General features: G+C 34.9%; 2 protein-coding genes across 2 annotated transcripts; one reads left to right on the forward strand and one right to left on the reverse strand.

Annotated features, from left to right (window-relative positions):
• Positions 1–38966: 38966 nt before the first annotated feature.
• On the reverse strand, positions 38967–39444 carry LOC139890699 (mitochondrial import receptor subunit TOM7-1-like). The gene has a single exon (XM_071873608.1). It carries the CDS (start codon positions 39352–39354, stop codon positions 39139–39141), a length of 216 nt encoding a protein of 71 aa, XP_071729709.1. The 5' UTR covers positions 39355–39444; the 3' UTR covers positions 38967–39138.
• Positions 39445–40709: 1265 nt separating this feature from the next.
• LOC139890700 (uncharacterized) lies at positions 40710–44616 on the forward strand. The gene is made up of 2 exons (XM_071873609.1): positions 40710–40959; positions 44400–44616. Exons 1-2 carry the CDS (start codon positions 40792–40794, stop codon positions 44448–44450), a joined length of 219 nt encoding a protein of 72 aa, XP_071729710.1. The 5' UTR covers positions 40710–40791; the 3' UTR covers positions 44451–44616.
• The last annotated feature ends 27473 nt before the right edge of the window (positions 44617–72089 follow it).

A 72089-nucleotide genomic window follows, 5' to 3' on the forward strand; every position in this document is an offset into this window, starting at 1 on the left:
CATATTTTACAATACAACATCTCGGATATGCAGTTTTATTTTTGACACAAACATGCGTACGCAAGATCCTGGTTAGATCCAACATGATGCAGCGGAAGCTTTAGAAATCACCTGAGAATAGACATGTTTTAAAAAGGTCAACATAAAGTTGGTGAGATATAGGTTTAATGCCGGCAGCAATATATATATAGACCACAAGATTTCGTATATAAACAGTTTAATAAAAGTATTCTAAGCGGTTGAGCACTTGATAACCATACTTAACATTTTCACGTCGCATATTCCCTTTAATATGAAATCTTACTACACCGTACCAAGTGTAGTCACAAAACGAAGTACTGTGCAACCGTTGAATACTGGTCGTCCAGTCCGGTTGGGGTTGTCAGGCCCGATAGATCTATCAACAGGATTCGCGTTTACAATACCGCTGTAAATATTAGTTACCAAGCTACAGGGAAGTATGCCAGTGGTACAACTCAACGTAGAATATATTTTTCAGTTACTTGTGTCCATATCGTAAAACATAAAATACATGTATTCTCATCCCGAAATATTTAGAGTTTAAAAGTGGGACTATATACTCACTTTCGTCTTGAAGATATATATATAATTTGACTTGGTCTCCGGTTGATATCACGAACCTATCCATATATAATATATCAATACCTTTTCTTTTTTTAAACAAACGTCACATATATATACTTGTTATACTTTTAATACTTTGAATAATTCCTTAGTCCGTAGTTAGCAGTTCGTTGTTAGTAATTCAATTTTAATGGTTCATTTTTAGATGTTTAATATACCCGCAATGAAATAAATAAAACCCCCAACGAAATAAATAAAACCCCATCGTATATGTATTGGTCGAGATTAATCTTGACCCATGGTACCGGTGTTGTCAAATGACGTGTTGCGTACATAAAGTACCGGTGTTGTCAAATGACGTGTTGCGTACAATCATGGGATCTTATGATTAATCTTCTCGTGTTGCTTACGGGTGATCCTGAACCATATGAAATTGAATTATGAGTACATATATATAAAATATCATGTTATCTTGGAAGTATGTGATTTTATGTAAATTTTTCCAATGAATCCCGAAGTTGAAAATGTCTAGGATAGCCAATTTTGTTTCGGTCATAGTTTCTTCGTTACAAGTCCGTTTTCGTTGATTCAAATTGCCATCTTCTTGGATCGAGTTCTTCTTTAAGACTATGAACTGTAAATACCTTGGTTTGTATTCAAAATCATACGGCATAGGTGAAAGTTTAGTGAAACATATGAAGTTAAACATTTTTGTTACAACAAAATCATTTAATGACCATTTTTCCAAAAATACTTATACTTTGAAAAACCAAGTTTTACCTTGTTAAATTAACATATAAATAAGTTATATTACATGTCTTGAAGTATTTTAAAAGTTAAGTTAGAAGGATCTATTTAGTTTGCAAACAAGTTTGAAAACATTCAAACTATGTTCTTGTTGTTAAACTTTTGTACCACAAAATAAGATAGCTATATATATATGAATCGAATAAGGTTATGAACATAGATTCTACCTCAAGTTCCTTGGATAAGTTTGCTGTAAAAGAGGAGTAAGAAGCTAGAATCAAAAGGGTGATAGAAGTGGATGAAAGATTGGAAGTAAGTTGGTGTTCTTGGAGGGTTTTCTTGAAGTGTTTTTGTATGGTTTTCTTATGGTGTTTTAGTATGGTTTTTGAAGCTAGATCTTCTTGATAAGTTGCTGTAGTGTTATGGAGTTTAGAGTTCTTGAAAGAGTGTGTGTTTTTGCTAAGATAATTGAAGTAAAAGTGAAACAAAGTGATGATACATATAGAGCTAAAAAAACGTGGCCATGTAAGGGTTAAGGACAAAATTTCAAGTTATGATTTCATGTATCTAGCCTTATTTGCATCCAAGTTCAATTACCTAGCTCTAAGGGCAGTAACAAGAGTAGGTTTGGTGGTGATTTGATGTGTATTTACTATTAGTAAATACGTATAGAAGCTAGGTATGATACAAGTATAAATACTCTAGGTATACGTATAGAAATTTTGTGAAAAATGGAATGAGGATTCAAATATAGCTATCTTTTGTGAATACACTTATATGGTTTTATGTATTTAAGTCTTTAAAAGTGATTAAATACATTACTTATACAATATATGTATAAACATTATATGTCTTAAGTATTTATGTCAAATAACGTTACGTATAGTTATCGTTTTGAAAACTTAAGTTAGTAGTTTCAAAATATACTTGTAACTTATTGTTATTAATATAAAATGAGGTATTAAAAACATTCATTAATCATGTTAAATATGTATATATACATATATATATACACAAACGTATAATTATCATATATTGTATAGTTCGTGATATCATCGGTCAAACTAGACGGTCAAACGTTGTGTAAACCTCTTTTCGGAAATATAAATCTCAACAATTTGGATTGCTTATCATGTTGGTAAGGTTTAATTTATGTAAATATCAATCTTATAAGTATAGAACGATCGAAAAAGTGCGGGTCGTTACATTACCTCCCCGTTAAATAAATTTCGTCCCGAAATTTTAAAATTGTACCTATTTTGCGTCATCGAGAAACAAGTGCGGATACTTTCGTTTCATCTGATCCTCTCGTTCCCAAGTAAACTCGGGACCTCTTCTAGCATTCCAACGAACCTTAACAATCGGTATATTGCTCTGTTTGAGCTGTTTAACTTCACGGTCCATGATTTCGATTGGTTCTTCGACGAATTGTAGTTTCTCGTCGACATGGATTTCTTCGAGAGGAATGGTGAGGTCTTCCTTTGCAAGACACTTCTTCAGGTTTGAGACGTGAAAGGTATTATGTACTCCAGCGAGTTGTTGCGGTAACTCGAGCCGATAAGCTACCGGTCCAATGCGTTCGATGATCTTAAACGGGCCTACGTACCTTGGGTTCAGTTTACCCCTTTTTCCAAAACGTATCACACCTTTCCAAGGTGACACCTTTAGCATAACCATGTCCCCGACCTGAAACTCTAATGGTTTCCTTCGGACATCGGCGTAGCTCTTTTGGCGACTGCGGGCTGTTTTTAATCTCTCCTTGATTTGCACTATCTTCTCAGTCGTTTCATGTATGATCTCGGGACCAGTTAATTGTCGATCTCCTACTTCATTCCAACAGATAGGAGATCTACACTTCCTTCCGTACAATGCTTCGAATGGCGCAGCTCCAATGCTCGCATGATAACTATTATTATACGAGAATTCTGCTAACGGTAGATATTTATCCCATCCGTTTCCAAAATCGATCACACATGCCCTGAGCATGTCTTCGAGAGTCTGAATCGTTCTCTCACTCTGTCCATCGGTTTGTGGATGATATGCGGTACTCATATCCAAACGAGTTCCTAGTGCCTCCTGTAGTGATTGCCAAAACTTTGAGGTAAATCTACTATCACGATCGGATATAATGGAAATAGGTATTCCATGCCTTGAAACAACTTCCTTTATATACAATCGTAATAGTTTCTCCATTCTATCCGTTTCCTTTATAGGCAAGAAATGTGCAGACTTGGTGAGACGATCAACAATCACCCAAATGGTGTCGTATCCCCAGGCAGTCTTTGGTAACTTTGTGATGAAATCCATGGTAATACCATCCCATTTCCATTCTGGGATTTCTAGTTGTTGAAGTAACCCTGACGGCTTTTGATGTTCTGCTTTGACTTTAGAACAAGTTAAACACTCCCCAACATATGTTGCAACGTCGGTCTTTAAATTAGGCCACCAATAACGTGTCTTAAGATCTTGATACATCTTTCCAACTCCAGGATGTATCGAGTATCTTGTCTTATGTGCCTCGTTCAATATCAACTTCCTTAATCCACCCAACTTCGGTACCCAAATACGATTTGCAAAATACCGAATTCCATCTTCCCGTACAACAAGTTGTTTCTCGTACTTTTTCATTATTTCATTCTTTATGTTTTCTTCATTGAGTGCTTCTCGTTGAACTTCTTTGATTTGTGAGTTGAGATTCATACGAATTTTTATGTTCATTGCTCGAACTCGAATTGGTTCTCGTTCTTTTCTGCTTAAAGCATCAGCCACCACATTCGCCTTCCCGGGATGATAACGAATTTCACAATCATAGTCGTTTATTAACTCGACCCACCTACGTTGCCTCATGTTCAATTGTTTCTGATCAAAAATATGTTGAAGGCTTTTATGATCAGTAAACACAGTGAATTTAACCCCATACAAGTAGTGTCTCCACATCTTCAATGCAAACACGACTGCTCCCAATTCTAGATCATGCGTCGTATAATTTCGCTCGTGAATCTTTAATTGTCGGGATGCGTATGCAATAACTTTCTTCCGTTGCATAAGAACGCAACCAAAACCTTGTCGCGAAGCGTCACAATATATTTCAAAATCATCGTTCCCTTCTGGTAACGATAAAATAGGCGCCGTAGTCAACTTCTTTTTCAGTAATTGAAATGCACTCTCCTGCTCAGAAGTCCATTCATATTTCTTCCCTTTTTGCATTAACGCTGTCAACGGCTTAGCTATTCGGGAAAAATCTTGAATAAACCTTCTATAATAACCGGCTAAACCCAAAAATTGGCGTATCTGTGTTGGTGTCTTAGGAGTCTCCCATTTTTCAATAGCTTCAGTTTTTGCTGGATCAACCTGAATTCCTTCGCTATTAACAACGTGACCAAGAAATTGCACTTCTTTCAACCAGAAAGCACACTTAGAAAATTTAGCATAAAGTTGTTCTTTTCTCAACAACTCCAGTATCAACCTTAAATGCTCTTCATGCTCTTGCTCACTCTTGGAATAGATAAGAATATCATCAATGAAAACGATAACAAACTTATCTAAATACGGACTACAAACTCGATTCATGAGGTCCATGAATACAGCTGGCGCATTCGTCAATCCAAACGGCATAACCAAAAATTCGTAATGACCATAACGTGTCCGAAAAGCAGTTTTCGGAATGTCCTCTTCTTTGACACGTAGTTGATGATAGCCCGATCTTAAGTCGATTTTTGAATAAACACATGATCCTTGCAATTGATCAAATAAGTCATCAATTCTCGGTAGTGGATACCGATTCTTGATAGTTAACTTATTTAATTCACGATAGTCTATACACATCCTAAAAGATCCATCTTTCTTCTTAACAAACAAAATTGGAGCTCCCCACGGTGAAGTACTCGGTCGTATGAATCCACGGTCCAGTAATTCTTTTAACTGACTTTGAAGTTCTTTTAACTCGGACGGTGCAAGTCTATATGGAGCACGAGCCACTGGTGCAGCTCCTGGTACTAAATCTATTTGAAATTCTACCGATCTAAATGGAGGTAATCCCGGCAATTCTTCCGGAAAAACTTCAGGAAAATCTCTTGCCACAGGCACGTCGTTGATGCACTTTTCTTTCTTTTCGACTTTATTAACATGTGCTAAAATAGCGTAACATCCCTTTTCTAAACACTTCTTGGCTTCCAAACAGCTAATGAGTTTTAGCTTTGAATTACCCTTCTCTCCATAAATCATCACCGGTATTTTATCCTTACCAGAAATACGAATTGCCTTCTTGGCACAAACAACTTCCGCTCCTATTTTGGACATCCAGTCCATGCCGACTATTACATCAAAACCTCCCAATTCTACGGGTATTAAGTCGATTTTAAACGTTTCTCCGGCTAGATTTATTTCACAATCACGACAAATTTTATCGGCTTTAATTAGTTTACCATTAGCTAACTCAATCAAGTACTTAGCATCTAGAGGTAATGATGAACAATTCAATTTAGTGTAAAAGTTTATACACACGTAACTTCTATCGGCGCCAGTATCAAATAAAATAGATGCTGATAAGTTATTAATGGTAAACGTACCCGTAACAAGCTCCGGGTCTTCTCGTGCCTCTCTAGCATTAATAACAAACGCTCTTCCACGTGCAGGTCCGCCATTCTGATTCGGGCACTGGCTCTTATAATGACCTTGTTTTCCACACCCAAAACAAGTAATGTTAGCCAAAGCAGTTCTATTTGCGTTGGTGGCAGGAGTCTTGTTACCATTTGCATTTGTAACGAGAGCCTTACAATCTTCAGCAAGATGTCCCTGTCGATTGCATTTGGTGCACAACACACTACAGTAACCAAAGTGATGTTTGTGACAACGGTTGCATAAAGGACTTTGTCCTTTGTAACCAAAGCCTGAACCGCTACCCGCACCTTTCGGGGTTTCTGGTTTCTTAAAAGATTGCTGTTGGTAACCTCGATCATAATTTCCGTTCCACTTCCTTTTGTTACTTGATACCTTCACCTCAGTAGTGAATGCTTTCTTATCCAGAATGACCTGATCCATTAACTCGTTCGCCATGGTTATAGCTTCATGAATTGTCTTAGGTTTCGACGCCGTAACGTTTGCCTTGACCTTCTTGGGCAAACCACCTTTGTACATTTCAATCTTCCGTGCTTCGGTTGGAACCAATTCAGGACATAGTAAAACCAATTCCATGAATCGCTGATTGTAGTTGGTGATTTCAGTACCAACCACCTTCAAACTTCGTAACTCATCTTCTAACTTAATAACCTCATTCCTTGGACAATACTCGGTGATTATCATCGCTTTGAATTCTTCCCATGGAGTATCATAAGCTACATCTCCTCCTACCGCCTTCACATAATTCTTCCACCATGTGAGTGCACTATCTTGTAAAGTACACGATGCAAACTTGGTCATGTCTTTTTCATCACAACCACTGATTTTGAACACCGTCTCCATCTTTTCTATCCATCGGGTTAAACCGATCGGTCCTTCCGTTCCACTGAATGATGAGGGCTTGCAAGCTTGAAACGTCTTGTAGGAGCATCCTACACGAGGATTTGGGTTAACTGCAGCAGCTCTTGCAGCCTCAACCCATAACATTCTGTCGTTCACTCGCTGGTTGATGAGTTCCTCGAGTTCTTGTTCCGTCATTCGATTCAATCGCGCCATTTCCTAATGAAAGAAAATAATTATTCACATGGAATATTATAGATGTAGTGTGTATTTATAGTACATTTATAGCTTGTTAATAATATGAACCAGGTATTATTATAAAAGCCTTTTCTTCTTATTAGCGTTTTATAATTATATCTAGGGTAGTACCTACCCGTTAATGTTCATACTTAATAGCTTAGTACAGAACCAATTACTACAATCTAAATAATACTTAACCATGGAAAATTATTGCATTTCATACTTCGCTATTTTACATATGCTTACATCAAACTTTAAACAAACCACACTAATAATATTATACAAAACATTATGTGATTCCATGGTTTAATACGGCAGCGCATCATTTGGTCTATTTCCCAAAACATTTATGTCCAGGGAATCCCCCAACGCGAATCCTAGCTGTCTCCCTACGTTTTGGCTGAGGTGCCGAAGAACTAGATGCGGGGATAGCACTAATAGGAATAGCGGGGATAGGGGTGGTAGTGTTGAGTGGAATTGGTGCCACTTCATTCTCATTAAACTCGGGATTTGGATTTTCTAATTCATTAGCCTTTCGTTTCTTTCCTAGTTCGAACTCGTCTTTTGTAATTTCCTGTATTTCTTCCTCGGGTTCACTTTCCTCCTCGGGTTCACTTTCCTCCTCGGGTTCACTTTCCTCCTCGGGTTCACTTTCCTCCTCGGGTTCACTTTCCGATATTTCTATAGTTGGTTCATCCGGAAATTGTGAGTCTTCCCCAAAAATACCACTTTCGTCATCGGATATGTTAATGACTGAAACACAATCTGAAGGTTCTGATTCGGAGTCGCTGAATGTGATAATAAGTTTCGAGCCCGACATCTATCACACAACAACTAACCCATTAGTACTTACATAATATTTACACATAAATTTTAACCAACAGTGATAAGCAATGGTTTTTTTTTTTTTTAAAATCAGACCCGGTCAAAGTCCAGACTTACTAATGTATCCTAACGACTTATCGGTTAGACACACTAATGCAAACCTGGTTCGCTAAGACCACCGCTCTGATACCACATGTCATAACCCGTCCTTAACCATAAGAACGCGTTAGATAACGTATGATTTCATTGCGAGGTATTGACCTCTATATGAGACATTTTTGAAAGAAAACTGCATATATTATACATTACAAACCATAACCATTATTTTTGTTACAAGCTTAAGACAATAAAAAGAAGATTAACGTTTAGCGATAATCTTCGACTTACAAACTTTACAAATGATGACAACAACACGGTTTCTAGCATATTTTACAATACAACATCTCGGATATGCAGTTTTATTTTTGACACAAACATGCGTACGCAAGATCCTGGTTAGATCCAACATGATGCAGCGGAAGCTTTAGAAATCACCTGAGAATAGACATGTTTTAAAAAGGTCAACATAAAGTTGGTGAGATATAGGTTTAATGCCGGCAGCAATATATATATAGACCACAAGATTTCGTATATAAACAGTTTAATAAAAGTATTCTAAGTGGTTGAGCACTTGATAACCATACTTAACATTTTCACGTCGCATATTCCCTTTAATATGAAATCTTACTACACCGTACCAAGTGTAGTCACAAAACGAAGTACTGTGCAACCGTTGAATACTGGTCGTCCAGTCCGGTTGGGGTTGTCAGGCCCGATAGATCTATCAACAGGATTCGCGTTTACAATACCGCTGTAAATATTAGTTACCAAGCTACAGGGAAGTATGCCAGTGGTACAACTCAACGTATAATATATTTTTCAGTTACTTGTGTCCATATCGTAAAACATAAAATACATGTATTCTCATCCCGAAATATTTAGAGTTTAAAAGTGGGACTATATACTCACTTTCGTCTTGAAGATATATATATAATTTGACTTGGTCTCCGGTTGATATCACGAACCTATCCATATATAATATATCAATACCTTTTCTTTTTTTAAACAAACGTCACATATATATACTTGTTATACTTTTAATACTTTGAATAATTCCTTAGTCCGTAGTTAGCAGTTCGTTGTTAGTAATTCAATTTTAATGGTTCATTTTTAGATGTTTAATATACCCGCAATGAAATAAATAAAACCCCCAACGAAATAAATAAAACCCCATCGTATATGTATTGGTCGAGATTAATCTTGACCCATGGTACCGGTGTTGTCAAATGACGTGTTGCGTACATAAAGTACCGGTGTTGTCAAATGACGTGTTGCGTACAATCATGGGATCTTATGATTAATCTTCTCGTGTTGCTTACGGGTGATCCTGAACCATATGAAATTGAATTATGAGTACATATATATAAAATATCATGTTATCTTGGAAGTATGTGATTTTATGTAAATTTTTCCAATGAATCCCGAAGTTGAAAATGTCTAGGATAGCCAATTTTGTTTCGGTCATAGTTTCTTCGTTACAAGTCCGTTTTCGTTGATTCAAATTGCCATCTTCTTGGATCGAGTTCTTCTTTAAGACTATGAACTGTAAATACCTTGGTTTGTATTCAAAATCATACGGCATAGGTGAAAGTTTAGTGAAACATATGAAGTTAAACATTTTTGTTACAACAAAATCATTTAATGACCATTTTTCCAAAAATACTTATACTTTGAAAAACCAAGTTTTACCTTGTTAAATTAACATATAAATAAGTTATATTACATGTCTTGAAGTATTTTAAAAGTTAAGTTAGAAGGATCTATTTAGTTTGCAAACAAGTTTGAAAACATTCAAACTATGTTCTTGTTGTTAAACTTTTGTACCACAAAATAAGATAGCTATATATATATGAATCGAATAAGGTTATGAACATAGATTCTACCTCAAGTTCCTTGGATAAGTTTGCTGTAAAAGAGGAGTAAGAAGCTAGAATCAAAAGGGTGATAGAAGTGGATGAAAGATTGGAAGTAAGTTGGTGTTCTTGGAGGGTTTTCTTGAAGTGTTTTTGTATGGTTTTCTTATGGTGTTTTAGTATGGTTTTTGAAGCTAGATCTTCTTGATAAGTTGCTGTAGTGTTATGGAGTTTAGAGTTCTTGAAAGAGTGTGTGTTTTTGCTAAGATAATTGAAGTAAAAGTGAAACAAAGTGATGATACATATAGAGCTAAAAAAACGTGGCCATGTAAGGGTTAAGGACAAAATTTCAAGTTATGATTTCATGTATCTAGCCTTATTTGCATCCAAGTTCAATTACCTAGCTCTAAGGGCAGTAACAAGAGTAGGTTTGGTGGTGATTTGATGTGTATTTACTATTAGTAAATACGTATAGAAGCTAGGTATGATACAAGTATAAATACTCTAGGTATACGTATAGAAATTTTGTGAAAAATGGAATGAGGATTCAAATATAGCTATCTTTTGTGAATACACTTATATGGTTTTATGTATTTAAGTCTTTAAAAGTGATTAAATACATTACTTATACAATATATGTATAAACATTATATGTCTTAAGTATTTATGTCAAATAACGTTACGTATAGTTATCGTTTTGAAAACTTAAGTTAGTAGTTTCAAAATATACTTGTAACTTATTGTTATTAATATAAAATGAGGTATTAAAAACATTCATTAATCATGTTAAATATGTATATATACATATATATATACACAAACGTATAATTATCATATATTGTATAGTTCGTGATATCATCGGTCAAACTAGACGGTCAAACGTTGTGTAAACCTCTTTTCGGAAATATAAATCTCAACAATTTGGATTGCTTATCATGTTGGTAAGGTTTAATTTATGTAAATATCAATCTTATAAGTATAGAACGATCGAAAAAGTGCGGGTCGTTACAAATGACGTTTCCGGTCACATGTGGTTTCAAAAGGAGTGACGTTAAAACTTGAATGAAAATCATTGTAGTACGAGGATTCGGTTAAAGGAAAATACTTTTCTCAAGTAAATTTGAAGTTGGTAATACAAACTTGTATTATGGTTTCCAAGGTTTAAATCACATGTTTGTTCGGTCCGTCGGGTTGTGGATGGTACGCGGTACTCATGTCTAAACGCGGTCCCGAGGCTTCTTGTAAAACTAGAAGTGAAACGAGTATTTCGATACGGGATAATTAACAAAGATACACCGTGTTGGAATAGAATCTCTTAAGATATGTTTGAACGAGTCAGTTAGGGTTCGAAAAAAAAAATGTTCGTTAGGACTATTCACCCTCGTGGCGAATACTTATGTAATATGAGGAGTTTCTCTATCCAGGGAGAAATGTTACAAGGAGTTTCTTTGAACGGAAATGCGAACGGTAAAGATAGTAGTGAAATGAGGACTTAGAATAGGATGAGTTTACATCTCGAGGTTGCCATAACGTGCCTCTAGTTGTCAAAAGTTGAAGTCTGAAAGAGAAACGAGGTAGTACACGTAGTTGTATAGTTCGGGGTTGAATAATAGTTGACCGATTATCAGAAACACAAGGGCGTTACGTCAAAGAAGAGTGAAGTATCGTTGGATTGTGTGTTATCTTAAATCCCAGTAATATCAGACGGTGACGGTGAAATAACAGAGGTAGGTAGTGTGGTACGGGATGACGAGAAAATTGATCGGATCCACAATTTAGTATTCGAATTCTTCGTGCAAAATAACGAATTTTAGTTATGTTGATTTTTGAGACGAGAGAGTATGCCTTTCGGCGTTCAAGTAGAAATATTTCCATGTTTGAGTTCCATCTAGTGCTATACGCATTTAGCTAGGAAGGTTGGTGTGAAGAATCACATTCAAGGCTCAGACATGAAGAGGTTTAAAGTTTTCCTTAGTGAGTTAACGAGTTTAAAAGTCGTGTAACACGAGAAAAGTCAGGAATGAATCTTCGGTAAAAATAGACGAGATCTAGGATTTTACGAATACAAGTCTGAGTTGAGAGAGTTTCATGATTACGTGTGGCTTGATTTCGAGATTGATTGTAATGCCTTGACCATTAACATCATGGTCTAGAAAATTTGACTTCGTTTAACAGAAATTCTCACTCGGAGAATTTGGTATAGAGTTGCTCTTTTCTCAAAAGTTCGAGACTAAGATGGTGATGTTGTTCGTTTTCCTTCTTTACTTAAATAAGTTAAGATGTCATCTATAAATACGATAACAGATTAGTCTATATGAATTTGCATACGCGGTTCAAGAGGTTTATGGATACGGGCGAGCCCTAAATAAATCAAGCGGTACTAAGAGAGATTTACAACTAACGTTGCGAGTTCGGAAAGTGGCTTAGGAGACATCGTCTCACTTAACCCCCAATTGATGATAACCGGAACGGAGGTCGATTTGGAACATACGGGATTCGTGCAAATAATCATGAGGTCATGGATGCGAGGGAGAGGGTATCGGTTTCCAACCGAAAATTACTCAGTTCACAATAATCTATACAAGATGATGGGGAAACATTTTTTTTTTTTTTTTTTTTTTTTTTTTTTTTTTTACGAATAGGTTCCGAGCTCCCTAGTTCTATAGGTGTCAAGTCAAAAGTCTTAACGTATTTCCTCCAATAAAATTTATAGGCACACAATATTTTTCCGTCGGTCACTTAAATCGTCTAAGTAGTATCTGGGGGAAAGAGGTGGAATATAAAGAGCATGAGTCAAATCCTTGGTTATAAAACGTCTAGCGGTAATCGAATCGAACAAGTATGAAATATACGGTTTGTTGTGAAGAAACGTACTCGTTACTAGTCCATCGTCGTTCCGGGCATCCTTGGTGTCGATGTCGAAGGTTCAACGGCGTGCGTTGGGGTTGATTTTCTTATTTGGGCACACATTCCTAAAATGACCCAGTTGGCCACATTCGAAGCAAGCACCCGTTCTGTGTGCGTTGGGCATCTTTCGAGCGACGGGTCCTTGGCGCCGGTGGCGAAACCTGCCACATCCTTCAAAGTGATGCTTGTGGCATTCGTCACAAAAAGGTAGTTTTCCGGCATACCCTTTCTTGTCGCCGGGGAAAAAGGGCTCTTTGATGAAGTTGTTATTGTTGCGGTTGCTTGATTGGGAGGCTTCCCATTTTCTTTTGTTGTTACTCGGGTGGTTCTCGACCATTGGTGTCGGTGCTTCCATTTCATTCGCCGTTTCTAAAGTTTGGCGGGCCTTGGTTAAAGCCTCTTGTAGGTTAGTGGGTTGGGATGCCATTACTCCGTGTTGAATGCTCTTAGGGAGGCCATCCATGTAAAGTTCGACTCTTAGGGATTCGGGAGTCATGAGATTTGGACACATTGGGACTAGTTCGGTGAACCGTTGATTATAATTTCCGAGGTCATTCCCGACCGTTTTTAAATTCCTTAGACCTTGTTCGAGCCTTCGAGTCTCGTCGCGCAGAAAATATTCGGTGATCATTCTTTCTCTTAATTCGATCCATGAGAGTGTGTGGGCTTCATCGATACCCACCGATTGTACGTACTTGTTCCACCACGAAAGAGCAATGCCGGTGAAAGTGAGGGTGGAAAACTTGACCTTATCTTGGTCTCGACAACCGCTTGTGTTAAAAACGGTCTCCATTTGTTCAAACCATCGGGTGAGAACAACCGGTCCTCCGGTTCCATCGAAAGTGGGAGGGTTGTACTTCATGAAGTTCTTGTAGGAGCAACCTTCGCTTGAATTACCGGCTCCACGATTGGTGTTGTTGGAAAAGTGATCGGCCACGGCCGTACCCACGGCGGTGGTTATCATTCGTTGAAGAGCTTGTTCTAGAGTTTCGAGAGGAGTATTGTGTTGACCTTGGTGAGCCATTGTTCCTTCATGACACAAGAATATCGTTGATTAGTATTCTTAACAATACTAACCGTGATATGGAATAAGGATATAGAGAAAATTTTTCCTTGACTCGCCTTAAATTCTTTATGTCATAATGTCGGAACGTCCATGTGAATCACCGTAATATAATCCCGGAAATTATATTACCCTGATTCTCATGTGCATTTAACATTACTTCATAAAGTCAAGGTGGCGCATCAACAAAATTTATCAACGTAAGATCAAGATCGAATACGAGTTAGATATGATAGAAGAGTTCGAGTATAAATGCACAATTAGTCAAATAATTCCTACTTCAGTCTATATGCCGGTTGTAGTCTAGATTCACCTATGTACCCTATGACTCGGGGTGGACACAAATGAACTCTAAATCCCTACAACCAAGGCTCTGATACCAACTGTAGCGACCCCGACAAATCGTCAAGTGACGGCGTCGGCTACGTGGGTCCCATTACCTGATTATAAGTCTTTAAAATAACGTTTGACCAAAATATGTCGCCTTCATTTCAAAATAAAGATTGTTTCAAAGTTTACAAGAATTGTTCAACCAAAAGTTAAGTTACAACGTTATAAGTACGATTGAAATCTAGGCGACACGGTTTAAAGTAAAGTCAAAAGATGCTCCATGAAATGCATGTATACTCGACATCGGATGCAAGTATCAAATAGTAAGCGGAAGCATGTTTCACATATCGTGCATGACCTGAGAAAAACATAGAAATCTGTCAACGAAAACGTTGGTGAAATCATAGGTTTAAGTAAGTAAGTACAAGTGAACCACAAGATTTGCATCAATGAAATAATAGTAATACATTCCAAAAGTTTGTTTCACGAGCACCCAATTATCAAAGCTTAACATTCCTTCCATTGTATACCCCATCACTTAGTGCTAGAACAAACACTGATTCTCGAAAATATATTTCATCCGTAGACGGTAGCGAACCGTCAAAGATGAGGGTTGTCAACCCATATGGCCATATAACATAAGTTCTCGCTTACACCCGGCAAGTGTAACTAATGATAATCGAATTGAGGATTTTTGTTCTAAACTCGTATGTAGAATGTTTGTTTTCCCGTTCTTGTGTTCACTTAGTTCAAAAGAATCGTTTATGTTTTCTCATCCCAAATATAAGTTCAAAAGAGTAAAAGTGGGACTATGATCTCACCTCGAGTGCACGAGTATAAAAGTACTTCAACAAGTAAACGTGTGCATGAAAGTTGCTTAGCCTTGACCTAAACAAGTAAGTTATATCAATTAACCGGTTACGACACAAGGTCGGGTGAAATGTGTTCAATTAGTCCTATGGCTCGTTACGACTCGATTAAGTATAGCATGTGAATCACGTTGTCAAGTTTCATACAAGAAACAAGTATAAAAGCATGTTAGAATGATTGTATAAAAGTTTGGTTAAGTTTGACTAAAAGTCAAACTTGGTCAAAGTCAACGAAAAAGTCAACACGTTCGGGTTCGGTCCCGAACTATTTTTCTGAGGTTTTTATTCATATATAAGCATATTAGAACAAGTTTCATGTGAATCGGAGGTCGATAGCTAGTCAAACATTTCGCGTGAAATGCGCCAAAGTGAGCAGAATCTGGCCAGGCGATTCTGCGCGCCGCGCGGGGATGTGGCGCGCCGCGCCACTACCTGGCCAGAGAATTCTGGTCAGTTTTCAAAGTATGCACGAACCAAAACACAAACATTCCCATTTTATGATCCGCAAACAATTAGAACATGTATTTTATATCCTCGGAAAGCTATTTCGACAAGGAATACAACTAACCACATATCATTAATCAAAAACATCATTTACAATAACCGAAAACTCGTCAATTGATCAAGAAAGGTTTATTTTCAAAGTTTCAAGTTCGTAAAACGTATTTTATGATTCGGGAATCCAATTTACACATACGATATGCCGTTTTGAAGGTAATGAAGCATACATTACAACTAAACACTTACTAATAACATTTCATGGCATTCGAAACATCAAAAGCTCGTTTTAAGTCTATCAAACCCTAACCAAAATCCGCAAAAATCAATATTCATGTTTTTGAAGTTTCCTTAATCAACCTACGCATCAAAACGAAGCTAGTGATACTAGTAACACAATTAAAACATGCACTTTAACAATCTAAAAACATTAACTCATCCAAAATCAAGGATTAAGCTAACCCATTTCAAATGTTCAAACTAGTTACTCAAAACAACGAATCGAGCAAACAAAACATATATTCATGTTATACACGAGCCATAGACACTAACTAACACAATTTCAAGTCAAAAACACGAATTTAAAGAAATCTAGAGTTTTAGAAATGTTACCCAAACGAGATGAAGTTTGTATCAAAATGTAGAGGATGAAGAGAGGATCACGAAAATGTAATCGGATTTGTTGTGAGCTTCCAAGATTGAATTTAGATGATGAATGATTGAATTGGGTGTTTGTGTGTGTGTTCTTGATAGAGAGAAAGAGAGAGAGGTGGAGGTGATTGAATGGAGGAGGGTGAAGGTTGACTAGTTGACCTAGTCATCTCTTTGCCCTCTTGGCAAGTTTAGTCCCTCAAGTTTCAAAGCGGGTGCGGGAATTAACCAAACGAATATTTTTAAAACGCTCGAGTAAACGGGTGATGTCAAAATTAAATAGCGGAAATATAATGAACGTTACTCACGGAAACTATTAATTTAAATACGAAGGATTTTGTTTAAAAAAAAAAGACGGTGTTAAAATTAAATTTAACGGAAAAACACGGGATGTTACAAATATGGTCAACCTTTTCAAGTTTTCCATTGGCGACCTCGACAAGCATACTCTCTTTTAACGGGACTAATGACCAATTAATCTTATCGCAAAAATGTCTACATACATAACTTCTATCCGCACCAGTATAAAACAAGACAGAATCTAAAAGATTGTTGAATTTGAATATACCTGTCACCAAGTCGGGGTTTTCTCGGGCGTCCCTTGCATTAATATTGAAAGCCCTAGCGCGCGGTGGTCCGCCATCTTTTCGCTTATTTGGGCACGCATTTCTGAAATGGCATGTCTGCCCGCATTCGTAACACTTCCTTGGCCCTGTGGGGTTCGGCTTCCCATTCAAATTGGTGACCTTGCAGTCTTTTCCAACATGCCCAGACCGTTGGCACTTCTCGCAGACAACATTGCAATACCCAGTATGGTGTTTGTAACACCTCTTGCATTGAGGTAGGGTTCCCTTGTAGTTCGGGTTGGAGTTGGTGTTGTTGTTGGGGTTGAGGTTTCCACCGTTGTTGTTTCCTCTGAAACCCTCATGTCGTTTCGCCGGGTTCTGTTCATAGTTTCTTCCCCCTGTTGTTGTTGTTGTTGTTGTTGTTGTTGTGGTTATCCCATTTGCGCTTCTCACTTGTGTAGTGACCCGAACTTTTCCATGTTTATATATATATGAAATGAAATTGTTATTTACATGATTAAGTGTTTCCAACATGTTAAGCAATCAAACTTTTTAAGACTTGATTAATTGAAATAGGTTTCATATAGACAATTGACCACCCAAGTTGACCGGTGATTCACGAACGTTAAAACTTGTAAAAACTATACGATGACATATATATGGTTATATATATAGTTAACATTATTTTATTATAAGTATGTATCTCATTAGGTATTTTAACAATGAGTTATATACATAAAAATAAGACTATTAATTTAAGAAACTCGAACACGATATATATAACGATTATCGTTATAACAACGTCTTACTAGGTACATATGAATCATATTAAGATATTGATACACTTGGTTAATTATGTTAAATGATAAGTAAATATATTATTAAGTGTATTAACAATGAAATACATATGTAAAAATAAGACTACTAACTTAATGATTTCGAAACGAGACATATATGTAACGATTATCGTTGTAACGACATTTAACTGTATATATATCATACTAAGATATATTATATATCATAATATCATGATAATATAACAATTTAACATCTCATTTATTATAATAAACAATGGGTTAACAACATTCAACAAGATCGTTAACCTAAAGGTTTCAAAACAACATTTACATGTAACGACTAACGATGACTTAACGACTCAGTTAAAATGTATATACATGTAGTGTTTTAATATGTATTCATACACTTTTGAAAGACTTCAAGACACTTATCAAAATACTTCTACTTAACAAAAATGCTTACAATTACATCCTCGTTCAGTTTCATCAACAATTCTACTCGTATGCACCCGTATTCGTACTCGTACAATACACAGCTTTTAGATGTATGTACTATTGGTATATACACTCCAATGATAAGCTCTTAGCAGCCCATGTTAGTCACCTAACACATGTGGGAACCATCATTTGGCAACTAGCATAAAATATCTCATAAAATTACAAAAATATGAGTAATCATTCATGACTTATTTACATGAAAACAAAATTACATATCCTTTATATCTAATCCATACACCAACGACCAAAAACACCTATAAACACTTTCATTCTTCAATTTTCTTCATCTAATTGATCTCTCTCAAGCTCTATCTTCAAGTTCCAAGTGTTCTTCATAAATTCCAAAAGTTCTAGTTTCATAAAATCAAGAATACTTCCAAGATTGCAAGTTTACTTCCAAGTTTTCTAAATCCATTCCAAGTAATCATCCAAGATCAAGAAACCTTTGTTACTTACAGTAGGTTATATTTCTAATACAAGGTAATAATCATATTCAAACTTTAATTCAATTTCTATAACTATAACAATCTTATTTCGAGTGGAAATCTTACTTGAAATTGTTTTCGTGTCATGATTCTGCTTCAAGAACTTTCAAGCCATCCAAGGATCCTTTGAAGCTAGATCTATTTTTCTCATTTCCAGTAGGTTTATCCAAGGAACTTGAGGTAGTAATGATGTTCATAACATCATTCAATTCGTACATATAAAGCTATCTTATTCGAAGGATTAAACTTGTAATCACTAGAACATAGTTTAGTTAATTCTAAACTTGTTCGCAAATAAAAGTTAATCCTTCTAACTTGACTTTTAAAATCAACTAAACACATGTTCTATATCTATATGATATGCTAACTTAATGATTTAAAACCTGGAAACACGAAAAACACCGTAAAACCGGATTTACGCCGTCGTAGTAACACCGCGGGCTGTTTTGGGTTAGTTAATTAAAAACTATGATAAACTTTAATTTAAAAGTTGTTATTCTGGGAAAATTATTTTTATTATGAACATGAAACTATATCCAAAAATTATGGTTAAACTCAAAGTGGAAGTATGTTTTCTAAAATGGTCATCTAGACGTCGTTCTTTCGACTGAAATGACTACCTTTACAAAAACGACTTGTAACTTATTTTTTCCGATTATAAACCTATACTTTTCTGTTTAGATTCATAAAATAGAGTTTAATATGAAACCATAGCAATTTGATTCACTCAAAACGGATTTAAAATGAAGAAGTTATGGGTAAAACAAGATTGGATAATTTTTCTCATTTTAGCTACGTGAAAATTGGTAACAAATCTATTCCAACCATAACTTAATCAACTTGTATTGTATATTATGTAATCTTGAGATACCATAGACACGTATACAATGTTTCGACCTATCATGTCGACACATCTATATATATTTCGGAACAACCATAGACACTCTATATGTGAATGTTGGAGTTAGCTATACAGGGTTGAGGTTGATTCCAAAATATATATAGTTTGAGTTGTGATCAATACTGAGATACGTATACACTGGGTCGTGGATTGATTCAAGATAATATTTATCGATTTATTTCTGTACATCTAACTGTGGACAACTAGTTGTAGGTTACTAACGAGGACAGCTGACTTAATAAACTTAAAAATCAAAATATATTAAAAGTGTTGTAAATATATTTTGAACATACTTTGATATATATGTATATATTGTTATAGGTTCGTGAATCAACCAGTGGCCAAGTATTACTTCCCGACGAAGTAAAAATCTGTGAAAGTGAGTTATAGTCCCACTTTTAAAATCTAATATTTTTGGGATGAGAATACATGCAGGTTTTATAAATGATTTACAAAATAGACGCAAGTACGTGAAACTACATTCTATGGTTGAATTATCGAAATCGAATATGCCCCTTTTTATTAAGTCTGGTAATCTAAGAATTAGGGATCAGACACCCTAATTGACGCGAATCCTAAAGATAGATCTATTGGGCCTAACAAACCTCATCCAAAGTACCGGATGCTTTAGTACTTCGAAATTTATATCATGTCCGAAGGAGGATCCCGGAATGATGGGGATATTCTTATATATGCATCTTGTTAATGTCGGTTACCAGGTGTTCACCATATGAATAATTTTTATCTCTATGTATGGGATGTGTATTGAAATATGAAATCTTGTGGTCTATTGTTACGATTTGATATATATAGGTTAAACCTATAACTCACCAACATTTTTGTTGACGTTTAAAGCATGTTTATTCTCAGGTGAATACTAAGAGCTTCCGCTGTTGCATACTAAAATAAGGACAAGATTTGGAGTCCATGTTTGTATGATATTGTGTAAAAACTGCATTCAAGAAACTGATTTCGATGTAACATATTTGTATTGTAAACCATTATGTAATGGTCGTGTGTAAACAGGATATTTTAGATTATCATTATTTGATAATCTACGTAAAGCTTTTTAAACCTTTATTTATGAAATAAAGGTTATGGTTTGTTTTAAAAATTAATGCAGTCTTTGAAAAACGTCTCATATAGAGGTCAAAACCTCGCAACGAAACCAATTAATATCAAACGTTTTTAATCAATAAGAACGGGACATTTCAGTTGGTATCAGAGCGTTGGTCTTAGAGAACCAGAAATTTGCATTAGTGTTTCTTATCGAGTTTGTTAGGATGCATTAGTGAGTCTGGACTTCGACCGTGTTTTCTTTAAAAATGATTGCTTAACATTTTTGTTGGAAACTATATATTATTAACATGTATATATTATGTGATATATTAATCTCTTAACATGTTTGATATTGTGTGATAGATGTCTACCTCTAGCATAAATCCCATTGACTCACCTAATAATAACGAAGAGTCGAATATATATTGGACTGATTCACAAGTTCCCGAAGAAGAACCGGAAGAAGAATCAGAACCGGAAGAGGAGGAACCGGAGGAGGAAATAGAACCGGTGGGGGAAATAATAAAACGGTTAAGTAAAAGAAAATCCTCAACCAACCGACCAAGGTTAATTATGGTCAATGGTGTTTCCGCCAAGGAAGCAAAATATTGGGAGGATTACCAATTCTCCGATGAATCGGATTCCGACGAGAATTCCGATGATGTTATAGAAATTACCCCAACTGAATTTAAAAAGGCAAAAGAAAATAATAAGGGAAAGGGCATAAAAATAGAGAAATCTAATTCCAACCCCGATGAACTTTATATGTATCGTCAACCCCCGAAGCGACGGAGTCGGTAATTGGGGTAAGAAATGAGGTTTTTAGGTTATTACGAGACTGTTTGTCATTACGTAACTCTCGTCCCTTTGACGATGTTACAACACGTTGTCTTATCAACGGCCATAACGGTTATGTTCCACAAGACCAAGGATGAGAAGTAGTCCTAGTAAAACCAGAATGCATGACTTGTTTCTGGACGTATGAATTACGCGTCTTTATTGCCTTTGCTGAACGAATTGTGTACTAGCTAGAATTATCTTCACAACTATCTTGTATCAAAGTTATTGTGTGCTATATTTCATGCTTTATGTAAAATAAGCGGTATTGTAAGTTTGTAAAATATTGTATAAAAGTTTGAACGCGAAATATTATTATAATCAGTTTTTCATATAGAATTGTAGTAGTTGAATTGTATATTAGCTACTAAGTATGAACTTAACGGGTAGGTACTACCCGAATTTAAACTTATAAAACGCTAATATGAAGAAAAAGCTTTTATAAATGAGTTCATATTATGCTACGAAATACTATTAACTACTCTTAATATTCTGTATGATTAACTTGTTCCATTTGACTATTTTGAAGGAAATGGCACCGACTACTCGACACACCGTGAATATGAATGAAGAGGAATTACGTACTTTTCTAGCTTCAAACATAGCCGCAGTACAGGCTGCGCTACATACCAACAATAACCTTGGATCTAGCAGTACAGGAAATCGTGTAGGATGCACCTACAAAGAATTCACTGCCTGTAAACTTTTGGAATTTGGTGGAACCGAAGGACCGATCGGATTGAAACGGTGGACCGAGAAGGTCGAATCAGTGTTCGCCATAAGTAAGTGTACTGAAGAGGACAAAGTGAAGTACGCTACGCATACCTTCACAGGTTCTGCGTTAACATGGTGGAATACCTATCTAGAGCAAGTGGGACAAGATGATGCGTACGCACTACCGTGGTCAGCATTCAAGCACTTGATGAATGAGAAGTACCGTCCCAGAACCGAGGTCAATAAGCTCAAGACAGAACTTAGAGGGTTACGAACCCAAGGATTTGATATTACCACGTACGAAAGACGATTCACAGAATTGTACCTATTGTGTCCGGGAGCGTTCGAAGATGAGGAAGAGAAGATCGACGCGTTTGTGAAAGGATTACCGGAAAGAATCCAAGAAGATATAAGTTCACAGGCATGTAGAATGGCTCACAAACTAGTGAACCAGATTGAGGAAATAATTAAAGAACAGACAGCTGAAGAGGCCAATGTGAAGCAAGTCAAAAGAAAGTGGGAGGAAAACGGTGATAAGAATCACCAATACAACAATAACAGCAATTACAATAATAATCGCAACAATTATTCCAACAATCACAACATCAATCGCAACTACAACAAACGGCCCAACAACAACAACAACAACAACAACAACAACAACAACAACAACAACAACAGCAACTACAACAATCATCCCAACAACAATAACAACCGCAACAACAACAACAACAATCAGAAACAGCTATGCCAAAGGTGTGAAAAGTATCACTCGGGGTTCTGCACCAAATTTTGCAACAAGTGTAAAAGAAATGGTCATAGCGAAGCGAAGTGTGAGGTCTACGGACCAGGGGTTAACAGAACGAAAGGAACAAATGGTGTCGGAACGAGTAATGGCGGAGCAAGTAGTGTCGGAGCATGTTATGCCAATGTAGTTTGTTATAAATGTGGAAAACCGGGCCACATTATTAGAAATTGCCCGAACCAGGAGAACACGAATGGACAAGGCCGCGGAAGAGTTTTCAATATTAATGCGGCAGAGGCACAGGAAGACCCGGAGCTTGTTACGGGTACGTTTCTTATTGACAATAAATTTGCTTACGTTTTATTTGATTCGGGTGCGGATAGAAGCTATATGAGTAGAGATTTTTGTGCTAAATTAAGTTGTCCATTGACGCCGTTGGATAGTAATTTTTTACTCGAATTAGCAAACGGTAAATTAATTTCAGCAGATAATATATGCCGGAATCGAGAAATTAAACTGGGTAGCGAAATATTTAAGATTGATTTGATACCAGTAGAGTTAGGGAGTTTTGATGTAATAGTTGGCATGGACTAGCTGAAGAAGGTGAAAGCAGAGATCGTATGTTATAAAAATGCAATTCGCATTGTACGAGAAGAAGGAGAACCCTTAATGGTGTACGGGAGAAAAGGGCAACATGAAGCTACATCTTATTAGTAATTTGAAGGCACAAAAACTAATAAGAAAAGGTTGCTATGCTGTTCTAGCACACGTCGAGAAAGTACAAACTGAAGAAAAGAGCATCAATGATGTTCCCGTCGCAAAAGAATTTCCCGATGTATTTCCGAAAGAATTACCGGGACTACCTCCACATCGATCTATTGAATTTCAAATAGATCTTGTACCAGGAGCTGCACCAATAGCTCGTGCTCCTTATAGACTCGCACTCAGCGAGATGAAAGAACTGCAAAGCCAACTGCAAGAACTATTAGAACGTGGTTTCATTCGACCAAGCACATCACCATGGGGAGCTCCTGTTTTGTTTGTCAAGAAGAAGGATGGTACATTTAGGTTGTGTATTGACTACAGAGAGTTGAACAAACTTACCATCAAAAACCGTTATCCACTGCCGAGAATTGACGACTTATTTGATCAACTACAAGGCTCGTCGGTTTATTCGAAGATCGATTTACGTTCTGGATATCATCAAATGCGAGTAAAGGAAGATGATATTCCAAAAACTGCTTTTAGGATGCGTTATGGTCATTACGAGTTTATGGTTATGCCGTTTGGATTGACTAACGCACCAGCTGTGTTCATGGACCTTATGAACCGAGTGTGTGGGCCATATCTTGACAAGTTTGTCATTGTTTTCATCGATGACATACTTATTTACTCAAAGAATGATCAAGAGCACGAAGAACATTTGAGAAAAGTGCTAGAAGTATTGAGGAAAGAAAAACTGTACGCTAAGTTTTCAAAGTGTGCATTTTGGTTGGAAGAAGTTCAATTTCTCGGTCACATAGTGAACAAAGAAGGTATCCAGGTGGACCCGGCAAAGATCGAAACCGTTGAAAAGTGGGAAACCCCAAAAACTCCGAAGCATATACGTCAATTTTTAGGATTGGCTGGTTACTACAGAAGATTCATCCAAGATTTCTCCAAAATAGCAAAACCCTTGACCGCATTAACGCATAAAGGGAAGAAATTTGAATGGAAGGATGAACAAGAGAAGGCATTTCAATTATTGAAGAAAAAGCTAACTACGGCACCTATATTGTCATTGCCTGAAGGGAATGATGATTTTGTGATTTATTGTGACGCATCAAAGCAAGGTCTCGGTTGTGTATTAATGCAAAGGACGAAGGTGATTGCCTATGCGTCTAGACAATTGAAGATTCACGAGCAAAATTATACGACGCATGATTTGGAATTAGGCGCGGTTGTTTTTGCATTAAAGACTTGGAGGCACTACTTATATGGGGTCAAAAGTATTATATATACCGACCACAAAAGTCTTCAACACGTATTTAATCAGAAACAACTGAATATGAGGCAGCGTAGGTGGATTGAATTGTTGAATGATTACGACTTTGAGATTCGTTACCACCCGGGGAAGGCAAATGTGGTAGCCGATGCCTTGAGCAGAAAGGACAGAGAACCCATTCGAGTAAAATCTATGAATATAATGATTCACACTAACCTTACTACTCAAATAAAGGAGGCGCAACAAGTAGTTTTAAAAGAGAAAAATTTAAAGGATGAAATACCCAAAGGATCGGAGAAGCATCTTAATATTCGGGAAGACGGAACCCGGTATAGGGCTGAAAGAATTTGGGTACCAAAATTTGGAGATATAAGAGAAATGGTACTTAGAGAAGCTCATAAAACCAGATACTCAATACATCCTGGAACGGGGAAGATGTACAAGGATCTTAAGAAACATTTTTGGTGGCCAGGTATGAAAGCCGATATTGCTAAATATGTAGGAGAATGTTTGATGTGTTCTAAGGTCAAAGCTGAACATCAGAAACCATCAGGTCTACTACAACAACCTGAAATCCCGGAATGGAAATGGGAAAACATTACCATGGATTTCATTACTAAATTGCCAAGGACTGCAAGTGGTTATGATACTATTTGGGTAATAGTTGATCGTCTCACCAAGTCAGCACACTTCCTGCCAATAAGAGAAGATGACAAGATGGAGAAGTTAGCACGACTGTATTTGAAGGAAGTCGTCTCCAGACATGGAATACCAATCTCTATTATCTCTGATAGGGATGGCAGATTTATTTCAAGATTCTGGCAGACATTACAGCATGCATTGGGAACTCGTCTAGACATGAGTACTGCCTATCATCCACAAACTGATGGGCAGAGTGAAAGGATGATACAAACGCTTGAAGACATGCTACGAGCTTGTGTTATTGATTTCGGAAACAGTTGGGATCGACATCTACCGTTAGCAGAATTTTCCTACAACAACAGCTACCATTCAAGCATTGAGATGGCGCCGTTTGAAGCACTTTATGGTAGAAAGTGCAGGTCTCCGATTTGTTGGAGTGAAGTGGGGGATAGACAGATTACGGGTCCGGAGATAATACAAGAAACTACCAAGAAAATCATCCAAATTCAACAAAGATTGAAAACGCCCAGAGTCGACAAAAGAGCTACGCGAACAGTAAAAGAAAAGATATAGAGTTCGAAATTGGAGAAATGGTCATGCTTAAGGTTTCACCTTGGAAAGGCGTTGTTCGATTTGGTAAACGGGGAAAACTAAATCCAAGGTACATTGGACCATTCAAGATTATAGATCGTGTCGGACCAGTAGCTTACCAACTGGAGCTACCTCAACAACTCGCGGCTGTACATAACACTTTCCACGTCTCAAATTTGAAGAAATGTTTTGCTAAAGAAGATCTCACTATTCCGTTGGACGAAATCCAAATCAATGAAAAACTTCAATTCGTTGAAGAACCCGTCGAAATAATGGATCGTGAGGTTAAGAGACTTAAACAAAACAAGATACCGATTGTTAAGGTTCGATGGAATGCTCGTAGAGGACCCGAGTTCACCTGGGAGCGTGAAGATCAGATGAAGAAGAAATACCCGCATTTATTTCCAGAAGATACGTCAACACCTCCAACTGCTTAAAATTTCGGGACGAAATTTATTTAACGGGTAGGTACTGTAGTGACCCGAACTTTTCCATGTTTATATATATATTAAATGAAATTGTTATTTACATGATTAAGTGTTTCCAACATGTTAAGCAATCAAACTTGTTAAGACTTGATTAATTGAAATAGGTTTCATATAGACAATTGACCACCCAAGTTGACTTGCTCAACCAATCCATACCGACGATCCATACCGACGATCACGTCAAAACTTCCCAGTTTGATAGGTATCAAATCAATTTCGAAATCTGCACCAGCTATGTTGATAATAGCTCCACGGCTAATATGGTCAACCTTTTCAAGTTTTCCATTGGCGACCTCGACAAGCATACTCTCTTTTAACGGGACTAATGACCAATTAATCTTATCGCAAAAATGTCTACATACATAACTTCTATCCGCACCAGTATCAAAAAAGACAGAAGCTAAAAGATTGTTGATTTTGAATATACCTGTCACCAAGTCGGGGTTTTCTCGGGTGTCCCTTGCATTAACGTTGAAAGCCCTAGCGCGCGGTGGTCCGCCATCTTTTCGATTGTTTGGTCACGCATTTCTGAAATGGCCTGTCTGCCCGCATTCGTAACACTTCCTTGGCCCTGTGGGGTTCGGCTTCCCATTCAAAGTGGTGACCTTGCAGTCTTTTCCAACATGCCCAGACCGTTGGCACTTCTCGCAGACAACATTGCAATACCCAGTGTGGTGTTTGTAACACCTCTTGCATTGAGGTAGGGTTCCCTTGTAGTTTGGGTTGGAGTTGGTGTTGTTGTTGGGGTTGAGGTTTCCACCGTTGTTGTTTCCTCTGAAACCCTCATGTCGTTTCGCCGGGTTCTGTTCATAGTTTCTTCCCCCTGTTGTTGTTGTTGTTGTTGTTGTTGTTGTTGTTGTTGTTGTTGTTGTTGTTGTGGTTATCCCATTTGCGCTTCTCACTAGTGTAGTGACCCGAACTTTTCCATGTTTATATATATATTAAATGAAATTGTTATTTACATGATTAAGTGTTTCCAACATGTTAAGCAATCAAACTTGTTAAGACTTGATTAATTGAAATAGGTTTCATATAGACAATTGACCACCCAAGTTGACCGGTGATTCACGAACGTTAAAACTTGTAAAAATTATACGATGACAAATATATGGTTATATATATAGTTAACATGATTTTATTATAAGTATGTATCTCATTAGGTATTTTAACAATGAGTTATATACATAAAAATGAGACTATTAATTTAAGAAACTCGAAAACGATATATATAACGATTATCGTTATAACAACGTCTTACTAGGTACATATGAATCATATTAAGATATTGATACACTTGATTAATTATGTTAAATGATAAGTAAATATATTATTAAGCGTATTAACAATGAAATACATATGTAAAAATAAGACTACTAACTTAATGATTTTGAAACGAGACATATATGTAACGATTATCGTTGTAACGACATTTAACTGTATATATATCATACTAAGATATATTATATATCATAATATCATGATAATATAATAATTTAACATCTCATTTGTTATAATAAACAATGGGTTAACAACATTCAACAAGATCGTTAACCTAAAGGTTTCAAAACAACATTTACATGTAACGACTAACGATGACTTAACGACTCAGTTAAAATGTATATACATGTAGTGTTTTAATATGTATTCATACACTTTTGAAAGACTTCAAGACACTTATCAAAATACTTCTACTTAACAAAAATGCTTACAATTACATCCTCGTTCAGTTTCATCAACAATTCTACTCGTATGCACCCGTATTCGTACTCGTACAATACACAGCTTTTAGATGTATGTACTATTGGTATATACACTCTAATGATCAGCTCTTAGCAGCCCATGTGAGTCACCAAACACATGTGGGAACCATCATTTGGCAACTAGCATGAAATATCTCATAAAATTACAAAAATATGAGTAATCATTCATGACTTATTTACACGAAAATAAAATTACATATCCTTTATATCTAATCCATACACCAACGACCAAAAACACCTACAAACACTTTCATTCTTCAATTTTCTTCATCTAATTGATCTATCTCAAGCTCTATCTTCAAGTTCCAAGTGTTCTTCATAAATTTCAAAAGTTCTAGTTTCATAAAATCAAGAATACTTCCAAGTTTTCTAAATCCATTCCAAGTAATCATCCAAGATCAAGAAACCTTTGTTACTTACAGTAGGTTATCTTTCTAATACAAGGTAATAATCATATTCAAACTTTAATTCAATTTCTATAACTATAACAATCTTATTTCGAGTGGAAATCTTACTTGAAATTGTTTTCGTGTCATGATTCTGCTTCAAGAACTTTCAAGCCATCCAAGGATCCTTTGAAGGTAGATCTATTTTTCTCATTTCCAGTAGGTTTATCCAAGGAACTTGAGGTAGTAATGATGTTCATAACATCATTCAATTCGTACATATAAAGCTATCTTATTCGAAGGTTTAAACTTGTAATCACTAGAACATAGTTTAGTTAATTCTAAACTTGTTCGCAAATAAAAGTTAATCCTTCTAACTTGACTTTTAAAATCAACTAAACACATGTTCTATATCTATATGATATGCTAACTTAATGATTTAAAACCTAGAAACACGAGAAACACCGTAAAACCGGATTTACGCCGTCGTAGTAACACCGCGGGCTGTTTTGGGTTAGTTAATTAAAAACTATGATAAACTTTAATTTAAAAGTTTTTATTCTGGGAAAATTATTTTTATTATGAACATGAAACTATATCCAAAAATTATGGTTAAACTCAAAGTGGAAGTATGTTTTCTAAAATGGTCATCTAGACGTCGTTCTTTCGACTGAAATGACTACCTTTACAAAAACGAGTTGTAACTTATTTTTTCCGACTATAAACCTATACTTTTTCTATTTATATTCATAAAATAGAGTTCAATATGAAACCATAGCAATTTGATTCACTCAAAACGGATTTAAAATGAAGAAGTTATGGGTAAAACAAGATTTGATAATTTTTCTCATTTTAGCTACGTGAAAATTGGTAAAAAATCTATTCCAACCATAACTTAATCAACTTGTATTGTATATTATGTAATCTTGAGATACCATAGACACGTATACAATGTTTCGACCTATCATGTCGACACATCTATATATATTTCGGAACAACCATAGACACTCTATATGTGAATGTTGGAGTTAGCTATACAGGGTTGAGGTTGATTCCAAAATATATATAGTTTGAGTTGTGATCAATACTGAGATACGTATACACTGGGTCGTGGATTGATTCAAGATAATATTTATCGATTTATTTCTGTACATCTAACTGTGGACAACTAGTTGTAGGTTACTAACGAGGACAGCTGACTTAATAAACTTAAAACATCAAAATATATTAAAAGTGTTGTAAATATATTTTGAACATACTTTGATATATATGTATATATTGTTATAGGTTCGTGAATCAACCAGTGGCCAAGTCTTACTTCCCGACGAAGTAAAAAATCTGTGAAAGTGAGTTATAGTCCCACTTTTAAAATCTAATATTTTTGGGATGAGAATACATGCAGGTTTTATAAATGATTTACAAAATAGACACAAGTACGTGAAACTACATTCTATGGTTGAATTATCGAAATCGAATATGCCCCTTTTTATTAAGTCTGGTAATCTAAGAATTAGGGAACAGACACCCTAATTGACGCGAATCCTAAAGATAGATCTATTGGGCCTAACAAACCCCATCCAAAGTACCGGATGCTTTAGTACTTCGAAATTTATATCATGTCCGAAGGAGGATCCCGGAATGATGGGGATATTCTTATATATGCATTTTGTTAATGTTGGTTACCAGGTGTTCACCATATGAATGATTTTTATCTCTATGTATGGGATGTGTATTGAAATATGAAATCTTGTGGTCTATTGTTACGATTTGATATCTATAGGTTAAACCTATAGCTAACCAACATTTTTGTTGACGTTTAAAGCATTTTTATTCTCAGGTGAATACTAAGAGCTTCCGCTGTTGCATACTAAAATAAGGACAAGATTTGGAGTCCATGTTTGTATGATATTGTGTAAAAACTGCATTCAAGAAACTGATTTCAATGTAACATATTTGTATTGTAAACCATTATGTAATGGTCGTGTGTAAACAGGATATTTTAGATTATCATTATTTGATAATCTACGTAAAGCTTTTTAAACCTTTATTTATGAAATAAAGGTTATGGTTTGTTTTAAAAATGAATGCAGTCTTTGAAAAACGTCTCATATAGAGGTCAAAACCTCACAACGAAACCAATTAATATGGAACGTTTTTAATCAATAAGAACGGGACATTTCAACTAGTACCCACTTCAGACTTAGTTTTCTTTGGTTCGTCGATGGTTATCTGATTCATTAAAGTATGCGCCATGCGCATTGCTTCGGGAACATTCGGTGGCTTGGACGAGGTGACGTTTCCCTTAATGCTCTTAGGGAGTCCCCAGAAGTATCTCTCCATTCGCTTGAATTCTGGGGTGACCATTGTCGGACACATCAGGGCTAGTTCCAAAAATCTCCTGTTGTAACTATCAAGGTCGTTCCCAACGGCCTTTAACTACATGAATTCCATTTCCATCTTTTGTATTTCGGTTCTCGGACAATACTCCTCAATCATGGCACATTTAAATTCTTCCCATGGCGTAGCATACGCCTCATCAATGCCTTGTGCCTGTGCCATTGTGTTCCACCACGTGAGCGCGCCGTCAGATAGCTTGCAAGAAGCAAATTTGATTTTGCTGTCCTCCGAACAGTTGCTAACTTGGAATACTGATTCAAGTTTCTCGAACCATCTGGTGAGACCAACCGGTCCCTCGGTTCCACTGAAGTTATGTGGTTTGCAGCTCTGGAATTCCTTGTAAGTACACCCATTTTGAACGGGTGGGATAACCGGTGGTGGTGGCGGTGGAGCTTGGAGGTTTCTTTCTGCTAGGGCTGCGGCTACACGTTCTTGGATCATCTCTTCAATTTGAGCAGCAGTAGGTGTGGATCGACCGTTAGCCATGATGTTCTATACAAACATTTTGACTCAAGTCAAATCCAGCATTCAATATATAATAATATAGTATATAACAACCAACATGTAAACAGCACAACACATGTTAATTAAGTAACACAAGTTGATACAAGTACCGCAAAACACCATACAGTAACGTAAATAGAACACTTGTGCAAAAAGTAACATCACAAAGTTTCCATTCATTAATAATAAGTTTCATACATCATGATAGATTTGTACAATACATAAGTGAAATAAGAAACTACAACTAGATTACATCATGAAATCTAATACAAAAGGTCCTACGGTGAAGGTGGGTGTAGGATGTCTAAAACCTGAGCCAACTGCTCCTCGAGCTCAGTAACCCGAGCTCGGAGGATCTCCACCTCCCTTGTCAATTCCTCGACAGTGGAAGTTGGTGGGGCAGGTGGTGCTGGTGGTGCTGGTGGGGCCGGTGGTGCGGGTGGTGCATACCGCACGAAATGGGGTGCAGATGTCCAGGCTCCAGAAATAGTCAGTACGTAACGGGGAACCTTACGTATCTGTGGGTCGGCAGGGTACGGCACAAGCCGTTTACGGGCAGTAACCCTCCGATGCCGACCAAAAGCGTCAGTGAAAGCACGACCTCCATTCACCCCTGGAATGACGGTGCCATCAGGACGGTACCGCTTCTTCGGCGGGGTGGAGGGTGCCTGTATAGGTACGTCATCAAGGTTCTCTTCGTTGGAGTCACTGCAGTCATCTGTAGAGGAGTCATCTGATGAAGAATCGGCGGATGAGGAGTCATCCGAATCATGTGGTGGTGGCACGGGTGGCTGAACTGGCAGTCCGAAGGCGGCCAACATCTCTCTGTGTCTGAATGGCGGAATCGGCACTAAACGTCCATTAGCAGTGCGTCGGCACGGCATGCGCATATGGTTACGGAATGGCCCTTCCCCGAACTCCGCAGGAATCACACCACCGATGCGGGGCTGTGGCTCCGAGGATCCGGGAGCAGACGGAGCTGGAATCTCTGTAGGGTCCACGTGTCCGTCAATAGTAGCCACTGGTGCAGGCGGCTGGCTGCTAGTCCCGGAAGATGAAGCGCCGGGGTCACTCGTGCGTATCGGGATCGGTGGATCGGCAACGGTGGTAGGTGGGGTAGCTGAAGAGTCTAAACTGCCCAAAACGATAGCAGGTGGAACATCCGACATCTGAACAAGGAAAAATAAATTTTCCATGTCAGTAAGTCATAAAGCAAGCACGTATTAGGCCAACAGTTTAAATCATGTATAACGGTAAATAGCATGGCAATAACAACAAGTATCATGCAATTGAAAGCAGATAATAGCATGCAGTAGTGAAATCATGTAATAGCATACGGCATATTGCAGTAACAGTAAGCAGCAGCATGCAGTAAGTTCAGCGGAAACAAGTAAACTAGCAAGTTGTAGATTAGTCCTATTAGTGAATCCTACTCGGGTAGGTCTTAGACTCACTAATGCAACCTAATTCCCTACAACCAATGCTCTGATACCAAATGTGATGCCCCGTACAAAATCATCGTGTACGAATCATCAACAACAGGATCATTACAAGGTTAAGTACTATATGCTGTAATAAAAGAAGTTGCATTCACGATAAAAAGGTGACGTCATAACCGACATCAAATGTTTTACACCAACAATATGCTTCTACGAATAGCAAGCATGAATAAATGTATGTGACCCTTAGGTCGTTACAAAACATAGTTCAAATGTATTAAAGTTTGAGTGCAGTTAAACAGTTCATGCGGTGATAACACTAGAGCAGCGGGTGTCTACGGCAAGACTAGCACGACAGTGGAAGCGAATAACCTTAAGCACCTGAGAAAAACATGCTTAAAAACGTCAACACAAAGGTTGGTGAGCTATAGTTTAAGTATAACAGTATGTAAGGTAGGCCACGAGATTTCAGTGCTACAAAGAGCGTTTCAAAACAGTATGATAAAGTATATGTTAACCGTGGGCACTTGGTAACTAACTTAACGTTTATACCCCCTGAAAGTACACTTGGCAAGTGCGTATGTATACGAAGTATTAAACACTCGTTAAATACTAGCGCTACTAGCCCGAGTGAGGATGTCAAACCCTATGGATCCATATCTAAGATTCGCGTTCACGGTTCAAAAACCAATGATTAAACGTTACCGAGCTAAAGGGAATGTTTATGCCGTTGTATAACCCACACATATATAAGTTTAAGTACTCGTGCCTAGTATGTAAAACATAAAATCCGGATGTATTCTCACTTCCCAAAATAAGTTAAAGTAAAAAGGGAATGCTATAACTCACAATGATAAGGTAGCGGTAAAGTCGAGTCGGGAAAAGTGTGCAAGTAATCGGTCCGAAAGTCCTCAACCTAAGTCAAATAGTACTAAGTCAGTAAATCGTCTGAATAGGTTTAAAAGTACGTAAATAAGGTCTTAAAGGTCATCATCAATCATCATCAAACAAAAGGCGTAAAGTAAGTTTCGTTTATGAAAGTAGTTTAAAACAAAGGCTGACTTCGATCAGTCACCACAGCCTCTACCCTTACTGAATTAAGGTGAGACCAGTGGTCATGGCTCCGTATATGAGTCCTTTAAGTGTGGTAAAATTTATAGAAGCAAACTCGTCTTCGTTTGACCGTGGCGACGGTCTAAGTGCGAGTAGGTCAGAAATTTCTGCACAACGTAAAAACAACATAGTGACGATCGGAGGGCCATAAATCCTAAACCGCAACTCGGATTAAGACGAGTCCTATATGAAAAATTATCTACTCGAATAGAGCTATTTGAAAATCATTATCACAACAGCCCAGGTCTACTGGTCTGTTACAGAAACCAGAAAACAGTAGGTAGAAGACAGAAAGCAGAAAAATAATGGGTTCCGGTGAGTTTGGTGCTTGATGTTCATCATGGTTCTCATCCTTGATGCCTATAGCTTCAAGTGTACAACTCATTGATGTGTTTACATCATCTTTACCATGATTTGACCATCATAACCCAAGTGTAAGTCTAAGACATGAAGCACAACTCACTTAAGAGTTGTATGAAGTTTGATGAACCAAAGTTACATCAAAGTCTTAGATCTAACACATACATGAACTTTAAAACTAATAATAAGTTACAAACTTGAAAGTGATCTTATGAAATCAAGATCTTAAGTTGTAGAACATAGTTCTTAATTTGATCTTGAAGATCCAAGACTCAAAAGTCTAGATCTAACATAAGTGTACAAAGTTATAATTAAAAAGTTTCATTTACATGTTCTTGAACTTTTAAAGTTACTTTTAGTTCAAGATTAATGAGATCAAAGTTAACTAGTAACATTTGACCAATCACAACCAACAAACAAGAAATTAAAGTGCATAAAATGAAGACATAAACTAAATAAACAAGTAATTTGTTCATGGTTGTTCATACTTTAAAGATTCAACCAAAGTTTGATCTTTAAGTAAAGTAAACATTAAGTTCACTTCATGTACTTCAAGTATGAGTTACAACACAAGAACTCTCTTTCTTAAAACAAGTATTGGAGATCATAAACTAGGAAGTTTATGTCTTGTATGTTCTTATTATGAACAAGATAATATGAAGAATGAAACTAAGTAGTTTGATTCTTGAAACTAAATAAGTAAGTAACAAACAATTACTAGTAATCAACACAAGTAACAAAAGATTGAATAAACAAAGAATGATGATGATTAATGGGTGATATGCTACGGTTTTACCAACAAAAGAAAAGAAGAAAAGTTGTTCAAACACTTACAAGAAAGAGAGAAAAGTGAGAGAGAATGGTTGAGAGAAAATGAGAGATAAGTGGGTGTTTTGAAAATGAGAGAAAATCAAGTGATGAAGTAATGAAAAAATGAAAGGCAAAAACCCTCCTTGGGCACCAATAGGCCACGGTTCAGCAGCCACAAGGGGGAGGGAGAAGGTTCAAAGGTTACTAGCATGTAAAGATGTTAAAAGGTGGTTAAAAGAGGTGGTTACATGGGGATTAAGAGCAAACTAGATTCCAATTGTACAAACTAACTAGTTCCTTTCACTAAATGATACTTACAAGTTCTTAGTGGGCTAACTAAGTCCATTAATAATGTAGGGTGGGCTTCTAAAGTCCAATAACACTAGTAAATGCCCAAGTTCAAATAAAAGCCCAAGTATGAATGTAATTAACAAGTTAATCCAATTAAAAGTCCAAGTAACTAACTAACAACTTTAGTTAATTAAAATGATTAATAAACTTAATCATGAATGCAAATAATATCTAAAAATATTATTCGCGAAAGTTTCGGGTGTCACAAAGACGTTTCGGGCAATTAAAGTCAAGTACGGGCAATCATGGTAACAAGTAAATGTAATTACATACATTCGTTTAATCACACGTATTAATAATAAATAATTATTAATAAATAAACGTTAAAAAAATCCAGGGTCGTTACAATATTATATTATATTATATTATATTATATTATAATGTTGGTAATAATTGTTATTGACTAATTGTCCACTTCGTACCGAAATGCCATTTCACTTTTATTTTTTTTATGTAACTTAAACTCTTATAAGCTCTCAGAAGCTCTTATAAGCTCTCATAAACTCTCATAAGTTTTCATAATAATCAAACGCACGTGCATATTTTGTGTTTTGTTTTATGAATAAATTTTGATGTGGTTTTTAATTTTCTCAGATTTTCTTTTAAATAATATTGTTAAGTGTTTATGTTTTGGGAGATGATCCTCACACAACACTTTTTAGCCCGTATAAACTTTTGTCTCATAAATTCACAATTATACACCAAAATTAATTTAAAGAGTTGAACTTATATTATTATTTTAAGTATAAGTAATGGTATAATAGTAAATTAAATATAGATGAATCAAAAAGTGATGTATGAGGATTATTTCCCTTAAGTTTTACAACCTATTTATAGTTTTGTTTATTAAAATATTGATTTTACATTTTTTTTTCTCTTTTTTATATCGTTATATTTTACTTTAGAACTTTTTTAATAGTATTGTTTTGACATTTTTTTTACATTCTTTGTTTGTTATGCCACATTTCTCTTTTATTTAAGAGATTATTTTTCTTATGGTAAATAATTGATCATATGTTAATTATATCATCATATCTAAAGCATATGATTTATAATTATTTTTTTAACCTTCATTTTTTTTGGAAAAGCAGATTTTATATCACGATATCGGGGCACAAAAAGGGGGCCCAAAACCCGTTTACACTAGATCGAAAACATACGGGAGCTAACTACTTTAAGTGTACCATGGAAACAAAACTATAAACATACAAACAAGAAATCGACCAAAAGCATGAAGCGATGAAAGTTATTTTAAGTATAAACCTTCATTTTTGGCTTTAAGTTATTTTAAGTATTTATTATTTTATTATTATGTTTAACAATTAATTTTAATTTAATTTATGAAAATTAATTTAATAAATGTAAAAAATATTATCCCAGTCGCAATGTGCCTCTTCTACTTGCTTTTCTCCCGTAGTAGCTTTACGTCCTCTGTTTCCTTTTGTATGGTGCTAAAGTGGATTCTCCCCTAAATCGGGCACAACTCAAAGATCGACGTGACATGAGTCAAAAGACAAGTCAAAAGACAAGGCTTCTAGTTCCAAGCGCTTGCCCTCATTCCTGGTAAGGTCCTCCAAAGAAAGGAACGGAAAGCCAGATTCATAATTTCTTTACCAGTTATTTCCAAATTGATTAATCGACATACATAACATAGTAACATGTGTGGTTTACTATAAAATTTAAAATGCGATTTTGCAAAATCGTGTAAGTAAATGCTAACAAATTTTGTTGTTTTAATGAATATCATTTCTAGCAGGAGAAATAAAATATTGATGTAGAGTAAGATTGAATAAAAAATAGTTTTAAAAAATCTATAATTTAACTATATAATTAAATATATAATTTGTCGTTCATATGTGCAGATGTATTTGTAAATATGTAAACATTTCATATAATTCATAATTGAACATGTAATTTGTGATTGTAACACTTGTTTGCCAATTGTAGAAACATTAAATAATATTTATATGTAATTTGTTAAATTTAACATTGTAATTAAAAAGTTATCGCAATTCTGTATCTTTTGTGGTCCTCGTTTGAACCTGCTTGCACTCGTATTATTTATATATAAGAAATTCTTAAAACATTTTAATGAAATATCAGTAATATATTAACTGTATTATAATTATGATAATAAAATAAATAGTATAGCTCATCTTTTGTCCATAAAAAACATGACTTTTACTCATCTATGGCTTTAAAACCGTTCCAAATTATAGAACCACCAAATATAATATAATCAATAATACCTGTTGATTTATAAATTTTGGGAGACATAAAAATAAATTAAAGTATATTCTTTATCTTGGTGCATCCTCTAGTTTAGTAAGATTTGTACAATAATTTCCCTCGTTTTTTTTTTAACGACGATATTAAGAACACTGGGGGCTAAGCCATCAATACAACCTTCAAAGAATTCAAATCCCAAGGTAAATATTTATCAAGATGTAACTCATTTGGAAAACTACTATAATAACCACTACTAGTCAATTAAAAAATTGCTCTGATATCCATCCATCCATCCATCCATCCATCCATATCAATGTTCATCCCAAACCCAAATCATTCATAAAAACAGGAATCCTAACTTACAAGTAGAGCAGAATTTATGAATCCTATATATATACCACATTCTTATGATATAATAAACGCATATTGAAGACAATCATAAATCTTCATAAGTTTACAGAAAAAGGATTCACATGCAGCATTTATCTGCATATGATCTTATCAAAAATGTTAATGATCCTTTATAACGTCACACCAAGCCACATTTCCACACAAGTGACCATCCATACAATCTATTTCCAACATTCATATGAATAGAGAGTAACATCCAATATGTTCACATAATCACATCACTCGTAGATCGTAACATGTTCACATAAGTTTATCATGTACCGCATCCAAAACTTGCGTGCAATACAATCATGCCGAATGTGGGTTCAAACCATGAAAAGCATCACTAAAGGATATTAGCACTTCGTCTAAGGTCTAAACACTTATATTCCGTTATGATGCTATTAAGAACATCTACCTCTTTTACTCTGAAATTACAATGAACGATATATGATCTAAACCCAAAGAACCGAATGTAAATGATATCCTTTTAAAATACATGTTTCAACCAGGGACACATGTCTTGACTTGTATTTAACTGCAAATGGTATCCTAAATACAAGTTTAAACTTGCATATTTAGATACATTTAACATAATAATTTGACACCTAACAAAAACAAACATTTTCATATTTTAACACACCAGGAGCACAAACACATCAAACATAACAATTTCCTACACTTTTATAAAACAAAAAGATAATAACTTTTTGGCATATAACATAACAACAATAACTAACTCTGCTTGTATTCAAAAGTAGCTCATAAAAATTATAATCAACTTAAAGCTTGTATGTATTACAAAAGCTCGTGAATTTTATTAATTCATAACACAAACAGTTTACAAAACGATTGAAACACATAGAAAGATGCAAAAACACACATCCCCAAATTCACAAAACACAAACCCTAGATTCAAATTAACCAGTTAAACGATTAAAGTCGACAAATACAAAAGTTATTACCAATCACATAGGGCTAAGAAGCTGAGAAATAGATGGTTTGGGTTCTGAATTCATGCCGATGATGATGATTAATGGAATGAATCCATAATGAGTGATGACTTTAGCTTTCTTCATACCCCATGTGCTCCATTCTTTCAATATCTTTGATGCTGAATTCTCATCGTCTTTTGATCTTTTTGTTGATTTCCCTTTTGTTTTCAAACTCAAATTCGATGACATGATGATTTCGCTTCTTGTTTTGATCGACCAATTGATAGATTTCTCGTATTTTCGCTTGATGTGTGCGTGTGTTTGAGCCCTAATATTGTCGCGCACTCGCGTCTACAAAGAAGGCCCAATGAATTTTAGGTTACCAAGCAGAGGCCTACTAAAATTTGGTTCATGAAATGTCGGCCCACTTGAACGTGTTTTTTACATTTCATTTCTCAACTAGATTTATGAGTCCGTGCGTTGTACGACAGCTCAAATAATAATATTTCAAAAATGTTAGTATTAATACTGATTATCTCCATGATATAATTACAATAAAGATAAAGAAACCTTCATTATTGATATTATTTGTATTAAAAGTTGTGTATTGAAAATATTAGTAGTAGGGGAGGTCCGGAGGGGGAGCAAGGTAATCAACCGCTCAGGCCCATGATTTTTAGGGGCCCAACTTTTTTTTATATGTACAGACACAATTAGAGATTTGAGAAACATGAGAAGTATAAAAACATAATTGAAGCAGCGAATACGAAACACAATAGACCCAAAAACAATAATCAAAAGCCCTATAAAAAAAGAAATCAAAGTTCACTAGCACTCTAACAAGGCTTAGAGTGCTTTTAAAAAAAAAAATTATATTAATACTTAGGGCCTAAGGGCCTTTTTTCCCATCTTGTTTTATGCCTCTAAATTATCCGGACCGGCCCTGATTAGTAGCGTAAACGCTAATAATAAATACAATTACAATGCAAATATCAATTATTTATTGTCATTGACCTCAAGTTTCCTGAATTTGTTCCGTTATACTGAAAAAAATGAATAGATTTTGAATAGAACAACTAATGTTAATGAGATAGAGAAAAAGTTAAAAAGTTAATCACAAACATGCAAACATTAAAAGTGTAAAAGGAAGATAGCCAAAATCAAGATTTAGTTCTTGATATATATGTTATACTTTCAAAAGAAGCATTTGTTTCATTTTCGTGCAACATGTTGATAATGGTCATATAATAAGTGTAAAAATAATCGTACAAAATTAATTGAGTTTATCAAATAATTAGTCTAGTTAGCTATAAATGAAATAAGCTATACTTTCTCTCAAGCTAATTGGTCTCTTCTCTCCCTCACGATCCCTAACTCTTCTGTCAAGTAATCAATTGCTTTCAAACCTTGACACTGCGATAATGGCGTCACATTCCGTCAACCGCTGCCTCCTCACTTGACCGATCAAATGTGACTTGGGTTGTAACCAGTCTTAGAGAAAAGTTGATGGGTGAAAGAGACTACTCATATATTCTGTAAGGACTAAAACCGTCCCTAACTCAGAAACCCTGCATCCAAACAACCTCCATTTCCACAAGGCCGATATCAGCAAACAGCAAGACAGTTACTGGGTGTGATTGCGCAACAAAAACACTTCAAAATTGTGTAGAAATCAATCAACTCAGAATGGGGGGAGGAATGGAAGCAAACAAGAACAAATTCATAGAAGATTGGGGAACAGCAAGAGAGAATTTGGAACATAATTTCAGATGGACTCGTCGTAACCTAGCTATTGTCGGAATTTTCGGAATCGCCATTCCTTACTTGGTTTACAAAGGAACAGTTCGTGAATTTGTACGTATATCTACATATACACTTATACTTTTACTTGTTTGACCTATCTAATGTTTTTTTAGTTGTAGATCTTAATTACGGAGTCCGTAAATTTTAGGGGTTACATACTTGCATACATATTGACATTTGGAGAGTTCGATAAGTTCATTTATAACAGATTATAAGATTATTAACTTCAAATTATTTACCTAATAAACCATAAGTTCGTATGTATAATAAGCTCATAAGCCTGCAAAAGGACTAACTTTTACGATTATTAATGAGGCCTTAAGCCTTGAAACTGACATTTTACAATTTTAATTCATAGAGTAAGTATATTGGAAATTACTTATACCATTTAGTAGTGGTAATAATCATGCGAATAAAAGGAAATTTTATTGAGTTATGTTTATGACTTGCTGTTGAGTTATATGCTGCCTGATACTGTAATGATCAAAGAAAGCTGTTTATACCTTTTCCAAATACACTTTGTTGCCCGATGGCTTGCCACGTAGGCTTGCCTGAGTGGCCACTGAGTTACCCGATGAAGCACACGATCCAGTTTCCCATCTTGGCAAAGCCATTTCGTTCAAAAAGGGAGTGTGACCAGAGGGTGCGCCTTGTTTGCAATTCATCCTGTACCAGGTCTCACGATCAGGGGGCTTGATTACCCGAGGTTTATCCTCTATGGGGGAGTCAATGTACTCGTTCATAGCGAGGTTTCCTCCCTATTCCAAAATAAAACACTTCCACTGAAGTTTTGAAAAAAAATGCATTATCTTTTTCTATATTGTCTCTATTTTTTTTTATTTTTTTGGCAAAAGAGAATATATATTAGAATGGAAAAATTACAAACATACCCAGGGTTAAACCCTGCCCAAAAGGAGATACATCAACAACAAAAAACAGCAACACAAACCCAACCATACAACTGCAACTAGCAGCAACACAAAAACAAAAGCATACAACTGCAGCAATACAAAAACAAAAGCATACAACTGCAGCTTACATCAACACATGTGACCCATACAGATCAACAATCTAAACAAAGAAACCGGGTAACATTCTTTGATCTTTAAACTCGAATTGGTCCATTCCAAGCCGCCTCTTCTTGACTTTTAAGGTAGTCAACTTTAATTGAACACAATGCACCACTGCTTTTTGCAGATCACTTTCATCCCTTTTCCTGGCCTTGAAGATTCTAAAATTTCTTTCTTGCCATATAATGTAGACCATGGCAGCTACCACAATTCTGTTAACAACATTCCATATCCTTTTTGTATAAGGATACATAGCTAATCTGTCAATTGTATTCTTTAGATCAAAAGATAATCCTTTAAACTGTAGCTTCTCCTTAACCTCTGCCCAAACTTTAGTTGCATATGAACACTTGAAAAATAGGTGTTCATGAGAGTCCAAACACTGATCACATAGAACACATTTGAAGCTATGGTTGGAATGCCATTTCTGCAATTTGTCTTTAGTAACAAGCCTATTCTGATAAGCCAAACCAGCAGATAAAAGCATGCTTAGGGATAGCATAAAGAAACCAAATTATATGATGCCAGTTTACCATATTTCCATCTCCCATCGAATCTTTCCATACCTGGCCTGTGTTATACAACATCTTCTTACCATCATTAGTAACCCATACAACACTATCTTTTTTCTGATTATTCAACTCAAGCACTGTAACATCCCAGGTAAACGTTCCCCGTAGCATGATATTGTCCGCTTTGCCCGTAGGCGCACGGATTTTTCTTGGCAACCACATACGACGAGCACTTTCCCAGGAGGTCACCCATCCTGGTAGTGCTCTCGCCTGAGCACGCTTAACTGCAGAGTTCTCATGAGATCTGCTGCGCTTGTGGTCCCAAAACGCGTCATGCTAGGAAAGGTCTCCACACCCTTATAAGGCATGCTTCGTTCCCCTCTCCAACCGATGTGGGGCGGATGTAACACGGGTGTTACAATCCTCCCCCCTAATGGGACACAGCGTCCTCGCTGTGCACGTTTGGTCCGGGGTCTGGCTCTGATACCATCTGTAACATCCCAGGTAAACGTTCCCCGTAGCATGATATTGTCCGCTTTGCCCGTAGGCGCACGGATTTTTCTTGGCAACCACATACGACGGGCACTTTCCCAGGAGGTCACCCATCCTGGTAGTGCTCTCGCCTGAGCACGCTTAACTGCAGAGTTCTCATGAGATCTGCTGGGCTTGTGGTCCCAAAACGCGTCATGCTAGGAAAGGTCTCCACACCCTTATAAGGCATGCTTCGTTCCCCTCTCCAACCGATGTGGGGCGGATGTAACACGGGTGTTACAAGCACCATAAGATTGTTCAATTTAGGGAACTTTACTCTCCATTCCTCAGGCCACGTCCATTGCATATTTATGATCATTTGAGCAACTTTCAATGAATCATCAACTCTAGCATCATATTGTCTCTATTTTTCATATAAGGTTCTAATAGAATTTTAACATTAGTCTACTGTTCTGTTTCTTGGAACCAAAAATTTTCATTTCCTAGTTCAACAGACATTGTTTTGCTTTCCACATAAAGTTCATTTTTGTTTTATATAATACTCCGTAATAATCTCTATGAAAGTTGGGTTTATGCGCTTAAGAAAAAGGCATACTATTCTTGACAAACATGTGAAAATTGTGTTCGGCAATGATTATAATGTTGTCATCAAATATGTAACTGAACTGTTCTGTAGAGCTCCTAGAACAATGTACACCAATTTTTTGTTAGTTTATAACTTTCATGTGGTTTAGTTGATTTTAAACATCTTCAGACGTGTTTTCAATAAACTTCCTTTTTTCATATTCCCGTTATATGTATCTGAATGAAATGTAAGTCACTACATAGGATAGAACTCAAATTAACGGGTAAACAATGTTCAGACTACCCAAATAGGCTGCGTTGTGGGTGGGTAACTCGGGTCTAAATGGTTTGGGTTTTATCTGCACCTTTTATTTTATTTTTTTAATACTCCGTAAGATAATTTATGTTATATATATATATATATATATATATATATATATATATATATATATATATATATATATATATATATATATATATATATATATATGATTATAAAAATAATATTATTTCACTGAAAATATACTCTTTTAGATAAGTCGATTTAGGAGCTTATATGCATTGAAAATACACTATGGGAAACTTTTGACTTGCTCAACCTTTTGACCTGTTATGTTATAAGCCAAATTTTAAGATTTACCCATTTGACCTGTTAGAGAGAAAACATAAATTGAGTTGACCCATTTATAATCAAATGGGTTGAAAGTACCACCTCTTGTTAGAGAGATTTTTATGTCAATAACTCTATTCTTTTGTTTGGTCATTGATTTACATTACTGTAATGTTTCCTCAACTTACAAAGACATGGGGTATGCAGTGTTTTAACATTCATAATTATGCATCGTTATTACAGCATATGCAAGATGAAGACAACAACAGACCATACAGGAAGTTCCTTCCCTAAGATGCAATTCAAATCAATAACATGCACCTCTTTGTGAGCTCGGACTACTCTTATTTTGTTTGTACTGGTATTTATGATTAATGATTCTTGTTATGTTGAACATGCAAGTTGATACTTTATCTCGTTTAATTTACAGTTAAAATAATAATAATAAAAATCTGATATATACCGTGTGGGTGACCCCCTAATCGCGTCTGTGAATGCGGTTACTATTTTTTAGTATGTAAGATTAAATTATGTGGTGGATTCTATGGAATGAACTTCTTGTTGAGAAAGCGATACCGAATTATAGCAAACCGCTAGTAATATATGAAATAACGACAATAAAGAGACACCGAGATTTAACGTAGAAAACCCCAATAGGGTAAAAACCACGGGCAAGGAAAGAAAAGTTTCACTAATAAGAATAATAGGAATTACACTTCTCTCTAATTACAAGGATAAACACTAATCTTTATATCTCTTGTAATTAGGAGACTAAACACTCAAACTATCTATTAACTCTTTTAGTACATAAGATTGAAGAAGTATTTTGGGATGAGAAAATGAGCATAAGTTAGAGTTCTATTTATACTACTAAAAATGGGGGTTGGTGAGTATGAAGATGAAAGCCTTCATTTGAATAGTGTGGCCTCAAAATAAATGTGTTAATTGACCACATCAACTCTACCATCCAAGTTTAATATTCAACAATCTCCCACTTGAAGATTCGATTGAAGCTCAATCAATCTTCACACAATAATCCTTCCTTGCCAATGATGTTGCTTACGTCTCTGCTAAGCCGCATGAGGAACGGCACCAAATAAACTTGTCACGATTGATTGATTTTGTTAGAAAATCAGCCACATTTTTATCAGTATGAATTTTCTGCATATTCACGGTTCCTTCTTCCACTTTCTCACGAACGAAGTGATACTGAACTCGTATATGCTTTGTCTTTGAATGAAATGCCGGATTCCTTGCAAGATGCAAGGCACTCTGGTTGTCACAAAATAAAGTGATATTCTTTTGTTTGTGTCCGAGTTCCTCCAACAACATCTTCAACCATACTGCCTCTTTAGTAGCTTGAGTAGCTGCTACATATTCTGCCTCTGTTGTTGACGTCGCCACAACTGACTGCAGTTTTGAAACCCAGCTTACTATTCCACCACAAAGTTTGAAAACATATGCAGTGGTAGATTTACTTTTATCGATATCACCTGCATAATCTGAATCTGTAACATCGGCAAAAAAAAAAAATTAAAACACAGCGGAAGACTTTATTAACAAACACACTATAAGTCGCGTCATTACATTAATCTGAGTAATTAAGTTTAAGTTTACACAACGGTGTTACGTTATTACAAAACATGATTTAAACAACAGTTCACATCAGAGTAGGGTTGTCAAACATGTCTTCTGCATCAGCACTCATCCCGACTAGCAGTACCTAAACCTGCAAGGGGTAATTATGTGGGGGATTAGCGCACCGCTAAGTGAATGGAATCTATCTAACAGATATAGCTTAAGTCACACACAAGCTATATACTAACAACAACACATGCTAACTACCAACTAGCATACAATAAGACAATACGAGGATCGGCGGCTTGTACGAGCATACGACTCCTAGCTGATCGGACTTGAGTCTACCGATAGTCCCTGCTACTCAATTCACAGTATAGTTATCCAGATGCAGGGGATGCATCGTTCACAATATACTCTACAATCAGTAGCCTATGGACCCAACCTCCCCTAGGCACGGTTGACCTCATACGGACTCTAACCTCTCCTAGGCACGGTCTCGAGTCCCCAGTCTCCCTAGGCCCGACTGGTGCCATTCACACAGTGTACACATAAATCACATACAACATCAGGCATACTATATTATTCTAACATGGCAATTTCTACACTATGCATGGTAAAAGAGTCAACCACAGTAGCATGATATGCTACTTAAACTCTATCCGGAGATACACCCACTCACCAATTACCAGCAACTGCTCAGTTATTATTTCTGAGCTTCCTCCTTGTCCTTATAACCTGAGAACAATACAAACAAAGTTAATATACATATCCAATAAATAATATAATCATTTCATACGATTAACTAGGTCATAACATCATATATTCATAATTTTATGAGTCTACATCATGACTCCACTCAATAATGGCATACAGGTGCGTGCTGAAATGTCCCGTTCTTATTGATTAAAAACGTTCCATATTAATTGATTTCGTTGCGAGGTTTTGACCTCTATATGAGACGTTTTTCAAAGACTGCATTCATTTTTAAAACAAACCATAACCTTTATTTCATAAATAAAGGTTTAAAAAGCTTTACGTAGATTATCAAATAATGATAATCTAAAATATCATGTTTACACACGACCATTACATAATGGTTTACAATACAAATATGTTACATCGAAATCAGTTTCTTGAATGCAGTTTTTACACAATATCATACAAACATGGACTCCAAATCTTGTCCTTATTTTAGTATGCAACAGCGGAAGCTCTTAGTATTCACCTGAGAATAAACATGCTTTAAACGTCAACAAAAATGTTGGTGAGTTATAGGTTTAACCTATATATATCAAATCGTAACAATAGACCACAAGATTTCATATTTCAATACACATCCCATACATAGAGATAAAAATCATTCATATGGTGAACACCTGGTAACCGACATTAACAAGATGCATATATAAGAATATCCCCATCATTCCGGGACACCCTTCGGATATGATATAAATTTCGAAGTACTAAAGCATCCGGTAATTTGGATGGGGTTTGTTAGGCCCAATAGATCTATCTTTAGGATTCGCGTCAATTAGGGTGTCTGTTCCCTAATTCTTAGATTACCAGACTTAATAAAAAGGGGCATATTCGATTTCGATAATTCAACCATAGAATGTAGTTTCACGTACTTGTGTCTATTTTGTAAATCATTTATAAAACCTGCATGTATTCTCATCCCAAAAATATTAGATTTTAAAAGTGGGACTATAACTCACTTTCACAGATTTTTACTTCGTCGGAAAGTAAGACTTAGCCACTGGTTGATTCACGAACCTATAACAATATATACATATATATCAAAGTATGTTCAAAATATATTTACAACACTTTTAATATATTTTGATGTTTTAAGTTTATTAAGTCAGCTGTCCTCGTTAGTAACCTACAACTAGTTGTCCACAGTTAGATGTACAGAAATAAATCGATAAATATTATCTTGAATCAATCCACGACCCAGTGTATACGTATCTCAGTATTGATCACAACTCAAACTATATATATTTTGGAATCAACCTCAACCCTGTATAGCTAACTCCAACATTCACATATAGAGTGTCTATGGTTGTTCCGAAATATATATAGATGTGTCGACATGATAGGTCGAAACATTGTATACGTGTCTATGGTATCTCAAGATTACATAATATACAATACAAGTTGATTAAGTTATGGTTGGAATAGATTTGTTACCAATTTTCACGTAGCTAAAATGAGAAAAATTATCCAATCTTGTTTTACCCATAACTTCTTCATTTTAAATCCGTTTTAAGTGAATCAAATTGCTATGGTTTCATATTGAACTCTATTTTATGAATCTAAACATAAAAAGTATAGGTTTATAGTCGGACAAATAAGTTACAAGTCGTTTTTGTAAAGGTAGTCATTTCAGTCGAAAGAACGACGTCTAGATGACCATTTTAGAAAACATACTTCCACTTTGAGTTTAACCATAATTTTTGGATATAGTTTCATGTTCATAATAAAAATTATTTTCCCAGAATAACAACTTTTAAATCAAAGTTTATCATAGTTTTTAATTAACTAACCCAAAACAGCCCGCGGTGTTACTACGACGGCGTAAATTCGGTTTTACGGTGTTTTTCGTGTTTCCGGGTTTTAAATCATTAAGTTAGCATATCATATAGATATAGAACATGTGTTTAGTTGATTTTAAAAGTCAAGTTAGAAGGATTAACTTTTATTTGCGAACAAGTTTAGAATTAACTAAACTTTGTTCTAGTGATTACAAGTTTAAACCTTCGAATAAGATAGCTTTATATGTATGAATCGAATGACGTTATGAACATTATTACTACCTCAAGTTCCTTGGATAAACCTACTGGAAATGAGAAAAATAGATCTAGCTTCAAAGGATCCTTGGATGGCTTGAAAGTTCTTGAAGCAGAATCATGACACGAAAACAATTTCAAGTAAGATTTTCACTCGAAATAAGATTGTTATAGTTATAGAAATTGAATTAAAGTTTGAATATGATTATTACCTTGTATTAGAAAGATAACCTACTGTAAGTAACAAAGGTTTCTTGATCTTGGATGATTACTTGGAATGGATTTAGAAAACTTGGAAGTAAACTTGCAATCTTGGAAGTATTCTTGATTTTATGAAACTAGAACTTTTGGAATTTATGAAGAACACTTAGAAATTGAAGATAGAACTTGAGAGAGATCAATTAGATGAAGAAAATTGAAGAATGAAAGTGTTTGTAGGTGTTTTTGGTCGTTGGTGTATGGATTAGATATAAAGGATATGCAATTTTGTTTTCATGTAAATAAGTCATGAATGATTACTCATATTTTTGTAATTTTATTAGATATTTCATGCTAGTTGCCAAATGATGGTTCCCACATGTGTTAGGTGACTCACATGAGCTGCTAAGAGCTGATCATTGGAGTGTATATACCAATAGTACATACATCTAAAAGATGTGTATTGTACGAGTACGAATACGGGTGCATACGAGTAGAATTGTTGATGAAACTGAACGAGGATGTAATTGTAAGCATTTTTGTTAAGTAGAAGTATTTTGATAAGTGCCTTGAAGTCTTTCAAAAGTGTATAAATACATATTAAAACACTACATGTATATACATTTTAACTGAGTCGTTAAGTCATCGTTAGTCGTTACATGTAAATGTTGTTTTGAAACCTTTAGGTTAACGATCTTGTTGAATGTTGTTAACCCATTGTTTATTATAAAAAATGAGATGTTAAATTGTTATATTATCATGATATTATGATATATAATATATCTTAGTATGATATATATACAGTTAAATGTCGTTACAACGATAATCGTTACATATATGTCTCGTTTCGAAATCACTAAGTTAGTAGTCTTATTTTTACATATGTATTTCATTGTTAATACACTTAATAATATATTTACTTATCATTTAACATAATTAACCAAGTGTATCAATATCTTAATATGATTCATATATACCTAGTACGACGTTGTTATAACGATAATCGTTATATATATCGTTTTCGAGTTTCTTAAATTAATAGTCTCATTTATATGTATATAACTCATTGTTAAAATACCTAATGAGATACATACTTATAATAAAATCATGTTAACTATATATATAACCATATATATGTCATCGTATAGTTTTTACAAGTTTTAACGTTCGTGAATCACCGGTCAACATGGGTGGTCAATTGTCTATATGAAACCTATTTCAATTAATCAAGTCTTAACAAGTTTGATTGCTTAACATGTTGAAAACACTTAATCATGTAAATAACAATTTCATTTAATATATATATATAAACATGGAAAAGTTCGGGTCACTACAGTACCTACCCGTTAAATAAATTTCGTCCCGAAATTTTAAGCAGTTGGAGGTGTTGACGTATCTTCTGGAAATAAATGCGGGTATTTCTTCTTCATCTGATCTTCACGCTCCCAGGTGAACTCGGGTCCTCTACGAGCATTCCATCGAACCTTAACAATCGGTATCTTGTTTTGTTTAAGTCTCTTAACCTCACGATCCATTATTTCGACGGGTTCTTCAATGAATTGAAGTTTTTCATTGATTTGGATTTCGTCCAACGGAATAGTGAGATCTTCTTTAGCAAAACATTTCTTCAAATTTGAGACGTGGAAAGTGTTATGTACAGCCGCGAGTTGTTGAGGTAGCTTCAGTTGGTAAGCTACTGGTCCGACACGATCTATAATCTTGAATGGTCCAATGTACCTTGGATTTAGTTTCCCCCGTTTACCAAATCGAACAACGCCTTTCCAAGGTGAAACCTTAAGCATGACCATTTCTCCAATTTCAAACTCTATATCTTTTCTTTTATTGTCCGCGTAACTCTTTTGTCGACTCTGGGCGGTTTTCAATCTTTGTTGAATTTGGATGATTTTCTCGGTAGTTTCTTGTATTATCTCCGGACCCGTAATCTGTCTATCCCCCACTTCACTCCAACAAATCGGAGACCTGCACTTTCTACCATAAAGTGCTTCAAACGGCGCCATCTCAATGCTTGAATGGTAGCTGTTGTTGTAGAAAAATTCTGCTAACGGTAGATGTCGATCCCAACTGTTTCCGAAATCAATAACACAAGCTCGTAGCATGTCTTCAAGCGTTTGTATCGTCCTTTCGCTCTGCCCATCAGTTTGTGGATGATAGGCAGTACTCATGTCTAGACGAGTTGCCAATGATTGCTGTAATGTCTGCCAGAATCTTGAAATAAATCTGCGATCCCTATCAGAGATAATAGAGATTGGTATTCCATGTCTGGAGACGACTTCCTTCAAATACAGTCGTGCTAACTTCTCCATCTTGTCATCTCCTCTTATTGGCAGGAAGTGTGCTGACTTGGTGAGACGATCAACTATTACCCAAATAGTATCATAACCACTTGCAGTCCTTGGCAATTTAGTAATGAAATCCATGGTAATGTTTTCCCATTTCCATTCCGGGATTTCAGGTTGTTGTAGTAGACCTGATGGTTTCTGATGTTCAGCTTTGACCTTAGAACACGTCAAACATTCTCCTACATATTTAGCAATATCGGCTTTCATACCTGGCCACCAAAAATGTTTCTTAAGATCCTTGTACATCTTCCCCGTTCCAGGATGTATTGAGTATCTGATTTTATGAGCTTCTCTAAGTACCATTTCTCTCATATCTCCAAATTTTGGTACCCAAATTCTTTCAGCCCTATACCGGGTTCCGTCTTCCCGAATATTAAGATGATTCTCCGATCCTTTGGGTATTTCATCCTTTAAATTTCCCTCTTTTAAAACTCCTTGTTGCGCCTCCTTTATTTGAGTAGTAAGGTTAGTACGAATAATTATATTCATAGCTTTTACTCGAATGGGTTCTCTGTCCTTTCTGCTCAAGGCGTCGGCTACCACATTTGCCTTCCCCGGGTGGTAACGAATCTCAAAGTCGTAATCATTCAACAATTCAATCCACCTACGCTGCCTCATATTCAGTTGTTTCTGATTAAATATGTGTTGAAGACTTTTGTGGTCGGTATATATAATACTTTTGACCCCATATAAGTAGTGCCTCCAAGTCTTTAATGCAAAAACAACCGCGCCTAATTCCAAATCATGCGTCGTATAATTTTGCTCGTGAATCTTCAATTGTCTAGACGCATAAGCAATCACCTTCGTCCATTAATACACAACCGAGACCTTGCTTTGATGCGTCACAATAAATTACAAAATCATCATTCCCTTCAGGCAATGACAATATAGGTACCGTAGTTAGCTTTTTCTTCAATAATTGAAACGCCTTCTCTTGTTCATTCTTCCATTCAAATTTCTTCCCTTTATGCGTTAATGCAGTCAAGGGTTTTGCTATTTTGGAGAAATCTTGGATGAATCTTCTGTAGTAACCAGCCAATCCTAAAAATTGACGTATATGCTTCGGAGTTTTTGGGGTTTCCCACTTTTCAACGATTTCGATCTTTGCCGGGTCCACCTGGATACCTTCTTTGTTCACTATGTGACCGAGGAATTGAACTTCTTCCAACCAAAATGCACACTTTGAAAACTTAGCGTACAGTTTTTCTTTCCTCAATACTTCTAGCACTTTTCTCAAATGTTCTTCGTGCTCTTGATCATTCTTTGAGTAAATAAGTATGTCATCGATGAAAACAATGACAAACTTGTCAAGATATGGCCCACACACTCGGTTCATAAGGTCCATGAACACAGCTGGTGCGTTAGTCAATCCAAACGGCATAACCATAAACTCGTAATGACCATAACGCGTCCTAAAAGCAGTTTTTGGAATATCATCCTCCTTTACTCGCATTTGATGATATCCAGAACGTAAATCGATCTTCGAATAAACCGACGAGCCTTGTAGTTGATCAAATAAGTCGTCAATTCTCGGCAGTGGATAACGGTTTTTGATGGTAAGTTTGTTCAACTCTCTGTAGTCAATACACAACCTAAATGTACCATCCTTCTTCTTGACAAACAAAACAGGTGCTCCCCATGGTGATGTGCTTGGTCGAATGAAACCACGTTCTAATAGTTCTTGCAGTTGGCTTTGCAGTTCTTTCATCTCGCTGGGTGCGAGTCTATAAGGAGCACGAGCTATTGGTGCAGCTCCTGGTACAAGATCTATTTGAAATTCAACAGATCGATGTGGAGGTAGTCCCGGTAATTCTTTCGGAAATACATCGGGAAATTCTTTTGCGACGGGAACATCATTGATGCTCTTTTCTTCAGTTTGTACTTTCTCGACGTGTGCTAGAACAGCATAGCAACCTTTTCTTATTAATTTTTGTGCCTTCAAATTACTAATAAGATGTAGCTTCATGTTGCTCTTTTCTCCGTACACCATTAAGGGTTCTCCTTCTTCTCGTACAATGCGAATTGCATTTTTATAACATACGATCTCTGCTTTCACCTTCTTCAGCCAGTCCATGCCAACTATTACATCAAAACTCCCTAACTCTACTGGTATCAAATCAATCTTAAATATTTCGCTACCCAGTTTAATTTCTTGATTCCGGCATATATTATCTGCTGAAATTAATTTACCGTTTGCTAATTCGAGTAAAAATTTACTATCCAACGGCGTCAATGGACAACTTAATTTAGCACAAAAATCTCTACTCATATAGCTTCTATCCGCACCCGAATCAAATAAAACGTAAGCAGATTTATTGTCATTAAGAAACGTACCCGTAACAAGCTCCGGGTCTTCCTGTGCCTCTGCCGCATTAATATTGAAAACTCTTCCGCGGCCTTGTCCATTCGTGTTCTCCTGGTTCGGGCAATTTCTAATAATGTGGCCCGGTTTTCCACATTTATAACAAACTACATTGGCATAACTTGCTCCGACGCTACTTGCTCCGCCATTACTCGTTCCGACACCATTTGTTCCTTTCGTTCTGTTAACCCCTGGTCCGTAGACCTCACACTTCGCCTCGCTATGACCATTTCTTTTACACTTGTTGCAAATTTTGGTGCAGAACCCCGAGTGATACTTTTCACACCTTTGGCATAGCTGCTTCTGATTGTTGTTGTTGTTGCGGTTGTTATTGTTGTTGGGATGATTGTTGTAGTTGTTGTTGTTGTTGTTGTTGTTGTTGTTGTTGTTGTTGGGCCGTTGTTGTAGTTGCGATTGATGTTGCGATTGTTGGGATAATTGTTGTGATTATTATTGTAATTGCTGTTTGTGAGGACCTCGACCTTATCCTCCCGGACGAAGTCTTCAACAGTTGATTTCATCGCGATGATCGACTCCAAGTAATATTCTTTAAATGAACAAATACACAGCGGAAGACTTAATTCGTACCTGAGAATAAACATGCTTTAAAAAGTCAACATAAAGTTGGTGAGATATATAGGTTTGATGCTAGCAACGTTATAACTATAGACCACAAGATTTCATATGTAAACATTTTAATAAAAATATTCTAAGTGATTGAGCACTTGGTAACCATACTTAACAATTAATCACGTCGCATATTCCCTTTAATATGAAATCTTACTACACTGTACCAAGTGTAGTCACAAAACGAAGTACTGTGCAACCGTTGAATACTGGTCGTCCAGTCCGGTTGGGGTTGTCAGGCCCGATAGATCTATCAACAGGATTCGCGTTTACAATACCGCTGTAAATAGTAGTTACCAAGCTACAGGGAAGTATGCCAGTGGTACAACTCAACGTAGAATATATTTTTCAGTTACTTGTGTCCATAACGTAAATCATTTATAAAAAACAGCGCATGTATTCTCAGCCCAAAATATTTAAAGTTTAAAAGGGGACTATATACTCACCTAATGTATTTTGTAGTAAAAATACATATAACATCATTGAATACGTGTAAGGTTGGCCTCGGATTCACGAACCTATAATATTTGTATATACGTATTAACACATATAACTGTAATCGAACTAATTTATATTATATTTTAAATTATATATCTTATATATTTAATTTGTAATAATAATATTGTTAATATATAATAACATTAATGATAATAATAATACTAATATTGTTAATAATAATAATACTAATCTTAAATGATACTTTTAGGTAATATTGATAAAAATGTTAAACCTTAGTAGAAATGATATCTTAATAAAAATGATAATGATAATATAACTAAAATAATACTTTTAATTTTTATGATAAAATGTTAACTTTTAAATAAATAAAAAAAATATTAATTTTAATAATAATGTATAATAATAATAATAATAATAATAATAATAATAATAATAATAATAATAATAATAATAATAATATTTCTACAAATAATGATTTTACTTACAATAATAAAAATGATACTTTTGATAATTTTATTAATAATAATAATTCTACTAATACTTTTAATAATTCTTTTAATAGAAATAATAACAATAATAATACCTTCAATTAAACCTTTTGTAAAAAGAATGTCCAAAGCCGGGCTCGAACCCGTGACCCTATGAATACCCAAACACCCCTTTACCAATTGAGCTGAAGCTCGTTTTCTATTATAAGTCATTACTAAAACTTATTAAACCCGTCTGCTCCTGTTTCCTCTTATAACGGCCCACTCCTTTGATCCAACAACATTAAGCTAAGCCCAAACATCTCGGCCCAATCCTCTTTTTAATTTAATTCTAATAGTGAACTGGTGGCCCAACAATTTTATGGAGGGTTCGGTGTATATAAAAAAAAAAAAATGAATGTTAGCAGCCGCAAGGGAAAAAAATACAGAGTTTCCTTTTCATCTTGTTCCTTTTTCCCTTTCAAACCGTCAACACAACAAGAAAAAAAAAAATTGATTTAAATTCGAGTGCAGGTTGCTAACGAACACAGCAGCAGGTATGGGGGAAATATATAGAAGAGCAAACGAAAATAGATAGCAGGTGATTTGATTCATATATTCTCAGGTATGTGTGTATGTCGATGTATACCTATGTGTTGTAAATATTTTTGTAATACTAAAGGTTAGTGATAGATGTAGCTAATGGTGGTTTCGATTATGGTGAGAATTTAGATAAAGGTGAGCGTGGGATTGGAGATGATGGATGGTGTATTGTGCTCGGTGGCTCATAGGGGTCACGGTGGTGATGATGTGGGTTTGGTTTTGGTAATGGTTAGGCTCAAAAGGAACGAAAAGAAACGTAGTGGTAATATGTTTTGTGAAAGTGGTGACAAGTGGTGTTCGAATTACAAACAAGGAGATAGAAGGTACATGGTTTAATGGTTGTAGAACAGAGGAATCGTCGGTTTCCCCTAAAAAAAATCTGTCATTCGATTGGAAATTGCAGAAGGCGTGATTAAATAAGTGGTTAATTGTCTTTGTGCAGTAACAGATGTTGATTGATAATTCATATCTTAACTTATTCGACAGGATATCACGAGATAAACAGAAGAAGGCAAATAATTTAAAGAAAACCTGTTTTTATTCCAAACAGATTTTGAGTGATATATACACGTTTATAATTATGTCGATTGTTATCTGCATACCTGAATTATCTATAACTAAATCTGTACACCTTGTATTTAACTGAACAAATATCACAATTGTAGATTCAAAATATACTATACGCGTTTTTTTTATCTATTAAATAAGATATATAAGATTAATAATCATTATTAAATATTAAATAATATTAATACAGATAACAATATTTGAAAGAAAAAAAAATACTAGTGATATTAATAATAATGATATTGAAGATTAAGACTAATACAAATAATAAAAATGATGTCAAATTATTTTTTTTTTTTTTACATGTGTTTAATAATAATAATAATAATAAGAATAAGAATAATAATAAGGTTAATAAAAATATTAAATATAACATTGGTAATTATTAATAATTATATTAATTTATAATAATAATAATAATGATATTAATAATAGCATTATTCATGGTAATAATAATATAAGTAGTAATACTTTAACAATTTATATTTATCGAAAATCATGTTTATGTGATAATATTACTTTTAATATTAATATTAATATTTATTTTAATCACAATAAGGAAAGTAATAATAACAATATAACTATATTTCAACTTGTAATTACCTTACATGTTTTGATATTACCCTCTATTGAATTTAATGTTTAACATTTATATATAACATATATTGAATATTATATATTTATACCTCTTATGTAATATTTATATATTTATTTACAAACAATTGTTCGTGAATCGTCGGAAATGGTCGAAGTGCAATTGATGACATGAATATAGATTTTAAAACTTTTGAGACTCAACATTACAGATTTTGCTTATCGTGTCGGGTACATATAGAGATTAGGGTTTAAATTTGGTCGGAAATTTCCGGGTCGTTACAGTACCTACCCGTTAAAGAAATTTCGTCCCCGAAATTTGGTAGAGGTTGTCATAAATAACAATAGAAATGTTTTCATGACGAATATGAGGTAATAATAGAGTTTTATCATTATTGGAAGATATGGATAAAACGATTCGATCATATGAAACGCACGAGTGAAGCTATCACAAAAGAGTGAAATGAATAAGTACGGATTTGTTCTAACCGATGACGTAGTCACTATTGATTTCCGGAATTTAAGGGATTTAAAGGAAATCTTACGTAATAAGATTTGATTCTTCGGCGATTTAGGAAATCAAAATCTTCTTTGATTAAATGCAAATATCTATTCCGATTTCTCTGTCGGATATACTACTATAAATCCACCTCTTCGTCTTCCTTATTTTTCATATATCACATCTTCTATTCTCTCTCTCTCTCAATTCATTCCTTAATATGCTTCATCAAATCCTGATTCTTGATATACTATTAATCCTCGCATCTGTCTTCCTTCTTTTTCATCTACCACCGGAAGAATCTATTTACTTCTACTATACTCTTGGGTTTATAGTGTTTCTAGTTCTCCCGTGTCTTTATATTGCTACATGCATTGATATATACGGTTTTGTAGTTTCTGGTTGGTTGTTGGGTTTTATATCCTTCATTATTTTTTTCGGAGCTTCATGCTTTTGTTTTCTCTTCCCGATTTCGAGTCAAGCGATTATTGGTCCGGAATTCGTAGATATGAAATTCGGTATGAGCATAGCTAATGTTCTAAGAAAGAAATGGTAATGGAACGATTTTGATTGTCAAGTTACCAGAATATCCTGGAAAAGATAGAACTATCAGGATGATATGTTCCTAATATGTTTGGGAATTAGCTAGAATGTAAGAGCCGTGTAACATGGCATATGATGACGGTACTGTGAATCATCACATTCCATTAGGAACTTAACATGACTTACTGTAATATAATGAAGTTGATCAAGTTTCATTATATTATACTAATTCATGCATCAGTTCCCAACACTACTTCAAAACATTCATATTTTAAATTTGAAGGTTTCAAAATTTAGAAACTAACACAGTTTCTTTTATGTTGTAACACACACGTTACGAAGAGATAAACGATCCCAAATAGGAATAGTTGTGAAATTATCTCCAGAAATATGGAGAATATGTATAACGGAAGATATGAAGATATCTTATATATCTTAAGATAAGATGATGATGAAGAATATCATCTGGAAAGGTTTAGAATAAAAAGTAGGGTTCTTACTAACGATTTCAGCAGGCACTGAATTGTTTGGATTCTTTGAAGTCAAACTTATTCTTTATAATTTGTCAACAGCCTCTTTCATACTTTGCTCAATTCGTTTTCCAGTTTCAACCCTTCTCTTTTTCTGAGCTTTTTCAACATACTGTACTTCATCGTCAGGCTTTTGACTGTTAAAGTCGTTTACAGTTTTTGCTGCGTCATTAGCATTTCAAGAACTACTTCACAGTTCAAGGTGTTTCTCAGAAACTTCACATTTGAAGTATAAAATTCTTAGAGATGAACGTTGTAGGTATAACTGAAAAAGTTCTGCAAGATTTTCAATATACTGATTGCGGATTTTGCCAAAGAGATAACGAGTTGTTGGTACATCTGCTGATGATGTTGTGAAATATAAAAGGTTCTCCGGTAACGACGGCGAAAGGACAAGGTATAAATATCGAGGTTATAATAGGAGTAGTCTCACTGAGAAGTCGAAGCAGAGCTGTGACAAAATTAGCTTCTTGAAAAGGAATTGTAGGGTTGTTTTTGCTAATAAATGGCAAAGGATTCAACACTATATGTGTTAAACTATGAATTTGAATTCGAGAGTTTTTCAGGTGCATAAATCTTTTCTTCCGTAAATGAAGTGCGACTGGTTCAACTTCTCGATCGAGACGTTTTCAAGAATCATGAAAAGTTGTAAATACGAATTGTAATCGTCAAGATAAGAATGAGGTTTAAAATAGAATCAAGTGGCAAACTTGAAGAATTGTTTAGTTTCATATGTTATAATCAGCATTTTAACTCATTTTAATTGTCCAAAGTTAACAGTTCAATAGTCTGATTGTCCAATGGTTCAATAGATTCATATATAAATTAGGTATATATAATATTCGAATTACTTAATACGTATCGTGACCCGTGTACCGGTCTCGGTGTCGATCACAACTCAAAGTATATATATATTTTGGAATCAACTCCAACCCTGTATAGCCAACTCCCACCTTCACATATAGAGTGTCTACGGTTGTTCCGAAATATATATATAGATGGGTCGATATGATAAGTCGAAACCTTGCATACGTGTCCCGTTATTTATAGTGCGTAGAAGTAAATAACAGAAATTAAATGACGATAAATAAAATTGCGAGAATATAAAATTGCGATAAATTAAATGTTAATCAGTTAGCTGGGAACAGTTAGCCGGAACAGTTAGCGTGGATTCCTAACAATATTTCAATTTAATTAATTCGTCTGTTTCTAACAAATTTTATTTAGTCCAATGTTTTCTTCTTTATGCCACTTGTTGGATTCCGATATGTCAAAATCCGAATATGAAATTTGAATGAAAATGGTTATTCCGGGGTGAGCGGATATGAATATTGGTGGTTGTAAGTAGGATAACAAATGACCGTTGAATCAGATTCGAAGAATGTACAGTGTAACTTGTTAATGTGAATTTTAAATATTCCTTGGGTACTACCCACCCGTTACCATATTTTCATCATTAACAGTTTGTACGAAAGAATTTTTAATTACGATCTTTATGAAAATATACTTGCATATATATTTTCTTCAGATGTAATTATGGATTTAATGAGTCAATAAGATTTTATACTCATTTGATTTATTGCTAGCACTTGATTACATGATCTCTAAAACTTTAGAGATTACATAATTGCCATTTCGGACGAAGGTAAAATGAGGTAGAGCAATACGTAGAACGAAATTAATCGATATAGAACGATATGCAGAACGAATATCATACTCTAAATACAGATTGTAATATTGAGGCGTGTGATGTTGATATTCGTGGTACAGATTGTGATGTTGAGAGTTACGGCGCGGTTATGGTTTAGGGATAATAAGGGTACTGTCGACGTCGATAATGGTGGTACTGATTATGCTGCTGGTGCTGCTGCTGGTGGTCGTATCCTTCGCTCCAGGTTCTCCAAAGTCGTCACACGAGCGCGTAGTTTGTTAACTTCTTCTAGTACTACAGGATGATTGATGGTTGGGACGAGCGGTTGAGTAAGATTTGAAATATAGGATAATATATAATCGTGACGGGATATTTCTGGAAATGAAAGGGTAAATGGTTTCTCGAACAAGTTCGCCGGTAAGTGCTTTTAGGTTCATCGCCAAACGAGCATTTTGGTGGATGGAAGGGATCGTTGATGTGAAATGATTTTCGGATATCAGATGATATTCTAGCTATATAGAATATCCATAATACCAAAAAAATTTCGTAGACTACAAAGGAACCTACGGCATATATCAGGCAAGTCTCCAGATGCGTTAAGATGTGAATTATCAGATATGCTAAGATATGAATTTTTGTCCATACACTATCGATGCACTAAATGCAGTAAGACGTGTCTAGACTTAAGAATGATAATTAGGCAATTCCCTAAGGATGATAAGCAGATGGTTTCCGACTAGAAATGATAAGCAAAACTTTTTGACATGTAGACACGGTCAAAGTCCAGACTCACTAATGTATCCTAACAACTACTAGTCAGACACACTAATGCATGGTCTGGTTCGCTAAGACCACCGCTCTGATACCACCTGTGAGGACCTCGACCTTATCCTCCCGGACGAAGTCTTCAACAGTTGATTTCATCGCGATGATCGACTCCAAGTAATATTCTTTAAATGAACAAATACACAGCGGAAGACTTAATTCGTACCTGAGAATAAACATGCTTTAAAAAGTCAACATAAAGTTGGTGAGATATATAGGTTTGATGCTAGCAACGTTATAACTATAGACCACAAGATTTCATATGTAAACATTTTAATAAAAATATTCTAAGTGATTGAGCACTTGGTAACCATACTTAACAATTAATCACGTCGCATATTCCCTTTAATATGAAATCTTACTACACTGTACCAAGTGTAGTCACAAAACGAAGTACTGTGCAACCGTTGAATACTGGTCGTCCAGTCCGGTTGGGGTTGTCAGGCCCGATAGATCTATCAACAGGATTCGCGTTTACAATACCGCTGTAAATAGTAGTTACCAAGCTACAGGGAAGTATGCCAGTGGTACAACTCAACGTAGAATATATTTTTCAGTTACTTGTGTCCATAACGTAAATCATTTATAAAAAACAGCGCATGTATTCTCAGCCCAAAATATTTAAAGTTTAAAAGGGGACTATATACTCACCTAATGTATTTTGTAGTAAAAATACATATAACATCATTGAATACGTGTAAGGTTGGCCTCGGATTCACGAACCTATAATATTTGTATATACGTATTAACACATATAACTGTAATCGAACTAATTTATATTATATTTTAAATTATATATCTTATATATTTAATTTGTAATAATAATATTGTTAATATATAATAACATTAATGATAATAATAATACTAATATTGTTAATAATAATAATACTAATCTTAAATGATACTTTTAGGTAATATTGATAAAAATGTTAAACCTTAGTAGAAATGATATCTTAATAAAAATGATAATGATAATATAACTAAAATAATACTTTTAATTTTTATGATAAAATGTTAACTTTTAAATAAATAAAAAAAATATTAATTTTAATAATAATGTATAATAATAATAATAATAATAATAATAATAATAATAATAATAATAATAATAATAATAATAATATTTCTACAAATAATGATTTTACTTACAATAATAAAAATGATACTTTTGATAATTTTATTAATAATAATAATTCTACTAATACTTTTAATAATTCTTTTAATAGAAATAATAACAATAATAATACCTTCAATTAAACCTTTTGTAAAAAGAATGTCCAAAGCCGGGCTCGAACCCGTGACCCTCTGAATACCCAAACACCCCTTTACCAATTGAGCTGAAGCTCGTTTTCTATTATAAGTCATTACTAAAACTTATTAAACCCGTCTGCTCCTGTTTCCTCTTATAACGGCCCACTCCTTTGATCCAACAACATTAAGCTAAGCCCAAACATCTCGGCCCAATCCTCTTTTTAATTTAATTCTAATAGTGAACTGGTGGCCCAACAATTTTATGGAGGGTTCGGTGTATATAAAAAAAAAAAAATGAATGTTAGCAGCCGCAAGGGAAAAAAATACAGAGTTTCCTTTTCATCTTGTTCCTTTTTCCCTTTCAAACCGTCAACACAACAAGAAAAAAAAAAAAAAAATTGATTTAAATTCGAGTGCAGGTTGCTAACGAACACAGCAGCAGGTATGGGGGAAATATATAGAAGAGCAAACGAAAATAGATAGCAGGTGATTTGATTCATATATTCTCACGTATGTGTGTATGTCGATGTATACCTATGTGTTGTAAATATTTTTGTAATACTAAAGGTTAGTGATAGATGTAGCTAATGGTGGTTTCGATTATGGTGAGAATTTAGATAAAGGTGAGCGTGGGATTGGAGATGATGGATGGTGTATTGTGCTCGGTGGCTCATAGGGGTCACGGTGGTGATGATGTGGGTTTGGTTTTGGTAATGGTTAGGCTCAAAAGGAACGAAAAGAAACGTAGTGGTAATATGTTTTGTGAAAGTGGTGACAAGTGGTGTTCGAATTACAAACAAGGAGATAGAAGGTACATGGTTTAATGGTTGTAGAACAGAGGAATCGTCGGTTTCCCCTAAAAAAAATCTGTCATTCGATTGGAAATTGCAGAAGGCGTGATTAAATAAGTGGTTAATTGTCTTTGTGCAGTAACAGATGTTGATTGATAATTCATATCTTAACTTATTCGACAGGATATCACGAGATAAACAGAAGAAGGCAAATAATTTAAAGAAAACCTGTTTTTATTCCAAACAGATTTTGAGTGATATATACACGTTTATAATTATGTCGATTGTTATCTGCATACCTGAATTATCTATAACTAAATCTGTACACCTTGTATTTAACTGAACAAATATCACAATTGTAGATTCAAAATATACTATACGCGTTTTTTTTTATCTATTAAATAAGATATATAAGATTAATAATCATTATTAAATATTAAATAATATTAATACAGATAACAATATTTGAAAGAAAAAAAAATACTAGTGATATTAATAATAATGATATTGAAGATTAAGACTAATACAAATAATAAAAATGATGTCAAATTATTTTTTTTTTTTTTACATGTGTTTAATAATAATAATAATAATAAGAATAAGAATAATAATAAGGTTAATAAAAATATTAAATATAACATTGGTAATTATTAATAATTATATTAATTTATAATAATAATAATAATGATATTAATAATAGCATTATTCATGGTAATAATAATATAAGTAGTAATACTTTAACAATTTATATTTATCGAAAATCATGTTTATGTGATAATATTACTTTTAATATTAATATTAATATTTATTTTAATCACAATAAGGAAAGTAATAATAACAATATAACTATATTTCAACTTGTAATTACCTTACATGTTTTGATATTACCCTCTATTGAATTTAATGTTTAACATTTATATATAACATATATTGAATATTATATATTTATACCTCTTATGTAATATTTATATATTTATTTACAAACAATTGTTCGTGAATCGTCGGAAATGGTCGAAGTGCAATTGATGACATGAATATAGATTTTAAAACTTTTGAGACTCAACATTACAGATTTTGCTTATCGTGTCGGGTACATATAGAGATTAGGGTTTAAATTTGGTCGGAAATTTCCGGGTCGTTACACTGTTGTTGTTGTATTGGTGATTCTTATCACCGTTTTTCTCCCACTTTCTTCTTACTTGCTTCACATTGGCCTCTTCAGCCGTCTGTTCTTTAATTCTTTCCTCAATCTGGTTCACTAGTTTGTGAGCCATTCTACATGCCTGTTGTATGGAGGCGGGCTCGTGTGAACTTATATCTTCTTGGATTCTTTCCGGTAATCCTTTCACAAACGCGTCGATCTTCTCTTCCTCATCTTCGAACGCTCCCGGACACAATAGGCACAATTCTGTGAATCATCTTTCGTACGTGGTAATATCAAATCCTTGGGTTCGTAACCCTCTAAGTTCTGTCTTGAGCTTATTGACCTCGGTTCTGGGACGGTACTTCTCGTTCATCAAGTGCTTGAATGCTGACCACGGTAGTGCGTACGCATCATCTTGTCCCACTTGCTCTAGATAGGTATTCCACCATGTTAACGCAGAACCTGTGAAGGTATGCGTAGCGTACTTCACTTTGTCCTCTTCAGTACACTTACTTATGGCAAACACCGATTCGACCTTCTCGGTCCACCGTTTCAATCCGATCGGTCCTTCGGTTCCATCAAATTCCAAAGGTTTGCAGGCAGTGAATTCTTTGTAGGTGCATCCTACACGATTTCCTGTACTGCTAGATCCAAGGTTATTGTTGGTATGTAGCGCAGCCTGTACTGCGGCTATGTTTGAAGCTAGAAAAGTACGGAATTCCTATTCATTCATATTCACGGTGTGTCGAGTAGTCGGTGCCATTTCCTTCAAAATAGTCAAATGGAACAAGTTAATCATACAGAATATTAAGAGTAATTAATAGTATTTCGTAGCATAATATGAACTCATTTATAAAAGCTTTTTCTTCATATTAGCGTTTTATAAGTTTAAATTCGGGTAGTACCTACCCGTTAAGTTCATACTTAGTAGCTAATATACAATTCAACTACTACAATTCTATATGAAAAACTGATTATAATAATATTTCGCGTTCAAACTTTTATACAATATTTTACAAACTTACAATACCGCTTATTTTACATAAAGCATGAAATATAGCACACAATAACTTTGATACAAGATAGTTGTGAAGATAATTCTAGCTAGTACACAAGTCGTTCAGTAAAGGCAATAAAGACACTTAATTCATACGTCCAGAAACAAGTCATGCATTCTGGTTTTACTAGGACTACTTCCCATCCTTGGTCTTGTGAAACATAACCGTTATGGCCGTTGATAAGACAGCGTGTTGTAACGTCGTCAAAGGGACGAGGGTTACGTAATGACCAACAGTCTCGTAATAACCTAAAAACCTCATTTCTTACCCCAATTACCGACTCTGTCACTTGTGGGAACGTTTTGTTTAATAGTTGTAGCCCGATGTTCTTTTTCTCACTTTGATGAGAAGCGAACATTACTAACCCGTAAGCATAGCATGCTTCTTTATGTTGCATGTTAGCCGCTTTTTCTAAATCATGAAGTCCTATATTCGGATACATTGAGTCAAAATAATTTCTTAACCCGTTGCGTAAAATAGCATTTGGGTTCCCCGCAATATATGCGTCAAAGTAAACACATCGTAACTTATGGGTTTCCCAATGTGATATCCCCCATCTTTCAAACGAAAGTCTCTTATAAACCAAGACATTCTTGGAACGTTCTTCGAATGTCATACAAACTGATTTCGCCGTAAATAGTTGTGCCGAAGAATTCTGACCGACTCTAGACAAGATTTCATCAATCATGTCTCCGGGTAGGTCTCTTAAAATATTGGGTTGTCTATCCATTTTGTGTTTTTATACTGTAAAATAGATAAGAGTTAGATTCATAAAAAAAAAATTACTTATTAATACAAGCAATTTTTACATATATTATAAAGCATAAGCACACTATATTACATATATTACACCACACGAATACAACTATCTTATTCCGACTCGCTCGTTTCTTCTTCTTCGGTTTTGGTTCGTTTTGCCAAGTTTCTAGGGATATATGATGTTGCCCTAATACGAGCTATCGTTTTCCACAACGGTTTAGAAAAACCTGGTGGTTTAGAGGTTCCCGGATCATTGTTACAACTTAAGGGCTTCGGGGGTTGATGATACATATAAAGTTCATCGGGGTTGGAATTAGATTTCTTTATTTTTATGCCCTTTCCCTTATTATTTTCTTTTGCCTTTTTAAATTCAGTTGGGGTAATTTCTATAACATCATCGGAATTCTCGTCGGAATCCGATTCATCGGAGAATTGGTAATCCTCCCAATATTTTGCTTCCTTGGCGAAAACACCATTGACCATAATTAACCTTGGTCGGTTGGTTGAGGATTTTCTTTTACTTAACCGTTTTATTATTTCTCCCACCGGTTCTATTTCCTCCTCCGGTTCCTCCTCTTCCGGTTCTGATTCTTCTTCCGGTTCTGATTCTTCTTCCGGTTCTTCTTCAGGAACTTATGAATCAGTCCAATATATATTCGACTCTTCGTTATTATTAGGTGAGTCAATGGGATTTGTGCTAGAGGTAGACATCTATCACACAATATCAAACATGTTAAGAGATTAATATATCACATAATATATACATGTTAATAATATATAATTTCCAACAAAAATGTTAAGCAATCATTTTTAAAGAAAACACGGTCGAAGTCCAGACTCACTAATGCATCCTAACAAACTCGATAAGACACACTAATGCAAATTTTCTGGTTCTCTAAGACCAACGCTCGGATACCAACTGAAATGTCTCGTTCTTATTGATTAAAAACGTTCCATATTAATTGATTTCGTTGCGAGGTTTTGACCTCTATATGAGACATTTTTCAAAGACTGCATTCATTTTTAAAACAAACCATAACCTTTATTTCATAAATAAAGGTTTAAAAAGCTTTACGTAGATTATCAAATAATGATAATCTAAAATATCCTGTTTACACACGACCATTACATAATGGTTTACAATACAAATATGTTACATCGAAATCAGTTTCTTGAATGCAGTTTTTACACAATATCATACAAACATGGACTCCAAATCTTGTCTTTATTTTAGTATGCAACAGCGGAAGCTCTTAGTATTCACCTGAGAATAAACATGCTTTAAACGTCAACAAAAATGTTGGTGAGTTATAGGTTTAACCTATATATATCAAATCGTAACAATAGACCACAAGATTTCATATTTCAATACACATCCCATACATAGAGATAAAAATCATTCATATGGTGAACACCTGGTAACCGACATTAACAAGATGCATATATAAGAATATCCCCATCATTCCGGGACACCCTTCGGATATGATATAAATTTCGAAGTACTAAAGCATTCGGTACTTTGGATGGGGTTTGTTAGGCCCAATAGATCTATCTTTATGATTCGCGTCAATTAGGGTGTCTATTCCCTAATTCTTAGATTACCAGACTTAATAAAAAGGGGCATATTCGATTTCGATAATTCAACCATAGAATGTAGTTTCACGTACTTGTGTCTATTTTGTAAATCATTTATAAAACCTGCATGTATTCTCATCCCAAAAATATTAGATTTTAAAAGTGGGACTATAACTCACTTTCACAGATTTTTACTTCGTCGGAAAGTAAGACTTAGCCACTGGTTGATTCACGAACCTATAACAATATATACATATATATCAAAGTATGTTCAAAATATATTTACAACACTTTTAATATATTTTGATGTTTTAAGTTTATTAAGTCAGCTGTCCTCGTTAGTAACCTACAACTAGTTGTCCACAGTTAGATGTACAGAAATAAATCGATAAATATTATCTTGAATCAATCCACGACCCAGTGTATACGTATCTCAGTATTGATCACAACTCAAACTATATATATTTTGGAATCAACCTCAACCCTGTATAGCTAACTCCAACATTCACATATAGAGTGTCTATGGTTGTTCCGAAATATATATAGATGTGTCGACATGATAGGTCGAAACATTGTATACGTGTCTATGGTATCTCAAGATTACATAATATACAATACAAGTTGATTAAGTTATGGTTGGAATAGATTTGTTACCAATTTTCACGTAGCTAAAATGAGAAAAATTATCCAATCTTGTTTTACCCATAACTTCTTCATTTTAAATCCGTTTTAAGTGAATCAAATTGCTATGGTTTCATATTGAACTCTATTTTATGAATCTAAACATAAAAAGTATAGGTTTATAGTCGGACAAATAAGTTACAAGTCGTTTTTGTAAAGGTAGTCATTTCAGTCGAAAGAACGACGTCTAGATGACCATTTTAGAAAACATACTTCCACTTTGAGTTTAACCATAATTTTTGGATATAGTTTCATGTTCATAATAAAAATTATTTTCCCAGAATAACAACTTTTAAATCAAAGTTTATCATAGTTTTTAATTAACTAACCCAAAACAGCCCGCGGTGTTACTACGACGGCGTAAATTCGGTTTTACGGTGTTTTTCGTGTTTCCGGGTTTTAAATCATTAAGTTAGCATATCATATAGATATATAACATGTGTTTAGTTGATTTTAAAAGTCAAGTTAGAAGGATTAACTTTTATTTGCGAACAAGTTTAGAATTAACTAAACTTTGTTCTAGTGATTACAAGTTTAAACCTTCGAATAAGATAGCTTTATATGTATGAATCGAATGACGTTATGAACATTATTACTACCTCAAGTTCCTTGGATAAACCTAATGGAAATGAGAAAAATAGATCTAGCTTCAAAGGATCCTTGGATGGCTTGAAAGTTCTTGAAGCAGAATCATGACACGAAAACAATTTCAAGTAAGATTTTCACTCGAAATAAGATTGTTATAGTTATAGAAATTGAATTAAAGTTTGAATATGATTATTACCTTGTATTAGAAAGATAACCTACTGTAAGTAACAAAGGTTTCTTGATCTTGGATGATTACTTGGAATGGATTTAGAAAACTTGGAAGTAAATTTGCAATCTTGGAAGTATTCTTGATTTTATGAAACTAGAACTTTTGGAATTTATGAAGAACACTTAGAAATTGAAGATAGAACTTGAGAGAGATCAATTAGATGAAGAAAATTGAAGAATGAAAGTGTTTGTAGGTGTTTTTGGTCGTTGGTGTATGGATTAGATATAAAGGATATGCAATTTTGTTTTCATGTAAATAAGTCATGAATGATTACTCATATTTTTGTAATTTTATGAGATATTTCATGCTAGTTGCCAAATGATGGTTCCCACATGTGTTAGGTGACTCACATGAGCTGCTAAGAGCTGATCATTGGAGTGTATATACCAATAGTACATACATCTAAAAGATGTGTATTGTACGAGTACGAATACGGGTGCATACGAGTAGAATTGTTGATGAAACTGAACGAGGATGTAATTGTAAGCATTTTTGTTAAGTAGAAGTATTTTGATAAGTGCCTTGAAGTTTTTCAAAAGTGTATAAATACATATTAAAACACTACATGTATATACATTTTAACTGAGTCGTTAAGTCATCGTTAGTCGTTACATGTAAATGTTGTTTTGAAACCTTTAGGTTAACGATCTTGTTGAATGTTGTTAACCCATTGTTTATTATAACAAATGAGATGTTAAATTGTTATATTATCATAATATTATGATATATAATATATCTTAGTATGATATATATACAGTTAAATGTCGTTACAACGATAATCGTTACATATATGTCTCGTTTCGAAATCACTAAGTTAGTAGTCTTATTTTTACATATGTATTTCATTGTTAATACACTTAATAATATATTTACTTATCATTTAACATAATTAACCAAGTGTATCAATATCTTAATATGATTCATATGCACCTAGTAAGACGTTGTTATAACGATAATCGTTATATATATCGTTTTCGAGTTTCTTAAATTAATAGTCTCATTTATATGTATATAACTCATTGTTAAAATACCTAATGAGATACATACTTATAATAAAATCATGTTAACTATATATATAACCATATATATGTCATCGTATAGTTTTTACAAGTTTTAACGTTCGTGAATCACCGGTCAACATGGGTGGTCAATTGTCTATATGAAACCTATTTCAATTAATCAAGTCTTAACAAGTTTGATTGCTTAACATGTTGGAAATACTTAATCATGTAAATAACAATTTCATTTAATATATATATATATATATATATATATAAACATGGAAAAGTTCGGGTCACTACACGTGCAAAACATGACATACACACTAAAACTCCTTTTCTGGCCCAAAAATAGTTTGATATAGTTTCTTAAAAGTTCACCATTGAAAAGTATTCTTTATTACGATTCTAACGATAGTTTATTCATCAAAATCGGAGTTACATTTTGAAAGTTACGCCCGTTTCAATTTCATAAAAGGCACTGCAGTAATAGTGGCACTGTAGCAACTCGGACTGTAGCAAATAGTGACACTGTAGTAACACGGTACTGTAGCAAATAGTGACACTGTAGCAACACGGTAATGTATTAAATAGTGACACTGTAGCAACTCGGGTACTGTAGCAAAATACTGTAGCAAAATACTGTAGCAACTGGTTTCGAACAAGTTCGCTGATTTCGAACATTTTTCGCCCAAAACTCGATTTTTGAGCGATTTTGATCAAATTTTAAGCACATGGAAGCTACTAAACATATATACAACCTATTTCTAACATCTATTGATGTTTTTAAACATCACACAACTAGATTTGAGCTAATTTCTATCAAAAAACCCATTTAACACAAAAACCCAATTAGAGCAAGAATCAAAGCAAACAAACCTGGAATAATGATCACAAAGATGATGTAAATCAATCCTTACAGCCTCTTGATTCAATCTCTAGCTTAGTTTAGAATAGAGTTTGAGAGTGAAAGAGTTTAGGTACGTTCTAGTTTTGGGAAATTAGGTGAAATGGATGGAAACATCCAGATATTACACTCTTATGTGTTAAAAAATAATACCCCATCACACACGGGTATTTACCAGTTATCTAAAATCTTTCGCACAAGATTAGGTAGCCCAAACGAGGTCCAAATAAAATAAATAAACCTGTTCTGGGACCCTTGTCACAAACTGGTCACAACACAATTATAATAAAACACTAATAAAATAATTAAAATAAAAGCACTTAAGACTAAGCATAAACCCTAAGGGCAAAATAGGCAACTTACAACTAGCCCGGTTTCAGTCTGTTACAAATCCACCCCCTTAAGAAGATTTCGTCCTCGGAATCTGGTCTTGGTCAAACAAACGAGGGTAGCGATTTCTCATCAACTCTTCTGTCTCCCACGTAAAGTTAGAACTCAAACTGTGTTTCCACTCAATCAACACCATCGGAATCTCTTTCTTTCTCAGCTTAGTCACCTTTTGGTCAACCACACGGACCGGCTCTTCCACCAAATTTGTGACGATCGCTCCAAATCCATATGGACGAACACGTCATTCATTGATTTCATTGCGAGGTATTTGACCTCTATATGATACGTTTTGTAAACATTGCATTCTTTTGAAAAGGCACACCATAAATGGATATTTAAATCAAAGGTTTTCGACATCTGAAAATTTCTACATATAGACAATCACCATAAATAATAGTTTACACCATTACTTCCGTTGACAATGCAGTCAAAATAAGATACATGGTGATGATTTGGTGAATGCAACGTTTCCTTGAAAAATATGTCATGTAAGGCTCCATGCACATAGCTTGTCTAACATCTAAGCAAACAGCGGAAGACTTCTAGGGAACCTGAGAATAAACATGCTAACAAGTGTCAACACAAAGGTTGGTGAGTTCATAGTTTTAATGTTTTGCATAATCTGTACATAAAAGTGGATCACAAGATTTCAGTTGTTCCATCCAGAAACGTTTATCAAAATATTCTACGAAATTGAACACCCTGGTAACTAAACTTAAAGTATATATAATTTGTACCCTTTGTATAATCATCTTAAAAATACACGCAAACTAACGTGTACGCTTCTCAAATAGCATACGTCCGTTAAAAGGCTAGTGCTCTAGCTCGGACGGGGATATCAAGCCCTATGGATCCATATACTACTACTCGCGCCCACCAGTTCTTATAACTGGCAGTTACTAGTTAC

Source organism: Rutidosis leptorrhynchoides, chromosome 2 (assembly GCF_046630445.1).
Source record: "Rutidosis leptorrhynchoides isolate AG116_Rl617_1_P2 chromosome 2, CSIRO_AGI_Rlap_v1, whole genome shotgun sequence".
NCBI lineage: Eukaryota > Viridiplantae > Streptophyta > Magnoliopsida > Asterales > Asteraceae > Rutidosis > Rutidosis leptorrhynchoides.

Bases quoted from the DNA above. Each gene is read 5' to 3' on its own strand.
- LOC139890700 (XM_071873609.1), top strand. From the start codon at position 40,792: ATGGGGGGAGGAATGGAAGCAAACAAGAACAAATTCATAGAAGATTGG. The intron at 40,960-44,399 runs GTACGTATATCT...TCGTTATTACAG, and splicing joins AAGGAACAGTTCGTGAATTT to CATATGCAAGATGAAGACAA.
- LOC139890699 (XM_071873608.1), bottom strand. From the start codon at position 39,354: ATGTCATCGAATTTGAGTTTGAAAACAAAAGGGAAATCAACAAAAAGA.